A 67,153-nucleotide genomic window follows, 5' to 3' on the forward strand; every position below is an offset into this window, starting at 1 on the left:
GAATGCTGGGATGACAAGCGTGCGCCACCACGCCCGGCTTTTATTTACTGAGAGTCTTGCTACATTGCTGAGGCTGTCCTTGAACCTGCAGTCCTCTTGTCTCAGTTTCCCAAGTACTGGGATTCCAGGTGAGCTTCTGCACATCTGGCCAGACAAACAACCTTGCTATGACCTCAGGGAAGTTCTGGGGCAGCTGGGCATGCCCAGAGCCATTTGGAAAAACACCTGTGGTCATCTGACCAGACCGGGGGCTCCTGGTTTTTAGAAACAGAAAGCCACTAAGCGGCTGCTGTGTGTGGTAGCTTCTGCAGGGCTCAGCTGAAACAAATGCCCAGGGAGCACCTCCCTAGGGCCGCCTCCCCAGAGCCCAGTCCTAGGACCTTTGCTCTCCTGTTTAGACCCAGACCCTACTGTTAACCCAAAGACGGTTGGATGCCCAGGGTCTTAGCTGGGGATTCAACCCAGGCCTGCAAATCCTCGAAAGCAGGGCTATACCTATCTTACACCCCCTATTTTGTACTAAATAGCATTTAGCTCATAGTAGGTGTTTACTAAGTATTTGTTGATGAAAAGAAAGAGTTGCTAGTATTTACCAAGGATTACCTGCATATCAAGCCAAGCTCTTTATACACACCGTCTCATTAAGTCAAAGTGACACTCGTACCCAGTGATGCCCTCTGTCCTGGACAAATGGTTGCCGCCTTACAGCACATTTCACAACGCTTTTCTGAGGTTGGCAGTTCTGTGTCCCCACGTTTCAGATGAGAAAAATAAGGCTCAGAATTTTAATAACTTGCCCATTATCACACAAGCACTTAAGAGGCAAGTGGGAACTCAACTGAAACCTCGGGCAGGGCGTGGTGGTGCACACCTGGAATCCCAGGACTTGGGAGGCTGAAGCAGGAGGATGGCAGGTTTGAGGACAGCCTCGGCAATGTGGCAAGACTCTTGGCAACCTAGCAAGACCCTGTTTCAAAACAAAACAACAACAAAAATAAAGCCAGGCATGGTGGCACACACCTAAAATCCCAGTACTTGGGAGGCTGAGACAGGAAGATCACAGGTTCAAGGACAGCCTCAGCAAGTAGTAAGACTCATCAGTGTAGTGAGGCCCTGTTTCAAAACAAAAAAATAAAGCTAGATATGGTGGCGCAGGCCCGTAATCCCAGTACTTGTGTGTGTATGTACGGGGGGCTGAGACCAGAGGGTTTCAGGTTCTAGGACAGCCTCAGGAAGTAGTGAGAATCAGAAACCTAGTGAGACCCTGTCTCAAAACAAAAATTAAAAAAGGGCTGGGGGTGTGGCTCAGAGGTGGGATACCCCTGGATTCAATCCCCAGCAACACACACACACACACACACACACACACACACACACACACACACGAAATCTTGGACCCTGTGACCTGTGTGGGGACCATTCTTCTGTGTCCTTCCCATCCGCAGGCGCCAGGCTGGCTCTCTCGGGTCTTCCGCTGTGGTGGTGGGAAGGGACTGGAGGCGTCCTCATGTTCTTTCTGAAGAAACATGCCAGGCAGGTAACAGAATTATGAAGATGGCAGAGAGAGAGAAAAAAAAAACATTCTCCCTCAAGCAGGTAAACCCTGATTGTGTTTAGGACAGGAAGTTTATACCCTCGAGCAGGTAACAGAAAGGCAGACGCCAGCTTCAATTTCCCGCTTCCCGACTGCTGCGTTTGTAACTCACATGGACCCCACTCGGAGGCTCCCAAGTTCAGGTGTGAGCACTCCCAGAATGTGGGAGAACAGTCAACATAAAATGGAGGATTGCGGTTCTCGGACAGCCTCAGCTACCCAGCGAGGCCCTTGGCAACTCAATGAGACTCTGTTTCAAAAAAAAAAAGGATGCCGGCGATTCTCACAGCCCGTGACCCAGACCCTGTGCCGCCGCCGCCTGCTGGTGGAGAAGGAACAGCCTCGTTCTCCTGGATTGTTATTCCATCTCGGGATTTTGTTCTTAATTTTGTTCTCCCTAAATATCTCCGTTCTGGGTTTTTGCGGTTGCACATTAATGGCCTGGGCCGTGAACAGTGTGCTGGGCCTAGAGGCACACTGTCATCCTCAGTAGGGAAGATTGCTAGCACTTTCCAGAACTGTGCTTCTATTTATTTTTCTACTTAGCAGTTTAATTATTCTATTAAAAAGAAAAAAATAAGAACGCCAACCCAGAGTATAAGCTCTGAGGCCTGGAGTCTCTAATAGCCTGGGGCACCTCCGGGGGCCCTGGGGCCTCTGTGCCCCATAGGTTGACCTTGGAACTCCTGTCTTCAACAACTCCACCCATGCCTTACTCACCTTTGTGGGTGCTTTCTTTTGCTTGTCTTGTTTCAGCCTTCCTGTGAGCTCTTCAGGGGAGACAGACACACAGGCCCTCACCATCTCACCTGTGCCCCTCTCCTGGGATGCCTGCTGCAGGGCCTTCATAAGTAAATATTGCATGCATGTGGGTTGTGACTCTTCAAAGCTGAATGCCACTCATTATGAACTTCATTCCAGGTTTGTAAGTTGAAACAAGGACCCAGGTCAGATGAAGACTTGCTGGAGTTTGGTCTCAATGAAGATTAGTCTCCCCAAAGACTAAAATCCTGAAGACCGGCTGGTGCCATCTCTGTCCAAAGGCTCAGCTCTTGTCCCGCTTGCTGGCCAGGGGTGATGGTGTACTACGGAGGCTTGGGAGGCTGAGACAGGAGGATCACACGCTGGAAGCCAGCCTCAGCAACCCAGGGAGACCCTGATTCAAAATAAAAAATTCAGCCGGGCTTGGTGGCACACGCTTGTAATCCCAGTACTTGGGAGGCTGAGACAGGAGGATCCGGGTTTGCGGACAGCCTCAGCTACTTCGTGAGGCCCTTTGCAACTTCTTAGTGAGACCCTGTTTCAAAATAAAGAATAAAAAATCGGGCTCAGGTATAGCTCGGAGGTAGAATGCCCCCCTGGGTTCAATCCCCAGCACCACAAAAATGATAATAAATAAATAAATAAATAAATAAATAAATAAAGGGATGGGGTGTAGCTTAGAGGTAGAATGCCCCTGGCTTCAATCCCCAGTACCACCAAAAAAAGAAGAAGAAAGAAAAAGAAACAACAACAATAATCACAGCCTGTGCCCCTTCCTCTCTTTGCCACGTTATTGGGCCTGGAGTCCTCTGGGAGCAACGGGTGCGATGGGGACTATTAAGGGAAACATCTGGCTCAGCCCCAGGGCCAGGGGTTTCCTGCCACGTGTTTAGACCGGTCCTCTGATGCTCGGCAAGCAGACAGCTCTTTGGGCCCGTTGGCCTCTAGGACATTCAGCCCTAGGTGTGTGGGGTCTTTGTTCAGGACACCAGGATAGTAGTCTATAATATCTGGTTTCTATTCCTTTTGAGTCTTTTTTTTTTTTTTTTTTTGTAGATACATACATTGCACACACACAAAAAAAAATCTCTCTAGAACTCATGCTTCTTGAATTAGTCTTCCTGAACTAACTAGCCACAGCTCCTCTTTAATCTCCTCTGCCTCTTAATACAAAGAGTGTTTGAAGTGGTCACTCTAAGCATTTTGTGGGGGGGGCAGGGATTAAACACAGGGGTATTCTACCTCTGAACTACACCCTCAGCCCTTTTATTATTTATTTTTTAATTTATTTGTGGTACTGGGGATGGAACCCAGGGGCATTTTACCTTTGAGCTCCATCCCCAGCCCTATTTTTTTATTCTTTATTTTGAAATAGGGTCCCATTAGGTTACAAGGGCCTCACTAAGTAGCTGAGGTTGGCTATTAACCTGAGATCCTCCTATCTCAGCTTCCCAAATACTGGGATTACAAGCATGCATCACCACACCCAGCTTTATTTTTTACTTTGAATTGGGGTCTTGGAAGTTGCTGAGGCTGGCCTGAACCTGAGATCCTCCTGTCTCACTTCTTTTGAGGTGCTGGGATTCCAGGTAAGCTCCACCACACTCAACTCCTATGAGTCTTTGTAAATAGCCATGGAGCTGAGAAGTCTCATTAAAGCAAGACAGCCAAGCATGGTGGCACAAACCTGGAATCCCAGTATGTGAGAAGCTGAGATGAGAGTGTTGCAGGGGATTGGTTGGGGGGGAAAGGTGTGTGGTGTGAAATAATCCCCCACCACCACCAGACACACAGAGACAAACAGAAAAACCGTGGATTCTTGTCCTAAGCTAAGAATAAGTATTTATTGCTTGGACAGCTGCTGCAGATTTAAAGAAGTTTATTAAAAAGATAGAAATATAGAGATAGTTACAGCCCTGTGCCGGAGCAAGGCACAGGGGGGCCATTCGAATGAAAATGCCAACGAACTCCAGTTTACTGAGTTTTTATCCTGTCTAAGTCCAGCAGGTCCCTTTGATTTTTGGAGATCATGTTACACCTTATCGCCAGCCCCTGCTCTGCTTCTGTTATCTCTCCAGCCGAATTTATGGCCTAAAGGGGGAGACATCTCTGTCTCCAAACACAGGCCCAGATTTATGGCCTGAGGGGGAGGCATCTCTGTCTCCAGACACAGGCTTTTACCTTTCGTCTTCTCCCCCAAAATGTGTTAAATTGTTCTTAGGAATGCAAGGACATGTTAGCTAACCCTGGCTTTCTTAGTAAAGAAGACATATTTCAAGATTGGACATCTTTCCCAGTATTGACACATTAATACTTTTTAAACTCCCTTCCCAATACCAGTACAGAGAGGATCACAAGTTCAAAGACAGCCTCAGCAACTTAGTTAGTCTCTCTGCAATTTAGTGAGACCCTGTTTGAAAAGAAAAGAATAAGGTAGGGTTGAGGGTATGGTTCAGAGGCAGAATGCCCCTGGGTTCAATCCCCTGAGCCCCCAATACCACTAACAAACAAGATATAACATCAAATGAAAGCCCAAGGGGCTCTGAAACAGTACCAAGGGCAGCCTTAACAATTAGTGAGACTCTCATTAACCTAGCAAGCCCTTTTTTCAAAATAAAAATAAAATCAGGCTGGGGGTGTAGCTCAGAGGTAGAATGCCCCTGAGTTCAATCCCTAGTACCATACCCTGCCAAATTAGTTTTTTTTTTTAATTTTAGGTATAAACTATGAAGTCTGTTTCAGGGGCTTCCTTTTCAATCTGATATAAAATAAATATAAAACAGACAGCCAATGTTCAAGTCAGTGTGATATTTTGATTAATTACTGATCACCATGGGATTTAGAAAAAGGTGTCACACACACACACACACACACACACACACACACACACACACACACACCACAGCTAGGAAAGAGCAGAAGAGCACAGGTTATCAATGTGGCCTCATGTGTTCCTCTCTGTCACGTCTACCACACGACAATTGACCCTATCCAAGGTCTTACCAATAGAATATTCATGTTAACATCTCTCAGTCTTGATTATACCTGAAAGAAGTAGTCAAATAAGAGCCAAAGGAGGGGCGACTCTGAAATGTGAACCCCAATAGGCAAAGTACCCTGGCTGCCTTCTGTGTGCTCCTAGTGCCTTTTGTAGGTCAAAGAGAACCCCTTAGGTTTTACTTCCATGCATATGCAAAGCATGCTAGTCTTAATATCAGATCTGGAGGGAGTTGGGGATGATGGGCAGAAAATGGGTCTCAGGATCTGATTTTTTTTTTTTACTTGGAAATGAAAACTTGGTGCATTCCAGGGGGAGAAGCAGCTCAGTGTTGGTTAGACCAGGATATGTGGAGAGAAATGAAATGTGTCCAGAGGAAAGAAGAGCTTCATGGGCCCTTATTAAGGAATTAAGACTCGATCCCAAGGCTAGAAATACGTTCTGAGGACTGATGATCACATTTGCGTTTCTCACTCTGGATTTTGAGACTCTTCTTTAATGCAGCCGTTGTGGCTTAATGATGAGCTTGTACGTGAAGCGTATTCAGGGTCAAACACGGAATGCCTTTCCAGATCTGAAAACCAGGTAGTCTTCGAGTAGCATACAAGTTTAAGAACTATCACTTATTTGTATAGGAATGCTAAAGTAAAATCATTGTGAGTCTGATACCTAGTAAATATTATATGATGATTAGGCACTTAGTGTTTACAATGTTTTAGGATTTTTACTTCAAGCAGAAAAATGCTCATCAGTATTGAAATAAACCACTATGGGATGGACACATAGAAAGATCCTTTGATCTGGGTACGGAGGCTGAAATAGGAGGATTACAGGTTCAAGGCTAGCTTCAGCAGCTTAGTGAGGACCTGTTTCTCTCTGTCTGTCTCTCTCTGTCTCTGTCTCTGTCTCTGTCTCTGTCTGTCTCTCTCTCTTTGTTACCGGGGGTAGAACCCAGTTGTAGTCTGCCTCCAAGCTACACCTCTAGCCCTATTTTATTGCTTTTTTTCCAAACAGGATGTAAGTTACAGAGGGCCTCACTAAGTTGCTGAGGCTGGCTGCAAACCTACAATCTTCCTGCCTCAGCCTCCCAAGTATGGGGATTAAAGCATGTGCTACCACGTCCATCGAGGACCTGTTTCAAAATAAAAAATAAAAAGGATCAGGTGTAGTGGCACACACCTGTGATTCCAATACTTGGGAGACTGAGATAGGAAGATCACAGGTTTGAGGGCAGCCTCAGCAATTTAGTGACAGCCTCCGCAACTTAGCAAGGCCCTGTTTCAAAATAAAAAATAAAAAATAAAATAGGGTTGAGAATATAGCTCAGAGGTAAAATGCCCCTGAGTAGTTCAGTTCCTAGAACCACAATTCATTAATTAAAAAGGACCGGGGTAGCCAGTAGTGGTAGCAAGTGCTTGTAATCCCAGTACTTGGAAGATTGAAACAGAAGGATCGTGGTTTGTGGCCAGCCTCATCTATTTAGTGAGGCCCTCACAACTAGTGAGACCTTGCTCAAAATAAAGAATAAGAAATAGGGCTGGGGGTGTAGCTCGGAGGTAGACTGATGCCTCTGGGTTCAATTCCCAGTCCTACACCACACACACACACACACACACACACACACACACACACACACACATCCTAGAAATAAAGATGTAGATTGTTTTCCCCTGGGAAGGATAGGACCAAGGAGAAGAACCAAACCTTGATATTTCATGTCCCTACGGCCTATCATATGTGTTCTGATGAAATTTTAATGGGCACATGTTGCCGTTACAACCAGACAGCCTGTTAGAGAGTTCTCATCCTACCAAAAGACACAGACACACTCTTAAGAACAGGAATTTATTTCATACCATTGAAACTTCGAAAGTCATTACTGGCCTTTACTTAAATGGTCTTTTGAGTTATACATAATTTAAAGCGAGGTAGGGACTAGAAAAACAAAACAAAAACCCCAAAGGTAAAATTATCAGTCAACACTAGCTGGCACGTACTTTAAATGCCATTATAAAACTTGCAAATCCACTTTTGGCGAGGGCTCCTGCCTCCTTTAACCTTGTTTTCGTAAGAGTGTTAGAAGGAAAAACAATATGGAACTCTGTTACTCTCAAAATCAAGTTAATCCAACTAAGTTCATTTGTCAGGAGAGGAGTTAAATGCAAGCTATGCTCTCAGTGTTAAAAAAAAAAAAGGGTGTTTTAAATAAGACTTTAAAAAAAAAGAGTTTTAGGTTCTCTAGAGTTTTAGGTTCATTGCTGTTTAGAAAATAGCTTCCTTGGCTCCGTTCACAGTTCTGATGTCTTCCCCATCCAGGGTGTCCACTTGGGAGTCCTGCCCCCCGCGGACAGAGGCCTGGGTACAGGCTGCGCTCGGTCCACCTTCCAGAGCTTCTTGACCTTCACATCTTTGTCTGCGAGACAGACTCCACCGTGGGATACAGGTAAATGTCCTCCGCGTTCTTTTTCTTTTCATCCTCATCAAACTGAGCTTCGATCTCTGCTGGGTTGATGTAAGTATAGAATCGAGCCATGATGGCAAAAATCACGCAGACGACCAGAAGCAACGCAGCAAACAGAATGTACTCGGCCCACTTGGAAGGCAGTGGAGTCGGAGCAAGGAAAAACAAAATGAAACAAGTCATTAATGGACAGGTCGCAGGTACATTTTCCTGCTACTTCTAGGCGGAAAGTGCTTTGCAATTGAGTTGTTAAGGGAAACCGGCAGATAGCCAAACAAGGATAGATTAGCCAGATCTTTTTCTTCCTTTTTCTTCCTTCTTCCTCCCTTTCTTCTTTTGTTGTTGTGCTGGGCACTGAACTCAGAGGCGTTGTACCTCTGAGCTACAGCCCCAGCCCGTTTTATGTTTTGTTTTGAAACAGGGTCTTGTTAGGTTGCTGGGAGTCTCACTATATTGCCGAGGTTATCCTCAAACCTGTGAACGTCCTGTCTCAGCTTCCTATGGACCGGGATTACAGGTGTGCACCACCATGCCCAGCTGGCCAGTTTTTGTTGTTGTTGATTTTTTTTTTTTTTTTTTTTTGGTGCTAGAGATTGGATCTAGGGCCATTCTACCCACAGCTTGATTTTTTTATTCTTTATTTTGAAACAGGGTCCCACTAAGTTGTAGAGGGCCTCACTAAGTATCTGAGGCTGGCCACGAGCCTGGATCCTCCTGTCTCAGCCTCCCAAGTACTGAGATTATGAGCATGCACCACCACGCCCGGCTGGCCAGCTTTTTTTGAATGCCCAAGAAACAGAAAACATTTTTCTAACAGCTTGGGAGGGGAGTGCAGTAGCACAAGACTTTGAGAAGATGAGGCAAAAAAATTCTAAAATACTCAATCTTTACTATATGGCTGGTGCCTGATGGCCGGGACCAAGAAAACACCGCACAGTGTCCCTAAGGGAAAAGAATATGCTAAATTCTGCCAGGACAAGACCCCCATGTTATCCCTTGGCAACACCTTGAGCTCACCAACATCCAGGATTAGTTACAACCAGACGGGACCCAACGCCAGAAATAATGAAACTTCTGTTGGTACAGACGCCCGTGAGGTCGACCTTGTGTGCCTCTGTGCTGCGGGGATGCAGCAGGAAGTCTCTCATTTTAATTTTGCTGGAAAGATGACCGCCATCTTGACAGTGGCTTTAACTCCAGGTATTATGAAAGCTCCTAGACACTGTGCCTAGTTTAGGGCTACGAAGCTGTAGTCACTGCAGCTAGGAAAGCTGTTTCCTTTGATGGTAAACCATCGTCTGGGATATGTACTTCAACTCAGTCTCATTATTTTGGTTGTCAGTTTCCAGCTGTGTGTCACCAAGTAGAAATAAGAATTAGCATGCTATCGGGTGTGGTGGCCCACACTTGTGATGCGAGTACTTGGGAGGCAGCGACAGGAGGACCTCAGGTTGGAGGCCAGCCTCAGCAACTTAGCGAGGCCCTCGGCAACTTAATGAGACCCTGTTTCAAAATAAAAAAAAAAAAATCGGGCGTGGTGGCGCACGCTTGTAATCCTAGCATTCGGGAGGCTGGGACAGGAGGATCACAGACAGCCTCAGCTACTCAGTGAGGCCTTTGCAACTCAGTGAGACCCTGTTTCAAAATAAAGAATAAAAAATAGGGCTGGGTGTGTAGCTCAGAGGTAGAATGCTCCTGGGTTCCATCTCCAGTACAACAACAACAACAAAATAATCGGGCTAGAGGTGTAGCTAAGAGGTAGAATGTCCCTGGGTTCCATCCCCATGACTGCAAATAAATAAATAAATATATAGATAGGTAGATAGAAAGATAAATAAATAAATAAAAATAAATAAAAATAGGGCTTGGGTTGGGGCTCAGAGGTAGAATGTCCCTGGGTTTAATCCTCAGTACAAAAATAAATAAATAAATAAATAATAAATAAATAACCAACACACACACACACACACACACACACACACACACACACACACACTGCCACGAGGCTATCCAGCCAGTGTGGAAATTGGATCCAAGTGGCCATGCGTTTCCAGATGGTAAGGGAGGGTGTGATGGCCATTAACCAATAAGACAGAAGGACAAGCAATCTCCACTCCATACCTGTTCACTGAACTGGCCTGCGCCCGCTACGATAAGAACGATGATGTTGCCGAAAGCCACTGTCAGCAGCCATCCTGCTTGCAGCACCGACTTCATGTTGGAGGGAGCCTGTGGGGAGCAAAGTGCGTGGGCACCTGGGCCTCAGAGCATCGCCCGCTGAGCGCACCGAGCAGTCTGCCCTACAGGTGCACAGCAGAGCCCTCCCTCTGCTCTAGCTAGAGAATCCCCCATCCTCCGCCCTCCACACACTTGCCAAGTGGTCCTCTCTGTGATCTACAGGTGAACGCAGCCATTTCTGAGCAAAGCCACCCTGGCTCCCCCCAACCCGCCCAGTGGGGCTGCTCTCCGAGCCACAAGCTTGCTCTCCTGGGCCTCCCTCCCGCGGCACCAAACTCCCTCCTCAAACTGTTGTCATCTGGAGTAGGGTCACCTCCCTGGTGAGACCATGGGGTCAAATAGAAAGGGATTACTCAGCTCTAGCACCGTCCGTACTGCAAAAGGAAGACATTACGGGCGGTGAGCTACAAGGGCTCTAAACGCAGTTTTGACAGAATAGTCAGAAATTCAATTCAAGTATCAATAAAATCTGCCTTATTGGTCTCATATACTTAAAAGCAATTATTTTAAACTGTTTCTTCAATCTAGACCTTTTTGGTGTGTTTACTGGGAGCTAGAGAAAGGCTCCAATGGAACCTCGAGGACAAAGGCCTTAGATGAGGACCTTTATGACCAGATGGTCCCATTTGGTTGTTGCAAAATGTAGGATTTGCTACCAGGACCCCGGCGGCTGTCACTAAGACAGTTTTTCCTACTTAGGATCCTAATTTTTAGCATGATTATGATATTATAGACATGCATATATAAATATCTGCAAAGCTGACAGCATAGTATTCTCTCATTCAATAAAGACCTAGTTGATCTCAAAGACCTTTCCTGTGGAAGCTATGATACCATGCTGCTTTCTAGAATCCTCTGAAACCACAAACGCATGGCTCTCCCATCCCAGCGGCATTTTCTGAAGGCGGGGGACAGCAGAGGGGTAGCAGAAGCCATGAATGAAAAACCTGGGAATAGGAGAACTCCAGTCCTGTGACCGAGAAGACGACCTCTCCGCAGGTGAGGAGGAAGTACTGGGGGATTTGCAGGGCTATGTTAACGGTGTTGGGTGGAATATCTTCAAATTCTACCACACTGGGGCAGCCATCGGCCTAAACCATGAAGGCAAAAGTGGGAAACTGAAATTGAAGTCCAGATAGCTTTCAGAGTAACAGTTGTTCAAACAGGCAAAATGAGTTTGACCTTCTAGAGTTGCAGCAAGCAATTTATCAAGTAAGGATACATTTTATTTTACTTTATTTTATCTTTTTATTTGCGGGTCTGGGGATCAAACTCAGGGGCATTCAACCTCAGAGCTACACCCCCTGCCCTATATTTTTATTCTTTATTTTGAAACCGGGTCTCACTGAGTTGCAGAGGGCCTCACTAAGTAGCTGAGGCTGTCCGAGAACCGCGATCCTCCAGTCTCAGCCTCCCCAATGCTGGGATTACAAGCGTGCGCCACCACGCCCAGCTTATTTTATCTTTTTTTGCGGGTTTGGGGGTTGAACCCAGAAGCATTTGACCTCCAAGCTACACCCCCTGCCCAATTTTTTATTCTTTATTTTGAAACAGGGTCTCACTGAGTTGCGGAGGGCCTAAGTAGCTGAGGCTGTCCGCGAATCGTGATCCTCCCGTCTCAGTCTCCCAAATGCTGGGATGACAAGCGTGTGCCACCACGCCCGGCGAGGATGCATTTTAAACATAGGTATGCAACATTGCCCTTTATGATGGTACTGGAGATCGAACCCAGGAGCATTCTACCTCTCAGCTACATTCCCATCCCTAGTTTATTTATTTTTGTTTTGAAGCAGGTTCTCACGAGGTCTCTGAGGCTCTTGGGAAGTTGCTGAGGCCGGCCTGGAGCCTGTGATCCTCCTGTCTCAGCCTCCCCAGAACTGGGATTGCAGACGTGCATCACCATGCCTGGCTAACACTGGCTTTTGTACTTGGGATGGAATGGCCTTGGTGGAAGTTGAAAATAAGTTCCCTAGTGGTTTACTCTTAAAGAGACAGTAGTTTGGAAGCCAGGTTTGTTTACAAACTGCCACCCCTTGTGAGCTATAATTCCTTAAGTTTATGTTAATAGCTTTTATAGGGCTGAGCATGGTGGTGCACACCTGCAAGCCCAGCTACTTTGGAGGCTAAGGCAGGAGGATCACAAGTCCAAGCCCAGCCTGAACAACTTAGTGAGACCCTGTCTCAAAATAAAATAAAAAGGCTGTGGATGTAGCTCAGAGCATCGCCGAGCATTTGAAAGGCTCCGGGTTCATTCCACTGCACTGTAAAAAGAAAAAAAAAAGTTTATAAGGAAGAAAGGGTTGTTAACATGAACTTTTAGTCAATGGAATCCAATCTGCTGAATTTTATTCTAAGGGCTAAATCAATGATAAGTTAATAAATTAACAGGTTAATAATTCTAAGCCCATTTACACCACAGATCCTAATGTTCCTCTAGTTAAAATATATGTCATAAGCATGCGGATTTGTGTTGGTAAAGTCTGAGTAGCCAGGTGTGGTGGCATATGCCCGGAATCCCAGTATTTGGGGGGCTGACACAGAAGGATCACAGGTTCCAGGCCCGCCGCGGCAACTTAGCAAGACCTTCAACAGTGAGATCCTGTTTCAAAATAAAACAAATAAAATAGGGTTGGGGTTATGGCTCAGAGGTAGACTGCCCCCGGGGGATTCAATCCCTAGTACCAAGAAAAAGAAGTTTAAGTAGAACTGCGCTGATGGTACGAGTCACTAACCTCTCTTTGGATGGCATAAGTAAAAGCGCTACCAAACTCAAGTTGGGAAGAGTCAAAGGTTCGTCTACACCCTTCTGAAATCTCTGTTGAGTTTATTGTGAAGCTGTGTCTATTAAAAGAGAAAATAGTGCAGGTTAACATTCTCGCTGTGAAAGGCTTCTCTGTGTTTTTTAAGAAAAAACACATCCTTGGATGTTGGACGGAAGTGTCCTACCTGCCAGAAGAGAAAAACTGGTAACTGCTGGCGTTGTGACTGGTGATGCCCTCGTACACTGTCCCGCTCATGCTGACGTCGATTGTCTCGTTAAAAGTATTCACAAACCTGGAACAGAAAACTGCGTGTCCGGAAACTCAACCAGGGGTGATTTACTCCAGGTCACAGGATGTGACCCCGCACTGGGCCATGTTCCTTTTTCTCTTTTCAAGGAATTTAGATGCTTAGAGAAAGTTCCTGGAGTCCAAGGTAGGAGGGGAAGCACTAGGTTTGAGCTAGGTAGCACTAGGTTTGCCCTGGCTCGGTACTCATTAGAACAACCCTACGGTGTTTGGACGTGGAGGTACTGTTCTAATTAGGTACTCTGTACTTCCTAGTTGACTGATATTTGGGGATGTTAAGTAGGAAGGGAGAGTGGCGCTAATTCCTTCTCTCTAGAAGGTAGCCGCGCCTTTGTGGCCCTTGCTTTGGAAGCTTTAAAGAAATAAAGGACCAGAAGCAGAAGTTGCGTAGTATGTAGGACATTCCCTGCCGACGGCTTCATCTGAGGGCGAGGAGTTGGCCATTTCTTTTGCCTCCAGGAGCCTGGGACAGGACTGCAGGGGAAGACTCGGGCAACCCGGTACAAAAACAGTCTGAAAGGATGCCCTCAGCTACGGAGACCTGTGTGGCTCTGCAGGCAGTGACCAGCGCCCGGCTGGAGAGCAGCAAAGGCTGGGAGACCGCGACCAGCCCGGGTCCTCGGTCCCAGGGCTCGGCAAGTGCCCGTGCGAGGTGTCTGCCTCCTGGGACTGCAGGGGAGTGAGCAGCAAGGGGGATGACGAGAGATCGCGTCCTTAGGTGTTCTGGGCCGGGCCAGCCCCTGCCATTCCTGTGCTACTCTAGAAGCGAGGAGGGTGCTGCCCGAGTCAGACTAGGTGATTCTTCATAACTGAATGATGGTTGATAGCAGATTATTCAATTTATTTTATTTATTTGTTTTTTGGTACTGGGGATTGAACTCCCAGGGGCATTCTACCTCTGAGCTACATGCCCAGCCCTATTTTTTATTCTTTTTTTTTTTTTTTTTTGATGGTACTGGGGTTCCTGGAAGCCCTTCTACCTCCAGGCTACACTCCCAGACCTATTTTTACATTTTTATTTGGAAACAGGGTCTCCTAAGCCAGCGCGTGGCTGGCTTCGAACCTGTGCGATCCTCCCGTCTCTGTCTCCCAAGCGCGGGGATTACAAGCGTGCGCCACCATGCCCGGCTTATTCTTTATTTTGAAACAGGATCTCACTAAGTGGTGGAGGGCCTCACTAAGTAGCCCAGGCTGGTTGGGATCCTTTGATCCTCCTGTCTCAGCCTCCGAAGTATTGAGATTATAAGCATGTGCCACCATGCCTGGCTAGATTATCCAGTTTAGAGAACAAAAAGTTAATAAAGGCATACATCTGCGTGCGGAAAAAAACAGTTCAACCTTTATCTTCTTAAAGTACACAGCCGAGCCGGGTGTGGTGGTGCACGCTTGTAATTCCAGCCCTTAGGAGGCTGAGACAGGAAGATCGCACAGGTTTGAAGCCAGCATCAGCTACTGAGTGAGGCTCTTGGCAACTTAGTGAGACCCTGTTTCCAAAAAGTATAAAAAAAATAGGTCTGGGAGGATAGCCTGGAGGTAGAAAAGCCCCTGGGTTCCACCCCAGTACCACCAAAATAATAATAATAATAATAATAATAATAATAATAATAATAATAATAATATACACGGCCAAGGCTCATCAGCTTAGTGGAACATATGGCAGTTTGTATACACCATTCTATTTTATTTATTTGTGGTACTGGAAATTGAACTCAGAGGCATTCTACCTCTGAGCTATACCTCCAGACTGATTTTATTTCTTATTCAGAAACAGGGTCTCACTAGGTTGCTGAGAGCCTCACCAAATTGCTGAGGCGATCCTTGAAACTGCTATCCTCCAGGTTCAGCCTCCCAAATACTAGGATTACAAGCATGTACTACCACCCCAGATTATATACCTAATTATTATTTTTTTGGTGGTACTGAGGGATTGAATTTATGGGGATTCCACCTCTAAGGTACATCCCCCAGACCTCCTCCTCCTCCTCCTCCTCCTCCTCCTCCTCCTCCTCCTCCTCCTCCTCCTCCTCCTCCTCCTCTTCTTCTTCTTCTTCTTCTTCTTCTTCTTCTTCTTCTTCTTCTTCTTCTTCTTCTTCTTCTTCTTCTTCTTCTTTTTGCAGTACTGGATGGAACCCAGGGGCATTCTACCTCCAAGCTACATTCCCAGCCTGAATTTTTTATTCTTTACTTTAAAACAGAGTCTTACTAAGTTGCAGAGGGCCTCACTAAGTAGCTGAAGCTGGCCACGAACCCTGATCCTCCTGTCTCAGCCTCCTAAGTACTGGGATTACAAGTGTGTACCACCACCACGCCCGGCATATTTTCATTTATTTTTTTATTTTGAAACAGAGTCTCTCTAAGTTGCAGAGGGCCTCACTAAATAGCTGGGGCTTGCTGTGAACCTGTGATCCTCCTGTCTCAGCCTCTCTATATATAATTTAAAAGAATACCATATTCATAAATAGTGGGCTCATGTTCAAGCTATTTTTAAAATATGATCAAAGCTGGGTGTGGTGGTGCATCCTTGTAATCCCAGCATTCGGGAGGCTGAGACCAGAGGATCGTGGTCCACAGACAGCCTCAGTTACTTAGTGAGGCCCTCCACAACTTAGTGAGACCCTGTTTCAAAATAAAGAATAAACTAATAGGGCAGGGGCTGTAGTTCAGAGGTTGAATGTCCCTGGGTTCCATCCCCAGAACCCCCCCCCCCCACACACACACAAAATCTATGATCAAAGTTTAAAGATTACAGGTTTAAAGATTACCCTAGAGAAACTTCATACATATGGACAAAGGAATAGATAAGACTGTGGATTGTGGCATTGTTTGGAAAAATGAAAATAACCTGCAGTGTATCCAAGCAACAGACTACTCTACTGTGATAAAGGGAATGGCTAAGAGATGCATACAGCAGTATGGCTAAATATTAACATAATCTCCTAAGCCAGGCGTGGTGGTGCACTCTTGTAATCCCCGTGCTTGGGAGGCTGAGACAGGAGGATGGCATGGGTTCAAAGCCAGCCTCAGCTACTTAGTGAAGCTCTCAGCAACTTAGTGAGACCCTGTTTCCAAATAAAATATAAAAATAGGTCTGGGAGTATAGCCTGGAGGTAGAAAAGCCCCTGGGTTCCACCCCCAGTACCACACACACAAAAATCATAATATATTTATAATATCTATAATAGCCAGGCGTGGAGGCGCATGCTTGTAATCCCCATGCTTGGGAGGCGGAGACAGGAGGATGGCGCAGGTTCAAAGTCAGCCTCGCTGGTTTAAGAGACCCTGTTTCCAAATAAAATATAAAATAGGTCTGGGAGAGTAGCCCAGAGGTAGAAGGGTTCCGTCCCCAGTACCACCAAAAATAAAATCTATAATATTTCAGAATAACATATCCATAGGACAAAAATTTTTATATCATACTATGTTTAGATACCAAGCAATATTTTGTTTATGTATACATAAATATATGGCAATAGTTAACATTAAAATAGGCACAAGAAAGCTCAGTATCAAATTCTCAACTAATTTATTTATTTATTTGGTGGTACTGGGGTTCCTGGAAGCCCTTCTACCTCCGGGCTACACTCCCAGACCTATTTTTACATTTTTATTTGGAAACAGGGTCTCCTAGGCCAGCGCGCGTGGCTGGCTTCGAACCTGCGCGATCCTCCTGTCTCTGCCTCCCAAGTGCGGGGATGACAAGCGTGCGCCACCACGCCCGGCCTCAACTAATTTTTGACCGAAGTATTGTTACTTTATTTAAAAGTGTTTTGCTAGCTGGATGTCGGGCACATGCCTGTAATCTCAGTACTTGGGAGGCTAAGACAGGAGGGTCGCAGATTTGAAGACAGCCTCAGCAAGTAGTGAGACTTGGCTTTAATTTATATATTAGTCAGAAAGCTGATATCCAAGCTGGGTGTGGTAGCACATGCTTATAATCCCGGCATTTGGGAGGCTGAGACAGGAGGATCGTGGTTCGCAGGCAGCCTCAGCTACCTAGTGAGGGCCTTTGCAATTCAGTGAGACCCTGTTTCAAAATAAAGAATAAAAATAGGGCTGGAGGCGTAGCTCAGAGGTAGAATGCCCCTGGGTTCTATCCCCAGTATTGTAGAAAAAAAAAGAATTTGGATGTCCAAAAATTCTTGAAGTTGTCTTCACTATCGTTATTTTCTGATACTAATTTTCTAGAACTCCTATTCTCTAAATTTAGTGTCTGTAGGGCATTACTAAAGTAATAAAACCTTTGATCTATTAAAAAATTGACAGTTAATAGAAAAAATCATTTCTGATTTATCTTTTACCACATGATCGGTAGTGGTGGTAAGATATTACTAATCTCATGTGTCTCATCCTCGCCAAGATTTTTCATCAAAGACAATTTTTTAAAAAAGCCTTTATAGTAGCAGAACAAGAAAGATGCCACAATCTAAATTTCCCCAAGTTTCCAAAAATTGCAAACATTCCTGAAGAAATCTAAGGAATGGATACCACAATCTGAAACAAAACTGAAAGCCCAGAGCTGCGTCTAGCTCAGAATCACATGTGAAGCTCAGGAGAGCACCAGCTGAGCATCGGCAGCGGGCCTGCCAGGGCACCTGTGTGCGTGTACATGTGGGTAGGACGGGGGACCACAGGGCCGAAAGAATGTGTGCGTCGGAGACAAGGTCCTCCAAGAAATAAAAAATAAGGCTGGGGGTGTAGCTAGGACATAGAATGTCTCTAAGTTCAATCCCTAGTACTGTACTGCAAAAGAAAAGAAAAGAAAAGAAAAGAAAAGAAAAGAAAAGAAAGAAAGAAAGAAAGAAAGAGAGGGAGGGAGGGAGGGAGAGAGAGAGAGAAAGAGAGAGAGAGAGAGAGAGAGAGAGAGAGAGAGAGAGAGAGACGGAGGGAGGGAGGGAGAAGGAGGGAGGGAAAAGGAGGGAGGGGGAGAGAGAGGGGGAGAGAGAGAAAGAGAGGGAAGGAGGGAAGGAAGGAGGGAGGAAGGAAGGAAAGAAGGAAGGAAGGGAGGGAGAGAGGGAGGGAGGGAAGAAGGGAAGGAGGAAGGAAAGAAGAAAGGAAGGGAGGGAGGGAGGGAGGGAGAGAGGGAGAAGGAGGGAGGGAGGGAGGGAGGGAGGGGGAGAGAGAGAAAGAAAGAGAGAGGGAAGGAGGGAAGGAGGGAGGGAGGAAGGGAGGGAGGGAGAGAGGGAGGGAGAGAAGAAGGGAAGGAGGAAGGAAAGAAGGAAGGGAGGGAGGGAAGAAGGAAGGGGAAGGAAGAAAATGAGGCTATTAGGGTGGGCTTATTGGCATGCATAGAGGGAAGACCATGTGAAGACACAGAAGCCCGCCATCTTCAAGCCAAGGAGATCAGCCTCAGAAGAAGCCAGTCCCACTGCCACCTTGATCTTGGGTTTCCAGCCAGAGGAACAGTTAGAACATAAATGTCTGCATCAATAAGCCACGCGGTTGTTGGCACTGTGTCATGGCAGCCCTAGAAAACTCATACAGAAGAAAATAAAAGAAAGAAGGAACAAAACATTGAAAGGGGCTCATGCTGGCAAGATGAATAAAATTATAGATACACTTTTTTTTGGTGGTACTGGGGTGGAACCCAGGGACTTTTCTACCTCCGGGCTATACTCCCAGACCTATTTTATATTTTATTTGGAAACAGGGTCTCACTAAGTTGCTGAGAGCCTCACTAAGTAGCTGAGGCTGGCTTCAAACCTGTGCGATCCTCCTGTCTCAGCCTCCCAAGCGCAGGGGTTACAAGCGTGCGCCACCACACCTGGCTAGATAACACTTTTAATTTAGTTACACTGCAGAGAAATTTGGGAATGCCAAAGAGAAGGAAGATAACAAACACCTGATGAGAAATTAAAATCAATCACAAAGAAGCCATAGAGGTTGGCCTCTTAAACTGTGGGAGAAATTGGCATCCAAACAGTGAACCAGCTGTGAGAAAAGAAAGTGAGTGAACGGGGAGGGCTTTGCCCCTTCCTTTCCAACCCAGACGCTTTCACTACTCTCTCCTGTCCCCTTGCTCTGGCATCCAGGACATTGGGCAGTTTCCCTTGTTCCTGATCTCAGGGGAGAGAACTTGGACTTCCACCACGATACAACTTGACTTGAGTTTTCTGTCGATGATTTTTTTAAGAGTAAGAAAGTTCTCTTCTAGTCACAGAGGTTTTTTTTTTTAATCATGAATGGATCGTGAATTTCATCCAATATTTTCCTGTATCGATTGATAAGATGACATGGATTTTTCCTCTTTAGTTTATTAATATGATTGATTATGTTGACTCATTCTTTAAAGAGGACTGAGCCAGCCTTACATTCTTTGGGGAAGCCGGGTACTCTGTTTTGAATCCTTGTTACAGCTGGGCTTTACTAAGGGTATGCATTACTTTCATCAGAAGCTGACAGAAGTTAAGTTTATAGAAATATCCATACCTGATCCCATTTTCTCCTTTGTCTGGCTTCATGGTAAGCCCATCCATTACCTGAAAGAGAGCACAGTATAATAAAAACGCCTTTCCAATCCCTAATTTCTTACAGTAAGTTCATATTAACCTTCTAGGCTTTGAGGAGAGCGATGCTGACCCTTATTCTAGAAGCATAGGGCATACTGATCACATTTGGAGGGCTTTGTTTCTTCAGCCTGCACGTCCTTCAGGCAATGTGAGCCATTTATTTATTTATTTATTTATTTATTTATTTATTTATTTATTTATGGTGCTGGGGGTGAACCCTGGGGGCATTTTACCTCCAAGCTACACCACCAGCTCCATTTTATTTTTTATTTTGAAACAGGGTCTCACTAAGTTACTGAGCCTGGCCTCAAACCTGCAATCCTCCTGTCTCAGCCTCCCAAGTACCGGGATTCAAACGTGTCACCACGCCCCGCTTCTTTTATATTTTTAATTACTATTAACCCTTCCCATTCACCAAACTTTTACTGAAAGTCAGATGACTTGTGTTTCTGAAGAAGGCAGGAATTGAGGACTAGCTACTACACTACCACAAACATAAAAGAGTCACACAATAAAAAGCCACGTGTCCGATGTCAGAAATACAGACGGCTGCGGGGGTCACCTACTCACCACGCGGTACTGACTGGGTGTCCACACCAGAAGGGTGTAGCGCTCGCCCTGCTCAAAGTAGTCTGGAGTCACTGTCGAGTATGGGAATCCAGCCGAGGAAATGTTTATGCTTGTCAGTGCGTTTACGTCGAAAGTCCTATAGTTATTTGACTATAGATGGGTAGAGAGGAGTCAGAGTTAATACCACCGTCTTGTTCTGCACTGTGCGTTCGAATGTTGTAACAGAACATGATTTGACATTTTTCTTCTTATGTATTTACTTATTTGCCTGTTTATTTCTGGTGCGTTGCAATCACACATCTTGCTGCAGTTCAGGGTGATGGAGGCACGCCTGCACACAGCACTGCGCCTGCGTCCAGTTCCCGCCCGGCCCTCTCCCTCCCCGCCTGCCAGTGCTCAGCACCATGGTTGGTTTCGGTAGGTCTGTGTAGGTGCATCGAGCTGTCTCCCTCGGGTCTTCCTCCCCTCCCGTCTCCTCATTAGGTCCCCTCCTTTACTCCACTAAGGCCTCTCCTCCTTGGTCTGGAGTCCCTCCTGAGACCCAGTCTCTCCCTAGCATCTGTATCCAAGGAAGAACATCTTAGCATCTGTATCCAAGGAAGAACATCTGACCTTTCATCTTTGTGATTGATTAGTATCACTTAGCGTAATATTCCCCAGTTCCATCCATGTCCCTGCAAACTGAGTACTGCTGTGTGGCCAAGTGAATTTCCATTGTGCACATACCCCATAATATTCCAAGTTTCCAAGTTCATCTTCATACACATCAAAGGTGCCTTATAGGGGCGCCTGTTATTGCCTTAGCCGCCCTGCCCTGTCTTCTTGGTCTCTGCCACGGCATTGTGAATATCACCAGAGAGACTCGACTTTCCACCAAGCATTTTACTTTCAATGCATTTGGTAAAATGCCGGTCTTGTTTTATGGAGGTAAATCCTGTGGGTATTATTTCTCATAAACAGCATCAGAAGAAGAGCAAGAGCCCTGGTGGAGGACAAAACGGAACTGCCCCAAGCAGCAGGAGTCAGACTTCTTTAACTTGAGGGTTACCAGTTTGGCAAGGTCTAAGGATCTGACCGCAGCTACTCCCAGATCTCCGGGGTAGACCAGGGGTCAGAACTATTAAAGCTTTCTAGGTGATTCCAGTATGGACTCAAGGTTGGGAACCATTAGTCTAGAACAGTGCCCACCCAGAGCAGGGTTTTCTGACCTTGGCACCAGAGACACATAGGCCAGATGATTCTTTATCCTAGAGGGCTGTGTGTCAGTGTGCCTGGCTTCTATGTAGGGAATGTCACAAGCACACTCCTGGTTGCAATGACAAAAAGTATCTCCAATGGTTGCCAAACACTTCCTTGGGACACAACCACCCCCCCTTCCTAGAACCACCGTGCCTTCCCTGCTGTTGGGAGTGTGGTTTCCTGGAGGAACAGCCCTGGTTTCACCTGAGAGCTGGTGGTGATGCGGCATTTCAGACCTGCTGATTAAGAATCCGCATCCTCACAAGCTCCCAGGTGATTTGCACTCACAGGGAAGCAGTAGGCAGGCTGGTCTAGAGTAGTGTCAACAGGATATGGAGAAATGTAGACATTTCACTCCTGGGCCAGTCTTGGGGTTATACAGGGACAAAGAAACAGCATCTCCAAATCCTATCATTATTAGTGCCCTGAGGATTGAACCCAGAAGCATTCTACCTCCAGGCTGCATCCCCAGCCTGATTTTATTTCTTATTTGGAGACAGGGTTTCAGTAGCTTTATTGCTGAGGCTGGCTTTGAACCTGCAACCTTCCTGTTTCAGCCTCCCAAGTACTGGGATTATAAGCATGTACCACCATGCCCAGCTCCAGATTCTACTATAACCAGGTCAGAAGATGCAAAAGAAGATGGCACCTCCTTCTACTTACTTGAGACATTGGTTCAAGTGTCTCTGTCCCTCCAGGAAAAGATATAGTCATTCTGTCATTTCCTATATTCAAGACTTTAATTTGGACTTCATTTCCTCGAGGGAAGACTGGAAGAGTTTTCTGAGCAGAAGAAAAGTGACAGCGAGGTTGTTAGCGTGACACCGAGGATCCTCTTCACCCCAGCCCTCCGGCCATCAAGAGCCGTGTTGTCTGAGACCCCAAACACTCCTACTAAGGCCTGCTTACCTCATGGAAACAGAGACAGGGAGATGTATAAGGAACCTGGGAGTGTCCAGAAAGGCTGCTCTGGTCCTTAGCTAGGCGCCTCCAGGTGCACAGGCCCTGGGGTATGAAGCCTGCATCTGCGGGGGTCGGAGTAGCTATAGCCTATGAACATCTCCCCTGCCCGGAGAGAAGAGCATCACTGCTCTTCCCGGCCCCAGTGTTCTCCTCTGCATTTCTGGAAGTTTCCTCCTCAGCCCGGACAGTCAGTGCTCCAGGCATCCTTACAAAGGCTTTGTGCCCTCGCGCCTCTACACCCAAGCTCAGAGCTGTCTTGTCTCTTACAGCTACACCCTCCCAAAAGCAGGGCCGCCCAAGCCATCTCTGTCTCCATTAGCCCATTTCCCACAAAGCTAGTCTAGCGGGTGCACGACTGCCCAGAGCGGAGCTGTTCACAACAGCCAAGAGGCGTGTGGGTGGGATGCGTCTCCCTCTCCCCACCCTCTCATTTTATCTTTCTCTCCCTTGACCTTTCTCTTTTCATGATTTTTCTGCTTGTTTGTTTGTTTGTTTGCTTGTGGTAGTGGAGTTTGAATCTTGGATCAAACTCATACCACCAGTCCTTTATTAATTAATTTATATTAATTATTTTTTGTGGTACTGGGAATTGAGCTCAAGGGCATTCACCTTTGAGCTACGCCCCCAGCCTTATTTTATTTTTATTTTGAAACAGGGTCTTGCTAGGTTGATGAGAGTCTCACTAATGCTGAGGCTTTCCTTGAACCTGTGATCCTCCTATCTCAGCCTCCCAAATGCTGGGGTTACAAGTGTGTGCCATCATGCCCAGCTTAACAACTGCTACGACTACTACTACTATGTTGTCATTGTCTTCTTCTTCCTCTTCTTCCTTCTTTCTCCTTCTTTTCCTTCTCCTCCTCCTCCTTCTCCTCCTCCTCCTCCTCCTCCTCCTCCTCCTCCTCTTCCTCCTCCTCCTTCTCCTCCTCCTCCTCCTCCTCCTCCTCCTCCTCCTCCTTCTCCTCCTCTTCATTTTTTTTAATGTATGGTACCGGGGATTGAATCCAGGGCATTCTACTTCTGAGGTATGCCCCCAGCTCTTTTTTATTCCTCATTTTGAAACAGGATCTCACTAGGTTGCTGAGTCAACTTCTTTAAATTAAAAAAAATTGTGGTAAATAGGCATAACTATATTTACCATCTTAACCTTTTTTTTTTTTTTTACAGTACTGGGGATGGAAATCAGGGGCATTTTACTTCTAGGCTACACCCCCAGCCTTATTTTTTATTCTTTATTTTAAAACAGGGTCTCACTGAGTTGCAAAGGGCCTCATTAAATAGCTGAGGCTGGCCGCGAACCATGATCCTCCTGTTCTGGCTCCCAAATGCTGAGATTTCAAGCGTGTGTTACCACGCCCAGCCATCTTATCCATTTTTAAGCATACAGTTTGGTGTCATGAAGTACACTCCTATTGTTGAGCAACAATAGCCCCAACAACGGGCGTTTTTCCATCAAAAAGACAATTTCCACATTTTTTGGTGGTACTGGGGTTCCTGGAAGCCCTTCTACTTCCGGGCTACACTCCAAGACCCATTTTATATTTTTTATTTGGAAACAGGGTCTCTTAAGCCAGCGCGGCTGGCTTTGAACCTGCGTGATCCTCCTGTCTCCGCCTCCCAAGCGTGGGGATTACAAGCGTGCGCCACCACGCCCGGAAATTTCCACATTTTTGAAGTTTTCCTTGTTTGTTTGCCAGATTTTCTAGGATTTCAGATGGCAAAAGAACAAATTCCACAAGCCTGCCTCCCATCATGAGAACTGTGTTATGAGCGGAAGCTATTTATGTAGTGAAGCCTAGCCGTTCCATCGCATCCCTAGCTGCACCCCGCAGTGGTAAGAATCCACGGTGTTTATGGAGTGAAAGGGGCTGTGGGCAGGAAGAGACCTTGGGGTCCTGGAGAGAGGAGGACAGAGATGGACACCTGAGCCCACCAGGAAAGGGCCCTGGCCACGCGAGGGAGAACTCACGTCAATTTCCACTTGTACGATTGCAGCCGCTACGAAGGCCATGGAAGCCAGGAACATTCCAACTGTCATCCTCCTCAAGGAGCTGATGGGGCAAGAAGAAGGTGATGTTCAGAGTCCTATGCAGAGGATCGAAGGGTCTGTCGCAAAGGAAGCACCGCACCTGCCACCCGCAGCACACCAGCTTCCCCGCGTAGAAGCGTGAGCCGGGCAGCACCGCTCCCTGAGTTATTCAAAACCGAGGCTAAGGAAGGAAGATGAGATACAGCTTCTCATCTGCATCATTTATTATTTAGTTAGTTATTTATTTTTATTTTTTTGTGGTGCTAGGGTGGAACCCAGAGGCTTTCTACCTCCGGGCTCTACTCCCAGACCTATTTTATAATTTATTTGGAAACAGGGTCTCACTAAGTTGCCGAGAGCCTTGCTAAGCAGCTGAGGCTGGCTTCGAACCTGCGCGATCCTCCTGTCTCAGCCTCCCAAGCGCGGGGATTACAAGCGTGCGCCACCACGCCCAGCATCATCTGCATTTTTATATTTGGTATAAACTGTAGTTCAGGTGATACTTGGGATTACAGCTAATATTTTTTTTCTTTTTTTTAATTTTAATTTAATTTTATTTATTGAAAAATATTTTATTAGCACACTGTATTTATACATCATAATGGGGTAAAAAAAACTTGTGCATACATAGATGTACAGCTAACATTCTTATTTTTATCGTTTACATACATAAGAGAGTTTTAGAGGCTCTTTTCGGCTGCTAATGGTGTGGGTTTTTTTGTTTTGTTTTGTTTTGTTTTTTGTGATACTGGAGATTGAGCCCAGGGGCATGCTACCTCTGAGTTACACCCCCAGCCCTTTTATTATTTTTTATTTTTTTGTTTAGAAACAGGGTCTTACAAAGTTGCTGAGGGCCTCACTAATTTGTCGAGGCTGACCACCAACCTGCAGTTCTCCTGTCTCAGCCTCCCAAGTAGTGGGGTTCTAGGTGTGTGCCACCATGCCTGGCTGAGTTTTTGTTTTAAGACATTTTTAGGAACATCTGCATACAAACATTTCTCTAATTCATTGTTTTCACTTTGTGAGGGTTGGTACTGGGAATCGAACCCAGGGGCTTTCTACCTCTGAACTACACTCCCAGCCCTTTTTGACTTGAAATAGAGTTCTGCTAAATTGCTGAGGGACTTGCTAAGTTGCCGAGGCTGGCCTTGAACCTGCAATCCTCCCGTCTCAGCCTCCCAAGTACTGGAATTACAGGCGTGTGCCACTGCATTAGGCTGTAATTCATTTTTTTAAAACTCCACCATCAAGGTGGTGTGGTGGCCGGGGCACCCTTCCCTGAGCCACTAGAAGCAGAGAGAGAGACACCTCCATCAGCCCAAAGCAACCAGGCACCTACGTGAAATTGAAACATTTTGAGATCAGGGGGTACACCACAGCATCCATGATGGGGACCAGGATAACAATCAAGACAGAGTTCGCCGTCTGCAGAGAAGAAGAGGAGACGTCAGTGCGGCGTCAGGGGCGACTTGGGTTCTGAAAGCAACTTCAGGGTTTCTTCTTACCTGCATCTGATCCGGCTGAATCTCGATACTTCCCTAAAAAGAGGGGGCAGAGGGGGGAGATCTCATTAAAGAAAAGTCATAGAAAGAAAAGAAAAAGAAGACCAAGGGCCTAAGACAGAGAAGAGTCGTGACCCGGGAAGGTAAAGGTCATGATGTCCACACTTACGATTTTGCCATTCATGGTCGTGGCCTGCAGGGTCCACCGGGAGCCCTTAAACAAGAACACATTGGTCAGGTCAGTGGAGAGCGAGGCTTTTCAAAGTCTTACAAGTCAGTGTGGAGTCTTTTGAAAATCAAGATTGAGGTCTGAAATATTTGGGGATTTGAAGCTGTTTCGAAGAGCCGGTGGGCTCCCAGCTCTAAGGTACGGTGTCCTGGTAGGGGACGCGGCCAGAGCACAGCTCTGGCGTGGACCTTCCTCAGGGGACACCAGAGCGCCCCGCCGAGGCCGCTGGGAGGCCGACACCGCCGGCCGGAGCAGCCCTGTGCACTGGGCTAGTCACTGCCATCGGGTCCGGGACATTTTGGCCACTGAGAACTGGTTTTGACAGTGTAGGGGGCCCGGAGGGTCCTCTCTCAAGAGAGTGATGAGTAGGAATGAAGGCAGCCTAGTTAGAGTCAACCTATTTCATAATAAAAGGTGACCCTATGTGATGATTTCTTGGAAAATGTAAACGTTTCAGTACGAATCTCAGTCACACCGGGAGGACATCGCAGTCGGGAAATCTGTCCCCATTTTAGTTCTTAACATATCAAACACTTGTGCAGAGCTTTACGACCATCTCTGTTTTGGCCCTCACACCTTTCAGTGGGTGATTATGACCTGTTGAAAGGGCCTAAGAGTTTTTGCCTATTTATTTAGTTACTGGAGATTGGACTCAGGGGCTTTCTATCTCAAAGCTATACCTCCAGCCCTACTTTATTTTTTTATTTTGAAACAGGGTCTTACTAAGTTGCTGAGGCTGAGTCCTGTCTCAGCCTCCCAAGTAGGGAGATGACAGGCATGCGTCTCCATGCTCAGCTTGGGGCTGAGAGTTCTGACCTGAGTCGCCCGGCTACAGGGCGACAAGTACCAGCGTTGATTCCAGTAAGCTCCTATTCAACACATAGCACTGCACCCTTCTCTTTATTAGACACGCAAACCCTCATATTTACAAATAAAGGGATTAATAGGCACGCTCAAATTTTTCCAAGAGGTGGTTTGCCCTTACAACAACCCTTCCTGTACAACAAAACACATGTGCTCACAATTTCTTAAAGAAACAGCACCTTGCCACTTTGGCTACTGAGCATTCAGCACTGAGTCACCTGAAGCCACCGAGCAAGGCTCCAGGGTGCGGCTCAGGGACGTGATCGAGACCAAAGCACGAGGCCTGTCTGGCCTGGTTGGGTGCCTGCTCAGAGTAGGGACTAGAGCCCGGTCAATTCACATTGCTGAGTGGTACGTCTGGCCCAAGCATTCCATTTCAATTAGTTAATTAATTAATTAATGATACTAAGGGTATCCTACCACTGAACTACACTCCCAGCCCGATTTTATTTCTTTAATTTTGAAACAAGGTCTCACTAAGTTGCAGAGAGCCTCATGAGGTTACCAGGGCTGGTTGCGAATCTGCGATCCTCCTGTCTCAGCCTCCCAAGTACTGGGATTACAAGCGTGCGCCCCCCTGGCCAAGCATTCCATTCGAAAGTGGAAGAAAGCAGGCCCCTCTCCGTTATATATTCCATAATCAAACGCAACACGTCTTTTGACCATGCTGGGTCAACAAACTCTTTTTTTTTTCTTTCTGTTTTACTGGGGGTTGAACCAAAGAGCGTTCTACCATAAATTACACCCCTAGCCCTTTTTATTTTTATTTTTTTGAAACAGGCTCTCAGTTACCCAGACTGGCCTGAAACTTGACATCCTTCTATCTCAACCTCCCAAGTACTGGGATTATAGGCCTGCGCCACTGTGCCCAGCAAGAAAATAAACTCCCTGCCCTCACACTTGATAAGCAAGAGTGACGGGTGCTCTGCTCTCTCTCCCCCAAGGCGACTTACTTAATCATATCTCACCGTTTTTTTTAAATTGTTTTTCAAAAGAAACGTGGGTAGGGGCTTCTAGAACAAAAAGAAAACTTAAAAACTCAACTCAATGTGATCTAACAAATAAAGCAGAAAGAAGAAACTGGAAGAGCACCTTTATCTTAGGAGCCATGAGTTCTAAGTCTGGCTCCGTGCAGGCGGAACCTGCAGTGTGTCTGCTGACCGAAGAGGCGCACGTGTGCGTTACCTGCTGATCAAACAGGGCCCAGAACATGGGCAGCGGGATGAACAGGAACATGACCCGCGTCACCATCTTGATCTGAGTAATGAGCCGCTCCTGCGGGGAGGGAGGAATCAGAGCGGCTGCGTGGGGGGCATCTGCATTTAGGAACAAGCTGGGAGATGACTCATTGTCACCGCCACCACCGCCACCACCGCCACCACGGGTTTCTTTAGAAAATTTCTAATCTATAGAAAATATGAGTGAATGCATATTTTAGGAGGAAATTGCTCCAATCTGCCAAATGTAAATTCCACCAAATGTGAATCCTATTGCTGCTACCATCACCCCTTAACTTTTCTATATTCAAACACAAATTACGTGATCATGATTATATAAAATTAAAGGTAGATAAAGCTATGAAATGATAATATTGCTTCCAGAGAAAGCAACTTGTTGAGCAAGTTCTCTCTCTCTTTTTCTTTCTCTCTCTGTTAACTAAGTACTGAACCCAGGGATTTTCTACTTCTAAGTTATACCCTAGCACTTTTTATTTTTTATTTTGACTCAGGATCTCCATAAGACATGGAGGCTGGCCTCAGACCTTTGATCCTCCTGTCTTAGCCTCCCACGTACTGGGATTACTGGTGGCATCAACATTCCTGGCTTCAAGCTGTGTTGTTGTTTTCTGAAAGCACTTAGTCTATTGAACACATTATGAAAGCGCAGAGGGCTACAGTCGCTGACTGTACCCAGGGAGCCTCAGCACCCGCATCGTGAGTGCTGGACGCTGCGCGTGGAGGAGCAGGGACTGCCGAGGAGGCTTCACTCACGTCGTATTTCTCCTTCGCCCAGTCCAGCCAGTGCTCTCTCTTGGGAAATTCCTTACTCCGATGCTTGAACCTGTTCTTGATGGAAAACTAAGGAAGGAAGAGAAATCAGATTTGAGAAGAGAGCCAACACATTCCAAATAAACCCCCTTTAATGGAAAATGTGAGTAAAGCAAAAGGGAACATTGTATAGACTACCATAATGAGCCCTGAAAGGCATACCTGGGTGTGTGTGTGTGTGTGTGTGTGTGTGTGTGTTACTGGGGATGGAACCCTGGGGCATTTGACCTTGGAGCTACACCCCCAGCCCTATTTTTATTCTTTATTTTGAAACCGGGTCTCACTGAGTTGCAGAGGGCCTCACTAAGTAGCTGAGGCTGTCCGCGAACTGGGATCCTCCGGTCTCAGCCTCCCGAATGCTGGGATTACAAGCGTGCGCCACCACACCTGGCTGGTTGTTAAATCTTTATGAAAATATACGGCCTAGGTTTAGATTTCATAAGGTTTGTGTTTTAAAAGTTGGACTTCCGTATTATGTTGTTCCAAAAATATTAAAAGCTTTCTAAAAACTGTGTTGAACATCATTTTAACAGTGAGAATTCGCTACACAAAAAAATATATTTTTATTTTATTTTCATATATATATATATGTATATATGAAAATAAAGTTAGGGCTGGAGATGTAGTTCAGTGGTAGAGTACTTGTCTAGCATGTGCAAGGTCCTGGGTTCAATTCCCAGCACATACAAAAGGTTAGAGTTGAGCATATTATTTATTTATTTATTTATTCATTTATTTATTTATTTTTGTGGTTCTGGGGATTGAACCCAGGCACATACTACCTCTTAGCTATACCCTTAGAGCCCTTTATTTTTTATGTTGAAACAAGGCCTCATGAGGTTGCTCAGAGCCTCACTAAGTTGCTGAGGCTGGTTTCAAACCTGCAACCCTCCTGTCTCAGCCTCCGAAGTACCAGGATTACAGGTGTGCGCCACCACGCCTGGTTGAATTTATTATAATAGAGGATAACACTGATCAGAAAAATATGCTGACCCGTCCATCATAAAGTGACAGGCTACTAAGACTCTGCCAGTGTTGTCTAGGAGAGGTCTTCAGGAAAAGCGAAGTGGTGGTGCACGCTTGTCATCCCAGCACTCAGGAGGCTGAGCCTGGAGGATCGCGGTGACAGCCTCAGCTACTTAGTTAGGCCCTCTGCAATTCAGTGAGACCCTGTTTCAAAATAAAGAATCAAATGTCCCTGGGTTTCATCCTTAGTAACACACACACACACACACACACACACACACACACACACACACACGAATAAATATAACATAGCACATTTTTCCCCAGAGTGATATGTTCACTAAAAATATGTTCATTAAAAATAAAAGTATAGAGCCGGGTGTGGTGGTGCACACCTGTAATCCCTGCGCTTGGGAGGCTGAGACAGGAGGATCGCACAGGTTCGAAGCCAGCCTCAGCTTAGTGAGGCTATTAGCAACTTTGTGAGACCCTGTTTCCAAATAAAATATAAAAATGGGTCTGGGAGTATAGCCCGGAGGTGGAAAGCCCCTGAGTTCCACCCCCAGTACCACCAAAAAGAATAAATAAATAAAAGGATAAGCTGGGCACGGTGGCGCACGCTTGTAATCCTGGCACTCGGGAGGCTGAGACCAGAGGATCGCGATTCGCAGATAGCCTCAGCTACTTAGTGAGGCCCTCTGCAACTCAATGAGACCCGGTTTCAAAATAAAGATTAAAAAATAGGGTAGGGGGTGTAGCTCAGAGGTCAAATGCCCCTGGGTTCCATCCCCAGACCCGCAAAAAAAATAAAATAAATAAATAAATAAAAATAAAAGTATACAGCCGGGCGTGGTGGTGCACGCTTGTAATCCTCACACTTGGGAGGCGAAGCCAGCTTCTCTGGCTTAAGAGACTCTGTTTCCAAATAAAAAACATAAAAATAGGTCTGGGAGTCTAGCCCGGAGGTAGAAGGGTTTCCAGAAACCCTCAGTACCACCCCCCCCAAAAAAAAAGAAAAAGAAAAGAAAAGTATACAAAGGGAAAATTTGATTCCATTGTCTGAAGGTTCTCCTCTCCACACTGCTTTCCTGTGTGTGAACATATCTCTATGCACACGTCTTATGCAGATGAAGGGATCTGAATTCTGCAAGTTCATAAAAAAATTTTTTCCCAGGTCTGGGGATGGAACCCAGAGGCATTTGACCCCCTAGCTACATCCCCTGCCCTACTTTTTATTCTTTATTTTGAAACAGGGTCTCACTGAGTTGCAGAGGCCTCACTAAGTAGCTGAGGCTGTCTGTGAACCGGGATCCTCCAGTCTCAGCCTCCCGAATGCTGGGATGACAAGCGTGCGCCACCACGCCCGGCTTACCAAATGTTCTTTGTAAACAAGACTAAATATGTTTTCTTTTAAAGTCTTCTTTTTTTTTTTTTTAATCTGGGTATGGTAGCACATGCTTGTAATCCCAGTACTTGGAGGCTGAGATAAAAGGATTGCAGGTTTGCAGCCAGCCTCAGCAACCTTATGAGGCCGTCTGCAACTCAGTGAGACTGTTTCAAAAATATCTTAAAAACAAAATAAAATAGGGCCAGGGGCGTAGCTCAGAGGTAGAATAACTCTAGGTTCAATCCCCAGTACCACAATTAATAAGTAAATAGATACAGCTAATCCCTGCGCTTGGGAGGCTGAGGCAGGAGGATCGCCCAGGTTCGAAGCCAGCCTCAGCTACTGAGTGAGGCTCTCGGCAACTTAGTGAGACCCTGTTTCCAAATAAAATATAAAATAGGTCTGGGAGCATAGCCCGGAGGTAGAAAGCCCCTGGGTTCTACCCGCAATACTACTAAATAAATAAATAAATAAATAATAAATGTTTTGCCATCTGTGTGTGAGAAAGACACAGATGCAGACACACACACACACACACACACACTGGAGATTGAGCCCAGGGACATTGTGCTCCTGAGCTATTCCCCGAGCCAATTTTATTTCTTATTTTGAAATAATGGTCACATTAAGTTGCTAAGGCTGGCCTCGAACCTGTGATTCTATTTGAGCCTCCCAGGTGCTGGGATTACAGGCACGTGCCACCATGCCTGGCTACCTTATTATTATTATTATTATTTTGAATATTATTTTTAAGTGGTGCATTGTAGTCATACATCTTAATGGGATAAGAGACTTGTGGAGACACACCTGCACACATCACCCATTAGCCCTCACCTGATCCCACTCCGCTACGTCCCCGTCCCTCCTTCCAGTGCTCTAGTGATTGACTTTGGTATGTTTAAGTACAGCGTGAGCTTTAGAGAGTTCCCGCCCCCATCCCTCAGTCAGGTGCCTTATTTGCTCCTCTAAAGGCTCTCCTTCTTCATCTAGAGTTCCTCCTGTTACCTATTTCTCCCTAGCTTTCGCATATTAGGAAAAACATCCGATTTCTTATTTTTTGTGACTGACTAATCTCACTTAGCATAATATCCTCCAGTTCCATCCATTTCCCTGTAAATAATGTAATTGTGTTTTTCTTTATGGCTGAGTAAAATTCCATTGTGTACATATCCCATAGTTTTGTAATCCATTCATCTGTTGATGGACATCTTGGCTGTTTCTATTACTATTATTATTATTATTATTATTATTATTATTATTATTATTATTATTATTGGTGGTACTGGGGGTGGAACCCAGAGGCTTTCTACCTCCGGGCTATATTCCCAGACCCATTTTTATATTTTATTTGGAAACAGGGTCTCACTAAGTTGCTGAGAGCCTCACTAAGTAGCTGAGGCTGGCTTCGAACCCGTGCGATCCTCCTGTCTCAGCCTCCCAAGCGCCGGGATTACAAGCGGGCACCACCACGCCCGGCATTATTATTATTATTTTTTTTTTTTTTTTTTTGAAACACAGTCTCGTTAAGTTGCTGAGGGCCTTGCTAAGTTGACGAGGCTGGCCTCACACCTGCTATCCTCCTGTCTCAGCCTCCTAAGTAAGTGAGATTACAGCTGTGCACTATTATGACCAGCTTAAAAATTATTCTCTTGTCCTTATTCCTGAAAGTAGCATTACAGACCCTGAGGGCAGAGGGTCTGAGTCTTCTTGTTTCCCATTGCTAAACTAAGTCTCTACTTTAAAGTAAAACTTATCAAAATAGTTAAGAACACTAGAAATGTGCTTAAGGAAAGTCAAAGCTTAATGGAATTTTAACTTCAAGGAGTTAGCAGGTCCAGGGATGGGCAGAGTCACTGAGCGAGAGCTGAATACTTACAGCAATGCACTTGACCACCTTCCCCATGATGTTGCCCTGCGGCTGGAACTTCTTGTACATCCCACTACCGACGACAAACACAACTAGATCGGGCAGAAGAAGACAGTCAACGAGGCATTTACCAAGGACTCCTGTGGCCCGAGCGATGACGGTTTTTTTTTTTTTTTTTTTTTTGCTTGCTTGCTTTTAAGTTGAAATCTTGTTTGGAATCAACTGGATGACATTTAGAGTGGGTTTGCTCATTCACCTCACAGTTAATAAAATGCTCTGGACTCTAACAATCACAAAGGGCTCCGAGCGATGCTGTGATTGAGCCCTAATACACAAACGCTAAAGCCCAATCCTGATAAGCCTCCGAGCACGCGGGCCGGCCGGTGGACGCCCTGTGCAGCCAGCTACGCACGAGTCCAGTCCATTCTAAGTGAGGCAAAGGGATCAACTGCCTTCATATGCGGATTCATGCACCGTTCTACAGAGGCAACTAACGTGGCTCTAATTTTCTGGTTGCAATGGCAAGAGAAATTCTCTCATTATTATTATTTTTTTTTAATGTTGAGGAAAAAAAGAAATGAATCTGTTGCAACTTCTACTTAATCACCTGTGGCAGATTTTTTTCTTCTGTGTTCACTGCACAGAGGCACAGCAACAGTGGATCCCACCTATGGTAGTTTTATGAAATTTGGAAATGGCCTATGAAGGAGACTGTTTTTCCGTAGATTTTTTTTTTTTTTTTAGCAAAATGCACATTGTAAAAATAGCTTAGAAAAAAAGCATTTTTGTAAGAGACACTGAAGACAGTCTTTCTACTAGGATGATTTCTGATTATCTAATACCATAATTTGATCGCTAAGAAACACTAGTGGATCACCTAAATTCTGCTCATTTTCCCAAGTAAGATTTTGTCAGGTGCTAACTCTCAAGCATAGCTCAAGTACTGTAACTATTGAGGCTCTTTATGGCTGATAAAGAAGATGTCCACTGTATTCTTGCCCGTAGCCAACCTTCTTCAGTACATGGATGGTGACGATGTCCAGTAGATTAAGCTTATATTTTATTTTGCCAACTAATATTCTAATTTATAAGTTTTTGAGAAACTGAAGCCTAACTCAAGCATAGAAGTTTCTGTTGATGTATAGGCTTTGGTTTGTTCTCAGTTCTTCAAAAAATAAAAAATAAGCCGGGCGTGGTGGCGCATGCTTGTAATCCCAGCTTTTGGGAGGCTGAGACAGGAGGATCACGGTTTGCAGACAGCCTCAGCTACTTTAGCGAGGCCCTTGGCAACTCAGTGAGACCCTGTATTAAAAATAAAAAAGAGCTGGGCGTGGTGGCTCACGCTTGTAATCCCAGCACTTGGGAGGCGGAGACAGGAGGATCACACAGGTTTGAAGCCAGCCTCTGCTGTTTTAAGAGACCCTGTTTCCAAATAAAAAGTATAAAATAGGTCTGGGGGGATAGCCCAGAGGTAGAAGGCCCCTGGGTTCCATCCTCAGTACCACCAAAAAAAAAAAATAAAAAAATAAAAAAAAGACTAAAACATAGGGTTAGGGGTGTAGCTCAAAGGTAGAGTGCTCCTGGGTTCCATCTCCAGTACCGCAAAAATAAATAAATAAATAAATAAATAAATAATAAAAAAGCTAAGCTTTCATCTAAGAATGACTTACATAAATTGAAGGGGAGTTTACATAAAGTACTTAATACAATGTCTGGTATAAGCAACACCTTGGGAAACGATTTCTGTCTCCACCCCGAATAGGAGAGAGGCTTAAGTAAGCCTCCGAGGGAGTGTTTCAGTATTTGAAGAATCATGGAAGAAAAGAGACAGATTAGAAAGTGGAGAATACCGAGCTCTCACATAAATGTAAGGCTGAAGCAAAATTGTCCTTTGGCCGATTAGAGACCAGTAAAAGCTGAGAACAAATACTAGAAAAAGTGGCGCCATTGCCAACAGCGCCCTCCTTGGAGAGAGGAGAGGCCAGGGGACCCCAGGTGGCCTTGGGACTCTGCGTTTCCTAAGATACCAATGCCAAGAGCTAGTGTGCAAATCAGTGCATCCAACACGCACACAGCTTCCTTCCAGAGAGAAGGAGTCCTAGTAGAAGCATTTTGGGATGATTCATTACGGGCAGTAGATTGTCCAGGGCTAATATTCCAGTGGCGACTGGACCAGCTTGCTATTTCTCGAGCAAGCTGCAGGGAAGCACACGGCGATCTCTGAGCCCTGGCTGCAGCTAGGTGAGCAGATTCTAGCACCTTCCGCCTCATCCGCCCAATGGTACCAAATCCTTCATGTCCAACTCAGCTGCTCCTTTCCTCTGCACACTCTTTTTCGATCTTATCTCCTCTAACAAGAGCCCAACCCTCCTTTCTTCTCTCTCTGAGAGCACAGTTAAACCTGATGGCAATTCTTTCCACTACTTTTTGTTGTGGCTTATTACCTTGACTTTAAAAATATTAGTGACAATCACTTAATAATGCAGGGCCTGACCTGGTCATAGGCTTGTGTTAATGCAACTGATTTTTACTTACTTAGGGATAAAGCCATGAGGGCGGCGGGAACCCCAAAGGCCAGTGGGTAACAAGATTGCTGGCTGTGAATCCCACAGGTTTGAACTGGAGAGAAATGACAAGATTGAAATCCATTATGGCGTTGGCAATGCACAGAATTCCCATTCTTCAAAATCCCCCTCTGGTTCTCGAAGGATATTTTCACTTCATGTCCTAGACATGGCCCTCTGCCTTGCTGATGTCAGTGCTGGCCAAGCAAAGCAGTGTTGTAGTGGACAGAGGAGGAGACGGAGACAGTCTAATCTCAGCCCCAAATAGACGTGCGTTTGTTCTGTGACCATCCCAAGTGTGGGGAGGTAAATATGGGCTGGGTGCAATAGCTCATCTATAGGGGACTCAGTAGATAAAAGCTGAGGGGCAATGGAACTATAGCGGCATCCCCCGTATTCATGGCAACGAGGTCCCAATTAGATGGCCTCGGGCCGAAATGGATCCATTTTCTGTGAAGGGACAGACAGTAAATAGTTTAGGTTTGGGACACAACTCCTCAACTGCCTTTGTGTGGGGCCTGAGAGAGGTGGTCAGAGATAATATTAAATGATGGCCTTACCCAGGTTTCTGGATCTGGCACAAAGGCCATAGTTTGCTACCACTGATAGAGGGTTATTTTATCTGTGAAACCCTAGGATTGCTGAGAAGAACAATTAAGGGTTGCTAAGGGGCATCAGAGATTACTAGAAATTCTTTCCATAGGCTGCTGGAGACTCTAGCAGTGATCTGATCCTATAAGGATCTTGACATTGATGAGCTATTTTACCATTCTGCAGAAAAAGATGTTAACTACTAAGAGATAGTCACACAAATGGTTCTCTTCTATGGCAAGGCAAAATTATTTTCCCCTTATAAAGAATCAAAGTCCCTGTTAGTCAAATCCTTATTTGAACTGACTGAAACATGTTTCCAATTTCCCCATTAATTACTAAGTAATATGAAATCTCTGTCAAATGTTCATTTTATGTTTATATGAGATACATTATTTTTATTTTTAAAAATAATCTTTTAACACATATTATGATTTAAATATGCATAGTACATACTCTAGAAAAATCTGGAAGTAGGAGAGGTAAGGTAACATAACTTAAGAAGGAAAGCTATTAAGCCAGGTACAGTCCCAGGACTTGGGAGGCTAAGATCAGATGTTCACAGGTTTGAGGCCAGCTTCAGCAACTTAGCAAGGTCCTCAGCAACTTAGTGAGACCCTGTTTCAAAATTTAAAAGATCAGCAAGGGCTGGGGGTGTAACTCAGAGGTAGAAAGCCACTGAGTTCAATCCCTAGTAACACACACACACACACACACACACACACACACACACACACAAATGAAAGCTATTAAATATTTGTGCAAAACAATTTGGAATGGGGTATAAGCGTATCTTCAAATAACTACTCTTTACAAAACTATATAAATTCCTATTCATAATTTAATCTGATTCAAGTGCGGATACCATGGTTTTGTTAATTTGTCCCAAATAATGCCAACTACTCCCCTCCACATGGGAAACTTACAACTCTCAATACTACTCAAGCAAGCCCAAAGATCAGAGAGTGTGTGATGGTCTATGATATTTACTGTCTTGTTCTCTTTCTCTGAGTAGTTCTTTGGGATTTTTATTTTCTACTTCTGAACTACACACCCAGACCTTTGTTATTATTTTTATTTTTGAGGCTTACCCTTACTGAGCTTCTTTTATTTCAAGTATAATCTCCTTTGGTCTCAATAAGTTGCTAAGGACCTGGCTAGATTGCTGAGGCTGGCTTTGAACCTGCAATCCTCCGGTCTCAGCCTCCCAAATACTGGGATTACAGGCGTGCACCACCATGCTCGACTGGGAAATACTGCAGTCGATAGGAAAGCAAAGCAGAAAACCTTGCCCACTGAATTCCTTCTGACTCACGGATACACCACGGAGAGCAAAGCTTGAAGGTTGAAATGTCAACCACAGCCCCCCACATGTGGTTCTAAATACCCTTCACAACTTGTATCTTTCACCATGAAAAAGGGATTTGCTTTAAAAATGAAAAAAAAAAAATCAATGCCTGTGCCAGGAATTTGTAGAACCTCCGCTGGTCAGTGGAGTACAGGACTCAAGTAAGATTTGGAAAGGACATTACACTTGAAAGGAAAGCAGCTCGTCTTCCGGTTTCTGTGTACAGCCCAGCGTGTAGAACCGTTAAACTGTAAGGGACGGAGAGAGCAAAACAGAACCAACAAGACCAAGACTTAAGCCAGGTATGGCTGTGCATGCCTATAAATCCTAGTGACTCAGAGCCGAGAAAGGAGGATCACAAGTTCAAGGTCAACCTCAGCAACTTAGGGAGATATTGTTTCAAAATAAAAAAATAAAGTAGGGAGAGATTAAGGATATATCTCAGTGGTAAAGTATACCTTAGTTCACACACACACACACACACACACACACACACACACACACACGAAGACAAGGACTTAGGGAAAACAGGAGCCTCTTCCAGATATGTCTTACCTCTGAGAATCGGGGTGATGATGGTAGACAGCAAACTTCCAACATTAATGGCCAAATAAAAGATGGAAAAGAATCGATTTCTTTGCTTTTCCTGTCATGGGAAGGAGAAAGCATGGTGGGCATGGTGACTTGGGCCAGACGTCACCCGCACGTGGGGCTGGTACCTCAATTGCTTCCGGCTCAGCCGGGTCAGTATCTAACTTTCAAACATACTTGAAAAGACTGGGATGGAGAGCGGACGTGGTGCCCGTGGAATGTGACAGGCATGGACTGTAATCACGGACGTGGTTTGCACAAAGGCACATGATCTTTCTTACCTGGCCCTCTTCAAACTGATCACCACCGAAGGCAGACACGCAGGGCTTGATCCCTCCCGTACCGAGAGCTATCAGGGCCAGGCCGATCATGGACAGCGCCCTGGAGAAAGGAGTGAGTCAGGGCCAAGGTGCTTAGAAGCAGGAGCCTTCCCCGAAATTTATCTTTAGACACTTATTAACTTTAGATACTTTATCTAATAATTTATCGTCTAGAAAAATGAAAGCCATGGCTCCAAATATGAACAAAGACTCACATATAGAGTTCTTTTGTAGTCTTATCGTTTCCAACAAAAGAATGGGTAAATGAAATGCTAAGGGGCTTGCGTATCGCTCAGTGGGAGAGTGTGCGCTCAGCTCGCACAAGGCCCCAGTACGCACGCAGACACAGGAAATGCTAATTGGACAAAGGCAAGCATTATGTCTTATGTAACCGAAACGGACTCATCACAGTCGTTAAGAGACATGATTTCATTGCAAAGCAAACTGTTGGGTTACATGATATAATCTTAATTTGTTTTCAAAGAACAGAAGATTGCAGAGAAACAGGGCAAAGGGATTATTGTGCTGAATGCACGTGCCTGTAATTCCAGTACTTGGGAGGCTGAGACAGAAGGATTGCAGGTTTCAGGCGAGTCTTGGCAACTTAGTAAGACTCTGTTTCAAAATAAAAACTAAACGGGGCTGGAGGTGTAGCTCAGAGGTAAAATTCCTCTGGGTTCAATCTCCAATCACACACACACACACACACACACACACACACACACACGACAATTGGTTAGATGTTATGTCACTTCTCTGGGCAGAGTGGGACCTGGCAGTCTAGCAGCCGACTGCGCTTCTAGCCACTCCCCGCACCAACACTGTCCCCTCTGTTCACCAAAGGTGAACCTCGAGGGTCTGAGCAGCAATCTGATTGACCGACATGCCAGAGCGTGGGCACTGGGGATATTAACCTGAGTTCCAATCATATTACCCAGCCCATGAGATGAGGTAGCAGAGGTCAAGGAGCGGACGCACAAAACCAGGAGACAATCTTTATCTTGTCTTGAAGGTCAGCTTCAGCGTGGGGAATTAACCAAGCAGAGGAAGCATCCATGCCTCTAAGAGCCCAGAAGAGTCAACTGGACAAATGCTTATAAAACAGAATTATGGAAAAACGAGCCACGGTGTGGCCCATGAGGAGAAGCTAACGGTACTGGAGTCTTGAGAAGGTGTCAAGGACCAAGGTCTACAAGAACTATGTCCCTCTAGGGTAGACCCTGCCCAATGACCATATACAAGTAGAATGTCAGACCCAGACAGCTGAGTCAAAATGAGCAGCCGGCCGGGCGTGATGGTGCACATTTGTAATCCCAGGACTTGGGAGGCTGAGACAGGAGGATTCCAGATTCACAGCCACCCTCTGCAACTTAGGGAGACCTTATTTCAAAAGAAAAGAATAGGGTGGGAAGCATATCTTGGAGGTAGAATCCCCTAGGTTTCATCCTCAGTCCACAAAAGAAAGAAAAAAAAGAGCAGCCATCAGGATGGCGATGTATTGCAAATCCACCTCTTGGTCTATTAAATAGCTTTCTCTGTGCTGCTGGTGAGGGAGGGGGCTCCTCATTCTCATAGAACAAGAGGAAGGATAAGAGGACCAAATAACTGGGGTAGGGGGCAGTGGTGACGGTCAACTCACACGTGCACAGCAATGCTGTCTGGGGTCCCATCTTGGTTGTGGTCTGTGAGGTCATTGATGGAGCTGATAGCGATGACGACCTGGCCAATCGTGTAGATGATGGAGAGTGATATGATTGTCCTGCGTTTCAAAGGGTTAAGAGATTCCCAGTTAACTGCGTGATTGTTATCCACTTCCCATCCTCCCTCCTTTGAAACTTACCAGAGCCCAGTCACGAATCCACTTGTTTCTCAAACTTAGATAAAAGTGGTACCTCTTAGCAAGGGATAATATTTGAGTGTAGCACAAAGTTTTGGCTAGAGGACCAGGAGGAGGGGAAAGACCTACTTTATTTTTTAACCATTTGGAAGATTTAATTATTTTTCTCCTAAGTATAGAAATGAGTACTTATAGGTTTAAACACTGAGTGTCTAACCTATGGCCAGGATGACAGCCACACCATCCTTTGATGATGATGATGATGATGATTTTTAACACCCAAGAGTGTTCTACTTCTGAGCTACACCTCTAGCTCTACTTAAAAAAAAAATTCTGAAACAGGACCTAACTAAGTTGCAAAGGGCCTTGCTGAGTTGCTGAGGCTGGCCTTGAACTTGCAATCCTCCTGTCTTGGCCTCCTAAGGATGGGAATTAGAGGCACGAGCCACTTTTTTCTTTTTCTTTTCTTTTCTTTTTCTTTTTTCTTTTTTCTTTTTTCTTTTTTTTTTTTTTAGAATTCTTTGGAGACAATGAATATTCTCACTTCTGCCCATGCTGTTCCTTTGGCCTAGAAGAACCTCTACTTCCTTCTCTGTTAAGTGCTAGGAACTTCTCCTGACAATATCACATGCGACCACTCTTGGCACCCTCCAAAGAGTTTATGCTCAGTGGGATGTGTGTGTGTGTGTGTGTGTGTGTGTGTGTGTGTGTTGCTAGGGATGGAACCAGGGGCATTCTGCCTCTGAGCTGCATCCCAGCCCTATTTGTTTTATTTTTATTTTGAAACAGGGTCTCACCAGGTTTCAGAGGGCCTCGCTAAGTTGCTGAGGCTGGCTGTGAACCCGTGATCCTTCTGTCTCAGCCTCCCAAGTACTGGGATTACAGGTGTGTGCTACCACACCCCGCTGCTCCTACCCCTAACCCCAGTGCTCATGTTTACACTCTGGCTTGGTTAAGAGAAAGTTCCGACTACTTACTTGAACTTCCCCAGCCACGAGTCGGCGATGAGCGCACCGAGGATCGGCGTGAGGTAGCACAGGGCAACGAAGGTGTGGTAGATGGCCGTGGCGAAGTTATCATCCCAGCCGATGAAATTGGTGAAGTACAGGATGAGAAGCGCTTCGCAGAGGCAGGTGGGAGGAGGAGGGAGCAGAGTTAGGGCTGGCTCGGGCACCGCGCTCTTCACCCAAGGGCGAGGGGAGACCAGGAGTTACCTCTCATTCCATAGTAGGAGAACCTCTCGCAGAACTCATTGATCACGATGAAGAAGATACTCAGGGGATAACCCTTGCAGCTCTGGGGAGGAGAGAACGCGCGGGGCTGGAGGGGCTCGTGACCACAAAGTTGTGCCGATGCATATTTGGAAAATTGTCAGTGACCCTCCAGAGGCAGAATTTTGACTTTAAAAATTACTCATTCCTTCCGGGCATGTTGATGCCTGCCTGTAATCCCAGGACTTGGGAGGCCGAGACAGGAGGACTAGGTAATTTATAGAGAGCCGAAGGCAACTTAGTGAGACCCTGTTTCAAAATGAAAAATAAAAAGAGCTAGGGTATAGCTTGGAGGTAGAATGCCCCTGGGTTCAACCCCAAGTACCTCAATAAATAAATAAATAAATAAAAACGAGTCATTCTTTTGACCTGGAAGAGCCTCTGCTGGAGACATTTCCTGCTGAAGCTGAACTGGAGCACTCTTTTCCCTTTACATTAGTTGGTCCACATTGATATGGCAATTACATAAAGCAACGAATCGAGCTGGGCGTGGGGCTCACACTTGTCATCTCAGCACTTGGGGGACTGAGAAGGAAGATCGCAGGTTAATAGTCAGCCTCGGCTGCTCTGTGAGGCCCTCTGCAACTGAGTGAGACCCTGTTTCAAAATTAAAGAATAAAAAAACAGGGCTGGGGGTGTATCTTAGCAGTAGAATGCCCCTAGGTTCAATTCCTAGTACTGCAAAAAGAAAAGCAAAAGCAACTAGCTGTATTGTGAGGCTGAGCAGGAAAGACACAGCGTTTCCTAAGGAGAGGACTGCACATGCAAGCTCATACACGACATAACAAGTACGATACGTACCTGTTAAGTGTATGAAGCAAAGCTCCGGACAGTGAGGAGTAAAACAGATGGTAGGATGTACAGACGGGAGGAGAGAAAAGGACACTTACCCGCGACTTGGACATCCCTAAAAGAAAAACAAAAGGCCAGCATTAAAAGTCAATCCTTGGGCTGCATCTCAAGCCCTGACTTCTGGGGACAGAGGAGGTGTTCTTTCCACCCGGCCCCTGCCCGCTCCACGATCCCCGCCCTACAGTGCAGCCTCCCGTCTTTAGGTGGGCCCGACCTCTGGATGTTCTTGTAATACGCTCCTCAGGCGATTCTTGTGTGCAGTCAGGAGTGGGAAGCAGAACTCAGAGGATCCTGCCTGACCGTTTCCTCCCGAAAACACTTCAAAGACAGTAGTGGGGTCAAATGGAACCATTTGAGTGTGGTCCTCACTCCCCACAACATCACTGGGCTTTGATGAGGATAAAAGGATTGAGATATAAAATGCTTTGGGTACCCCCACACAGTGGGGGTCCCATCACGATCTCCTGTTTCCTGGCCCTGCCTTCCTTCTGGACCTCCCCCACACGGAGAACCCCAAGCATACTTCACTGAATGCGTCCATTGTGTATACTCAGCCAAAGTCCTTAGGACAGCTCCCTTCTGCCACCCTTCTGCCCCTCCTCTGGCCCTTCCTGCTTATGCCTTAGTCCTGCGTTGACTCATCCTTCAAGCATCGCGGTGTGATAAGGGGTGGTACAGATCCTTGACTCCAGCCCAGCCCAGGTCCCTCGCGTGACAGAATGGCATGCTATCCCTCACACCGGCACCTCTGCATCCCAGCCGCTTTCCATACCTACTGCTCATAGAGGCTATTGTGAGAAGACTGGGATGGAGGACCAAGAGAAAGCTCGTTGGGTATGGTGGCACATGCCTGTAATCCTGGTACTTGGGAGGCTGAGACAGGAGGGTTGTGGGTTTGAGGACAGCCTCCTCAAGTAGCAAGATTCTCAGCAACCTAGCAAGACCCTGTTTTGAAACAAAAAATTTTTAAAAAGGGGCTAGGGGTGTGGCTCGGAGGGTAGAAGGCAGATTACCCCTGGGTTCAATCCCTAGTAGTAGTAGTAGTAGTAGTAGTAGTAGTAGTAGAAGAAGAAGAGGAAGAGGAGGAGGAGGAGGAGGAGGAAGAGGAAAGTGAGGGGAGAGAGGGAAGAAGAGGAGAAGGAGGAGGAAGAGGAGAAGCAGCTGGGCATGGCGGCACACATTTGTAATCCCAACATTTGGGAGGCTGAGACAGGAGGCTCTCAGTTTGCAGCCAGCCTCAGCTACTTAGTGAGGTAGAATGCCCCGAGTTCCATCCTCAGTTCCTCAAAAAAGAGAAAAAGGAGAAGCAGCTTGAGAATAGAAGACAGCGGACGCAAACCAGTACAGCGGGCTCCGTGGTCTGAATCCAACATGCGCCTCGGCCCCACAACTTCAGAAGCACGAGATCTCTGCACAGCCCTCAGTCTGCCTCCCATGTACGTTGACAAGAGGTGACCTGTTTCCTGGTCTCCAGTATTTGGGGGTGTTGAACCCAGGGGCATCCTACCTCCGAGCTACACCCTCACCTGTTTTTCATTCTTTATTTTTGAAACAGGGTCTAAGTTGCAGAGGCCTTCACTAAGTAGCCGAGGCTGGCCTTGAACCTGCGATCCTCCCGTCTCAGCTTCCCAAGTACTAGGATTACAGGTGTGTTCCACCATGCCTGGCTCTGGCCTCCAGTCTTCTCCCTTCATCCTTCTTCCTACAGCAACACCTTGCCCCATCCATCCATCCATCCATCCATCCATCCATCCAAGCCACATCCTTCCCATTGAGGCTGCAGCCTCCTCCCTCCCCAGCCCACAGCCACCTCATCTTGGTGCTCTGCCCCAGGGCCTGGGCGTGCGCTGCCTCTGTTAGGAATCAGTGGCCAGTGGTGGGTTGGTGGGTCTCCAACTTAGGAGCGGCTCAGAGTCCCCCTGGGTCTGGGAGAACAGAGCTGCTGACGCTGCAGGTCACGCGTGGCCGAGTTTGCATTCCTGATACATTCTCGGCCATTGCCGCCGCCAGTGCAGGCAGCGTGCTTTCAAAAGCGCTGCACTGGAGAATTCAAAATAATCCTCAAATCCCCATCTCGACCCAGAGCTGCCCTCGGCAAAAGCGGCTCTGGTGGAAACCAGTGCTGGCCGCCGCGGCTTGTGTCTGAGGACGGGACTTTTCCGTGTAGCTGTGATCTGCACTCGAAGGTGAGGTCGGCGCTGCGGGGCCAGGTACCACCTTTTGGGAAGCAAATGCAGGCTGTGGTGTCCTGCCGCCTAGTAGCTCTCCACAGGTCAATCCATTGCTTCCCTGGCTCAGAGCACTGGAGGGACCAGCTGTCCAGAGCAGAGAGCGAATACAAAAGACCGCGCCGGCCTCCTGCATGCTTCCCCACTCGGGGCCCTTCCTCGCAGATTTGCTGCCCTGAGTTCTTAATTGGGTGCAAGCCCAGGGTCCCAGTCCATGGTAAGCTGACCTCCGTAGCCAGCCCCACGTGAGCTCCGGGCCGCCCCACTCACCTCCTGGGCAGGAGCATCCCCTCTGGTTCCAGCACAGTCTGCTGGGCTTATTTCCACTTCCCCAGCTCAGCGCAGCCCCAGGGGCCTCACGCCACAGGGTCTGTAGCTTGGCCCACTTAAGAGCACTTTACTTATTTTTATTTAATTTGTGTATGTGTGTGGTGCTGGGGATTGAATCCAGGGGCATTCTACCTCTGAACTACACCCCCAGCTCTTTTTTTTGTTTTTGTTTCTTGTTGTTGTTTTGAAACAGGGTCTCACTAGGTTGATGAGAGTCACTAAGATCCTCTTTCTCAGCCTCCCAAGTACTGGGGTTATAGGCAGGCACTACTACGCCTGGCTTAAGAACATTTTACATGCTATTTTAGTTTCTGCTTTAAGGAGAGAAATATGCCCTCCTGGTCTCACAAAACCCTAATTCCTAACTCTTTCTGCTATTAAAATTCTGGGAAAAGTTCAGCATGGAGGAGCTGACTGTAAGTCCAGAACTTGGGGGGATAAGGCAGGAGGCTCACAAGTTTGAGTGTGTGGTGCCTTGGTAAGGCCTTATTCCAAAATTAAAATAATGCCAAATAAAACAAAATGGTCTGGGAGTGTAGTCCAGAGGTAGAAAGCCACTAGGTTCCATCCCCAGTCTCACACACACACACACACACACACACACACACACACACACACACATTAAAATGATTCTGGGCATGGTGGTGCACACTTGTAATTCCAGTACTTGGGAGGCTGAGACAGGAAGATTGGGCAGGTTCGAAGCCAGCCTCAGCTACTAAGTGAAGTCCGTTGCAACTCATTGAGACCCTGTTTCAAAATAAAGAATAAAGAATAGAATAAAGCTGGGGGTGTAGCTTGGATGTAGAATGCCCCTGGGCTCCATCCCTAGCTCTGCAAAAAAAAAAAAAAAAAAAAAATAATAATAATAATAAATAAGGCTGGCAGCGTAGCTTTGAGATAGAATGCCCCTGGGTAGATAGAATCCCCAGTACTGTAAAAAAATTTTTTTTAATAAAAATAAAAATAACAACAAGGAGTGAGATCCAGAGATCCAGAAAGAGGCTGACAGTGTTCTTACCATGAAAAATCAGGAGGCTTGAAAACGCACACTCCACAAGGACCCTGATTTTCACGGCCACTCTTTCCTTCTCAGGGTCCTCAAAATTTTGGTTCACATGGAAAGATTTCATGTCCTGACAGTTTTATCTTGGTAAATATTACCCAGCACAGCTGGGCATAATTGGCACATGCCCTTAATCCTAGTACTTGGGAGGCTGAGACAGGAAGATAGCAAGTTTGAGGCAAAACCTCAGCAATTTAGCAAAGCCCCCATTAGCTTTCTGAGACCCTTTTTCAAAATAAAACATAGCTGAGCGTGGTGGCGCACACTTGTAATCTCACCATTTGGGAGGCTGAGACAGGAGGATCACAGGTTCGCGGACAGCCTCAGTTACTTAGTGAGGTCCTTTGCAACTCAGTGAGACCCTGTTTCAAAATAAAGAATGGAAAGGAGGGCTGGGGGGTGTAGCTCGGAGGTAGAATGCCCTTGATTCCATCCCCAGTACCACTAATCAACCAATCAATCATAAAAAGTGCTGGGGCTATAGCTCAGAAATGCTCCTGGATTCAATCTCCAGTACTGCAAATAATAATAATAATAATAATAATAAATAAATAAAATAAAATTTAAAAATATATATATCACTTGGTATTTGCTAAATAATATTTACTTCAAACATAAATAGGGTTACGGAAGAGACACTAAAGTGCCCAGAGAGTTTAGATACTGTTTCAGCACCAGAACTAAGACAAGAAAAAGGAAATCTCTGAAGTTGCTCAGGAATAAGTCAGAGATCTGGGACCCAGTCAGCACGCAGGAAGTATTCTGTGTTCAGAAATATTCTGTGTTCGGAAAGGTGTGCCTTTCCAAGAATCACTACCATCTTTGCAGGGCAGAGGTTGCCACGCTCTCCCGATATGCAGAGCTATCTGTTGGATGTTGGCCGCGGTCAGCACTTCTTATCTGCAGGTTCCTGTGTCAACAGGATTGCTATCTTAGAAAGGAGTGTGGAGTGGGATCCACGGGAGGAAGAGCCTGAGCTCAGATTTCAACGGCGGCAAGATCCTGCTGGCCTTGTCATGTGTTTGTAGCTGGTATCATGGCAGTAAAGCAAATCAGCATATTCAAGGGGTCCGATGTTTCTGGAATCACTCTTAGATAACTTGGATTCAAGTAGTGATGGAAGCCAAGCCTAGAATTCAGACTCCCCATCCACTGAGCTCAGCCAGCACCTGGACAGCTGTACTCACGAAATACGTGCTGATTCTTATTGTTATTCTAAGCTGAGAAGTGGTTTTGCCTTTTTTTGCATGTGTCCAAATAATTTAATAAGTCTGTTATACATTTCTATGATTATTGACCCAGGGGTGTATATGGGGGAGAGGGGAGACAGAGAATGAAGAAAAATAACTAGAAACTCTGCTCATCCCCACCACTTAATTGAATTTCTCTAGCTGGGTGTGGTCATGTACAACTGTAATTCTCGTATTAATAGGCTGAGACAAGAGGTTTGAAGCCAGCCTCTGCAATTTAGTGAGACCTTGTTTCAAAAATTATTATTAGCGGGGGGTGGTGGCGCACGCTTGTAATCCCCGCGCTTGGGAGGCGGAGACAGGAGGATCGTGCTGGTTCGGAGCCAGCCGCACTGGCTTAAGAGACCCTGTTTCCACATAAAAAGGTAAAAAAATAGGTCTAGGAGTGTAGCCTGTGGGAGTGTATCCCGGAGATAGAAGGGCTTCCAGGAACCCCTGTACCACCAAAAAAAAAAAAAAAAAAATTATTATTTTTTGCAGTATTGAGGATGGAACCCAGGGCATTCTACCTCCGAGCTACACCCCCAGCTCTATTTCTTATTCTTTATTTTGAAACAGGGTCTCACTGAATTGCAAAGGTAAGTAGCTGAGTAGCTACTTAGTAGCTACTAAGTAGCTGAGACTGTCCACCAACTGCCTGTTTCAGCCTCCCAAATGCTGGCATTACAAGTGTACACCATCATGCCCAGCTTTAAAAAATTAAAAATTTTTAAAAAGGAGGCAGGCGTGGTGGTACACACTTGTAATCCCAGTGCTTGGGAGGCTAAAACAGGAGGATCCACAGGTTCGAAGCCAGCCTTGGCTCTCAGCAACTTAGTGAGACTCTGTTTCCAAACAAAATATAAAATAAGTCTGAGAGTGTAGTCTAGAGGTAGAAAGCCCCTGGGGGGTTCCATCCCCAGTGCCACAATAAATAAATAAGTAAATAAATAAGTAAGAAATACAATCTCCAGTACCTAATTAATTAATTTACTTAATAATAATAATAAAAATAAACTCTTCATTCATGTACTGACTTCCAATTGCTTATAGAAAAGCTTGTTTTATATTTGGAACCATTTAGGGGTAGAATCTCTAACTTTCATTTTTTATTACCTAGAATCATTACAGTCATGAGTCACCTAGCAACAGGGCTATATTCTGAGAAATGCTTCGTTAGTTGATTGCACTGTACGAACATGATGGGGTGCACTTACACAAATGTGGGTGGAACAGAGTGTACTTACACAAACATGGACAGAATGGAGTGTCCTTACACAATCATAGATGGATGGCCCACCGTTACCATGCAGTATTACGGGAAGACGCAGTCTCGTGTCGACTGAAATGTTTTCAGGGGTGCAGGACTGAAGGCCCTCGCACGTGAAGGGCCCGGAGAAGAACGTTGAAAGGAACAAAGCGCTGTGCTGAGGTCTAGGGGAAGCTCGCACCTTATCTTCAGGTGGAGGGAAAAGTATGTCCTACCACAACCGAGCTTTAAACTGACGGAACAGCATAGTTTTACATGACGATTTAGAGATTCTATTTTTTCCCCTTGAAGTCCTAAAGATAGAACCCAGGGGTTTCTACCTCTGAGCTACACACCCAGCCCTTTTAGATTTTTTTGTATTTGGAACAGAGTTTTGTAAGTTGCTAAGGCTGGCCTTGAACCTGTGATCTTCCTGCCTCAGCCTCCCAAGTCCTGGGGTTACATGTGTGGACCACCGCATCTGGCTGGCATGGCATTTCTGAAGCTGTATGGAGAGGTAGACAGAAGAGTGTCCCTGGAGTCCACACCCTCATCTGGGGAACTGGTGGATGGGCTTCCTTCCAGAGCAAGGGCTGGCGAAGGCCCTGGAGGTGCAGTTTATCCTAAGTTATTCACAAGCGTCGCACAAAGGGTCAGAGGTGTGATGACGGGGTGGATGGCGTGTCCCTGCTTCTCTGTCTGATGCGCACACCACCGGCTTGGTGTCCCCAAATGGAGACACTTGCTTTCAAACCCTGTGGCCGTCTCCAACTCCCTGGAAGGTAAAGACCTAGTCCTCGGCCAGCATCTGAGGCCTCAGGGCCTGGCTTCGGCTCTGTCCTCGGCTCTGTCCTCCACCAGCCCGCCAGCCATGGGCCTCGTCCTCATTCCCACCGTGCCAGACCCTTTCATACGCCGTGTGCGCACGGGCTGCCTCTCAGCCACGCACCCTGGCTCCCCGGACACTCCCCTCGTGGGCCTCCTTCCGCTGCTGGTGACAGAGCGAGTTGCTCTGGCTTCTGAAAAATGTCAGACCATGGTCTCTCTCTCCCTCTCTTGCTTTCCTTTCTTTCTTCTTTCTTCCTTTCCTTTTTGTGGTACTCAGGATTGAACCCTCGGTGTTCTAGCTCCAAACTACACTCTCAGCTTTCATGTTTTATTTTGAAACAGGGACTCACTAAGTTGCTGAGGCTGACCTCAAACCTGTGATCTTCCTTCCTTCCTGTCATCTGTCTTTCTGCCTTTTAAGGAAATACAAAGTATTTACCACTTCAAAGGAGCCTAGCAGGAGCAAATTGAACTGTGACTGATCCAAGAAGGCAGTCAAGCTCCCTTCCCAGTCTTCTGAGAAACCCCCACGTTGAATTCCGAGGCAGCTGGACTAGTTTACGGTTCCGCCAACAGTGTAATTGGGTTCTGATTTCTCACATCCTGGCCAGAATTTATTATTTGAGTCCTTGACGGTGGCCATCCTAACTGGAGTGAGATGGATCTCAGTGTAGCCTTGATTTGCATTTCCCTGACTGCTAAAGATGATGAACATTTTTCCGTATATTTGTTGGCCATTTGCATTTCTTCTTTTGAGAAGTATCTGATCAGCTTGGTTGCTCACTTTTTAATTTTTTTTAGCATTAAGCTTTTTAAGCTCTTTGCATATTTTGTACATTAGACCTTTGTCAGCTGGGTATGGTGAGATTTTCTCTCATTCTGTAGTATCTTGATGGTTTCCTTTGCTGCACAGAAGCTTTTTAATTTGATGTTATCCCACATAGTGCTCTTGGGCAACTTCCCAAAGGAAATGAGAATGTTACAATCACACGTGCATAAATATGCTAATAGCACAGTTTACAATAGCCAGAGTATGGAACCAGCCTAGGTGTCCATCAATGGATGAATGGACCAGAAAACTTTGGAATATACACACAGTGGAATTTTACTCAACTATAAAGAAGAACAAAAGTAACCATTTGCAGGAAAACGAAGGGAACTCAAGAACATTATGCTAAGGACACCCGATGTGTGCTGTCTCTTGTACGTGGAGCTGGAGATATTTGGCAAAAGGGCGACCTCAGCTAGATGAGCAGAGACTCCAGGGGAGCGGCCGAGGGGGACTAGGAGGAGCGTGGGGAAACAAAGTGATCAAGAGTGCAGCAACAGAAATAACGCTACAGACAAGGGCGACCTCAGCTAGATGAGCAGAGACTCCAGGGGAGCGGCCGAGGGGGACTAGGAGGAGCGTGGGGAAACAGTGATCAAGAGTGCAGCAACAGAAATAACGCTACAGACAAGGGCGACCTCAGCTAGATGAGCAGAGACTCCAGGGGAGTGGCCGAGGGGGACTAGGAGGAGCGTGGGGAAACAGTGATCAAGAGTGCAGCAACAGAAATAACGCTACAGACAAGGGCGACCTCAGCTAGATGAGCAGAGACTCCAGGGGAGTGGCTGAGGGGGACTAGGAGGAGCGTGGGGAAACAGTGATCAAGAGTGCAGCAACAGAAATAACGCTACAGACAAGGGCGACCTCAGCTAGATGAGCAGAGACTCCAGGGGAGTGGCCAAGGGGGACTAGGAGGAGCGTGGGGAAACAGTGATCAAGAGTGCAGCAACAGAAATAACGCTACAGACGCACACAGAACGGCCGATTCCAACACCGGGCATAGTGGCGCACGCTTGTCATCCCCGCGCTTGGGAGGCAGAGACAGGAGGATCGCGCAGGTTCAAAGCCAGTCGCTTGCTCTGGCTTAAAAGACCCTGTTTCCAAATAAAAATATAAAAATAGGTCTGGGAGTGTAGCCCGGAAGTAGAAGGGCTTCCAGGAACCCCAGTAGCACCAAAAAAAAAAAAAAGAAAGAAAAAGAAAGAAAAGAAAGAACTGCTGATTCTAATCTCAAAGGCTTGTGGGAGGAGGGTGGGAGAAAACTGGTGAGGAGGGCAATGACAGTGTGTGCATGTATTTGTCTAACACTCTACCCTGATATGATGTAAAATTATAAGAAGAAGAAGAAAAAGAAGAGGAGGAAGAGGAGGAGGAGGAGGAGGAGGAGGGGGAGGAGGGGGAGAAGAAGAAGAGGAGGAGGAGAAGGGGAGAAGAAGAGGAGGAAGGGAGGAGGAGGAGAAGAAGGAGAAGAGGAAGAAGAAGAGGAGGAAGAGGAGGAAAGAAGAAGAAGAAGAAGAAGAAGAAGAAGAAGAAGAAGAAGAAGAAGAAGAAGAAGAAGAAGAAGAAGAAGGTGGTGGTGGTGGTGAAGAGGAGCGAGGGCCAGATATCACAGGCTAGATTTGATTGTTTTCCCAAATGGAGAACCTGGTCAAGTAATGAGATGTGCTTTTCTTGCCTCAACTGAGCTCTCCCTTCTCAAGGTCAGGAGCTTTAGAGCAGGCTCCTCGGCTGTGACCTGAGCGCTTGTCCCTGAGGTGACTCCATGGATGCGGTTTCTTGCCCGACTGATTATTTTTTTCTTCTTGAATTAGACGGTTTTGCCACATTTTCACCCGTGGGGTCACTGCGAGTCCATACAGCACTTCCCTGTGCATTAGGAAAACGTGACCTCAGTCCTAAGCTGCCCTGCGAAGTGTGATGTGGCCAGTGGACCTCTGTCTCCTTAAGGAGAGACATCCCCATTGCTTGGGGGATGGGGGCTGTCCCTGCGGGGACCTTCACTGGGACACAGCCCGGACACCATGTTCTGTACTTCAATTGTGCTTTGTGGAAAAAGCATCATTTCCCCTTGCCACCTCTTCTCCAGTGAGCAAACAAACCCCCGACTCCTGACACCTTAACAAGTAGCCACTTGACACAGTGCGTGCAGACAGATGTGCGACATCCAGGAAGCCGCTTCCGCCGGGATGTGGTCTGTCCTCTGGCACGCGCTGTTCAGCACGCGAGTGCTGGTCTTGAGGATGAAGAAGGTCGGTCAAAGCCTAACAGCGGGAAGCTCCTTCAGAGACACAGGAAACCTATGCTAATGGGAACAGGTGGGTTTTATTAAATGACCTTGGCAGGATGCTGCTGAAGGGGCATCGGCCCTGGGGACCCAGCACCCGTCCACACCTGCCACTGGGCAGAGGCTTGGCTGTGGCTGAGCTGCCGTGTGAGAGGCCTGTGGGGGTGCCCATCGCCCCTTCTTCCTAGAGTCCTGACCAGGGGGGCGCTTCATGTAGCCCCTCAGGAGGCAGACACAGAACAGGAAACGACTTTGCCCCCCGGCTTTGGCTCCTTCTCACAACAGGGCACCTCCTCACAGCCATCCGCCGTGGGGTTTTGGTGAGGTACTTTCTGTTGAGCACACAGGGCCCGGGTAGCTGGTGCCGGGGCCTCTCCTCCTGCGCTGGGAGAGGGATGAGCTGTTTCACCGCAGATTTCTGATCCCTCCACGGGGCCTCTGTTTGTCTTGGTTGTTCAACAGCCTCGCCTTCACGTTGCTTTAAAACACTGCCTTCCTCAGTGTGAGCGGCCGCCGCTCAGGCTGGTGCAGCTCTGGGTCGGTGGATTCGTTTTTAGGGCTGCCGTAGAGTGAGCCTCAACCGGCCTGGCTTGAAACAAAGTGATCTGTCGACGCGCAGCCCTGGAGGCTGGGAGTCTTTGAGCCGGATGTCAGCAGGGCTGGTCCCCTCTGTGGCCGTGAGGGGACTCTGGGCAGGCCTCTCTCCAGCTTTGGGTGGTAGCTGGACTCTGCTTGTCCTGAGCTTGTAGACGTAGCACTCCGTCTCTGCCTTCATTGTCCTGTGGCAGCTTCTCTTTGAAACAGAGTCTTGCTAAGTTATCTGCTAAGTTACTTTGGTAGTTGTTGTTGTTGTTGTTGTTGTTGTTGTTTTTTGCAGTACTGGAGATGGAACCCAGGGGCATTCTACCTCCAAGCTATATCCCCAGCCCTAGTTTTTACTCTTTATTTTAACATAGGGTCTCACTGAGGTGCAAAAAACCTCACTAAGTAGCTGAAGCTGGCTTCGAACCTGTGGGGTCCTCCTGTCTCAGCCTCACAGATGCTGAGATTATAAATGTATGGCCACCATGCCTGGCTGCTAAGTTACTTTGAAACAGACTCTTGCTACATTGTGGAGACTGGCCTAGAACTTGTGCAGGGTCTCACTAAGTTTCTGAGGCTGGCCTCAAGCTTGCAATTCTCCTGTCTCAACCTCCTAAGTATTAGGAGCACAGGCATGAGCCACTATGTCTAGAGCCAGCACTTTTTAAAAAAAATTTTGAGACTACATGTTAGCCTTAAACCTGTGATCCTCCTGCCTCAGCCTCCCTAGTCACTGGGATTATAGGCCTATGCCACTGCATCCAACTAGTCTGAGAACTTTATTTATTTATTATTTATTTATTATTTTGCGGTACTGGGGATGGAACCCAGAAGCATTCTACCTCCAAGCTACACCCCCAGCCCTATTTTTTTTTTTTTTTTAGTCTTTATTTTGATACAGGGTCTCTCTGAATTGCAAGGGGCCTCACTAGTAGCTGAGGCTGTCCTCGAACCGCGATCCTCCTGTCTTAGCCTCCCAAATGCTGGGATTAAAAGCGTGCACCACCATGCCTGGCTTGTCTGAGAACTTTAAGTGGGCCTTCTTATCAAAGTCCAGTTTGTGAATTTTCTAGACTTTAGTCTGATTCTTGAATCAATATTTCCTCAGGGGCACCTGTGTAGAGTCACATTTCCCCCACATAATAAGTGGACAACTTAAACCTCCTCTCCAACTGGAGACTCCCTCCCACAGCCTGGTAACCACAGGAGGAACTATACCTTCCTCCTTAAATCTCTGAGGAAGATCCTCTTCCCTTTCCAGCTACTGAGACCAGACGTCCCCTCTATTTTTATTTTATTTTATTTTACTTTGTTTTTTGGTACTGGTGACTGAACCCAGGAGCATTCTAAGTCTGGGCTACACCTCCAGCCCTTTTTATTTATTTTTTATTTTGAAATAGACACTCCCTTATTTGTGGAAGGTCTTACTAAGTTTCCTCAAACTTGTGACCCTCCCGGCTCAGTCTCCACAGTATGGGCATGACAGGCAGGCACCGCCATGCTCGGCTCTGAGGTGTCCTCTCACCCTGTCCTGTCCGCTGGTGGCAGCTGTGCTCGTAAATCAGGGAACACAGTTACGAAACAGCAATTCCCTGATTGTCTGTGTTGTAACCTCAGTATTATGAGCCAATGATTCTCACTGTCTCCTGATAATATTGCTCTGATTCTTCTACTGTCATCACAGAGGAATGCACAGGCAGCCCTCAGCCCCCGCCCTTGTTTATATTTCCTTATCAGCTCACCTGGGACACCTACCCACTTTCTCTCCTGCAAGGGCTGGAACCCACCTGAGATGGTTGAGAAGGCCCCGCCTCTGTGTGTCCCCCACAGCTCCACAGCACCCCCACCGCTAGCTTCCCTACCCTGCAACTGGCCCTCCTTTTGTTTCTTTCTTTGCGGTACTGGGGATGGAGCCCAGGGGCATTCTACCTCCAAGCTGTACCCCAACCTTATTTTTTATTATTTATTTTGAAACAGGGTCTCACCGAGTTGCAAAGGGCCTCACTAGGTAGCTGAGGCTGTCCTCGAACTGTGATCCTCCTGTGTCAGCCTCCCAAATACTGGAATTACAAGCGTGCACCACCATGCCTGGCTAACAGCTAGCCAGCCCTTCTGCCAGCAAAGTTTCCTGGGAGCTCAACCAGCTGATGAAGGAAACCTTCTACCTGCCACGTTCTGTTCTTCATGGAATGGTTCAGAAACTCAAAGTGCAGCCGGAAAATTACTAATCAAATATCCAGGGAAATGAAAAACTGAATAATTCCACTAGGGAGATTCTGTAACAGTGTGAAGGACCATGAAAAAGATTGAGCGTGAAGACGGCAAACCTCCAGCGCTGACCGGCCACGGGGTGGGCTTTTGCAGATCTCATTTCCCTGGAGTACACCCAGAGGGGAGTAACATTGTCTGTGGACTCGGGTTCCTGCTCCTGGAGATACAATCACTTCCAGCAGTGGTCTTTTATACCCTCCCATGGGAAATAAATACCTGCATAAATGTGACGTAACCCCTCCCACCCAGGGCCAGCCCCAGCTGGACCACATGCACTCCTCACGCCCTTCATTTCTATTGACCCACCCTTTCAGGACAGCATCTCCAGGTGAATTTCCAAACTCTACCATGAACATAACCCAAAGCTTCCTCCCTATGACTATGGACCCACCTGAGCAATGCAGGGACCAGGCTGTACGACATCTTCCCACAATGGAATGTCTTTTTTGGTGGCACTGGGGATTGAACCCATGGCACTTGACTTCTGAGCTACACCCCCAGCCCTATTTCATTTTTATTTTGAAACAGAATCTCACTAGGTTGATGAGAGTTTCACTACTTGCCGAGGCTATCCTCAAACCTGCAGCCCTCCTTTCTCAGCCTCCCAAGTACTGGGATTACAGACGTGTGCCACCATGTCCGGCTCATTATCCAATTTTTAGGGCACCATAGCAAAATCTGGACATGGGCAAAGGTCAAGAAGAGTCACTCAGAGTCATTTGGGGCTGTGGTTTTCAAAGCGTGGTCCTGGAACCAACGGCACGAACATCCTGGGAACTTGTTTGTATGTCCAACCCTGAGCCTCACCGGATCCAGCTGAACTGGAGGCTCTTGGGAGCCACTGTGAGAAGGGGCGTTCGCTCAGGTGAGCCCGGATCAGGCTAAAGTTTGGAAACCATCGGCTTAGCGCATGGTCAGCACAGGAGAACTCAGTGCTAGAAGTTCTCTGTTCTTGCTGCTGGGTGGGAGGAAGAGGTTTTCTCAAAGTTCACGTGCCAGAGGCCCCTTCAGCGCACACAGCTACCTCCTGGCAGGAATAGCGATTTCACCAACACTTCAACACTGTTCTTTGGTTGACCTAGCGCTTCCGGGGAGAGGACAGATGTGGAAAGACTTAAATGGCCAGGTACAAGGTACCATCAAGGCTGGCCCTCCATGTTCCACTCAGGCGGGAAGCTGATAGGGAGACTCCTAACAAACACACCGGAGGCCTGCTGTGAGGCCAAGGCACAGGCTAAAGATACTTTCCCTGGGAGCAAATTTCTCAAGTAAGCGGGAGGTGTGGCAGCTGGAGGCGGGGTTGCAGAGCTTAACCCTTGCACCTAACTTCCCGGGATCAAGAGTCAAATAGGCGGCAAGTAACGCGTCAAGATCCCTGGTTTTTCAGGACGAAAGCGTGAGGTATGATCTGGGGGGTACCAGTCTGCAGAGAAGCTTGCCAAGCTTTAGATAGGGAGGGGTAGGAGAGGAGAGGGACATATGTTCTGAATCTTCACTGAAAACATCCCTGGGGCTTCTTCCCAGCAGGGGAGACGTTCTCAGCCATTCAGAGACCTCACCCAACCAGAGTCCTCTGGAAAGCAGCCTTCCCTCCAACACCAACCCGGAAAAAGTACATTTGATTTTTGGCACTGGGTATTGAACTCAGGGGCATTCTACCTCCAAACTATACCCGCAGCACACTCTCCCCCCCCCCTTTTTTTAAAATCTTGAAACAGGGTCTCATTAAGTTGCTAAGGCTGGCAGCAAACCTGAGATCCTCCTGTCTCATCCTCCCAAGTATTGGCGTTACAAGCCTGTGCCACCAGGCCCAGCTCCTGAGAAGGTGCTTTAGGCGAGGGTCGGCAAAACGAGGCTCATGAGCCCAACCCAACATCATCTGTCTTTGTATGGCTGAGATTGGTTTTTACATTGGTCTTTTTGCTTGTTTTGTTTTCTGGTCCTGAGGATGGAGCCCAGGGGCATTCTACCTCTGAGTTACACCCCCAGCCCTATTTGATTACTTATTTTGAAACAGGGTCTCACTAAGTTGCAGAGAGCCTCACTAAGTAGCTGAGGCTGGCCGCGAGCCCGTGATCATCCTGTCTCATCTTCCCAAGTCCTGGGGTTACAAGCATGCACTACCGCACCAGCTAGTTTTTATGTTTTTAAATGATTCAAAAAAAATTAAAGACAATTTTGTGGTACATGAACATTATGTAAAGTTTGACCATCAGTGCCCATAAATGAAGTTTTATTGGAACATCTCCACCCACCTGGGTACATTTTATCTGTCTGCTCTGGCACTCCAAGGACAGGGTTGGGAGATGTCACAGACCATACGGCCACAAAGCTGACTATCTGCGACCTGGTCTGCTCCAGAAAAGGCTGCCGGCCCCCACTTTAACACCGGATTTTAGGTTCATGATCCCAATAAGACCCCGCAGTGGGTTTAGCTGTTGTCGCCACATCCCAAGGAGTTGCTCAGCTATTTATTGTGGGTGCTCAGGCCAATGTTACTGAGTACTGACTGCCTTAATGGCACAGTTCTGAGCCTCCTCCTGTCCCCAGTACTCTGTGTCATTCATAATCTCTGACCCCAACCCCAATTCCTAGGGGGAGCGAAGGAACCTAGTGGGGGGACGTGTGTTGCCATCTCTCGGGGCGGACATCAGTGGCCACAGCACAAGTTTCTCTGAGAACCATTTCCTGCTAAGAGAATATTACAACTGTTACCCAGCCTCTGAAACAATTTTGGCATAATCTGAGTGCCAAAGATCTGTTCGCAAGGGAGTAAGTTGCTAAAACTTAAAAAAAAAAAAACTTCTGAATATTACTTTTTCACTTACATGATATTGAGAAGTTGAGACTTTGGTAAAAAAAAAAAAAAAATCAAACTGCTGCTATTCACCGGCTGTGCCAATCTCAGTTGCAAAAAAAAAAAAAAAAAAGAAAAGAAAAAAAACCCACTTAAGGGCCAAGTTGCAAACTAGAAAGTGTGGATTCCTTTCGAACTCTGCTCCAAGAGCCAACTCTTCATTCATTTGCTAAGAACCAGAATGCTACATTTGACAGCTGTTAAAAGTGCTAATCATAGCCATTATTGCTGGGCGTGGTGGCACAGGCTTGTAATCCCAGTACTTGGGGGACTGAGACAGGGGGATCACAGGTTTGGGGCCAGCCTCAACTGCTTAGTGAGGCCCTCTGCAATTTAGTGAGACTGTTTCAAAGTAAAGAATATAATAGGGCTGGGGGTGTAGCTCAGAGGTGGAATGGCCCTAGGTTCAGTCCCCAGTACCACACACACACACACACACACACACACACACACACACACACACAGTGCTAATCATAAGGCTTAGTGGCTTATAACTGTAATCTCAGTATTTGGAAGACTAAGACAGGAGGATTGCAGGTTTGAGGCCAGCCTCAGCAACTTAGTAAGAATCTGTTTCAAACTTGAAAAAAAAAAGTTAAGGCTAGGGATGTAGCTCAGAGGTAGAATGTCCTGAGTTCAATCCCTAGCACCAAAAATTTAAAAAGGTGCTAATCACAGACCACAGAATTCTGATTCAACATAGATGCTACTCAGGTGTGAGTTGCTTGGTCCAACATAAACACTTCTAAGCATCTCCCAGAAAAGGTAGCACGAGGTGGCAAGTGGACTGTGTTTGAGAACAGGTCCTGAAACTCCTGCCCAGGAGTCCCTGTGAGGCCAGCTGGGTACCCTGGCAGCCTCCCCCCAAGTCAGCCTTGAAGCACTTTTTAGGAACAAGCACAGTTGGCCACACTTAAAAGTCCCAAGTGTGAACCACTCACTATTTCTACCTCTGAACCTATATTGTGCAACCCCAGAGAGCTTCCTTATTGAAGCAAAAGTAGGATTAGCAAGTGTGGCACTGGAATTGGACACCGGCCAGCCAAGTTCAGAGCCTCCTCCGCAATGCCTGAGAAGCAGGAGCCTGTGCCCATCCAAGGCACAGTCGCTGGGCCAAGCTGACCCATCGTTGAGGGAGAGGAGGGCTGGGCTGACCTTCCTCTCTCGGGCCCGGCTTCCGAGTCTGCACTACTTCAGGAGAGGGACAGGAGTCAAGCTGCATCCTATCTGCTTCCCCAGACTCCTGATCTCTCAAGAACCAGCTGCTGGGCCGGGAGTGGTGGTGCACACCTGTACTCCCAGTGCTCGGGAGGCTGAGACAGGAGGATCGTAGGCTGGATCACAGCCAGCCTCAGCTACATAGTGAGGTCCCCTGCAACTTGGTGAGACCCTGTTTCAAAATAAGGAATAAAAAATAGGGTTTGGGGGTATTGCCCAGAGGGAGGATGCCCCTGAGTTCAATCCTTAGCACTGCAATAATTTAATTAATTAATTAATTAATTAACTCAAGGACAGACTCCAGAAGCAGCCAGATTGTCAGAAATCCAGGGAGACCATTTCAAAACAAAAAGTCAAAAGGACTAGGGGTGTAGCTTGGAGGTAGAATGTCTCCACCCACACACATGCCAACCACAAATAAAAAGGACCAGCTGCGGGCTTTCTGTGCCTCTTCTGAATACCTGGGGACAGTGGTAGACCCTGAACCCGGGCCCCAGAGAGATGGCTCTAATTCTCCTCTGACTGTCCAGTTTCTCAGAAGGCCCTGTCGCCTCCCCAGCCAGAGATAAGTGTAAAGGTGGCCATGGTGGCCACTGGAGAGCTGCTGGCCCTGCCCATCACCAAGATCAGTCCTGCCTGCCATCCCCTACACACCCAAGTCACCTTCAAGTGGCCCAGGGCACTGTGGTGCCCAGGTGGGGACACAAGGACCAGAGAGAGTTCTTGCAGGATCCTGGGGGCCTCTCCACATCTGCTCCAGAGAAGCCCTCTGACTACCAGGGAGGAGACCTACAACCTCTGGGCCTCAGCTCTTCCAGTCAACCCATTACCATTTCATCTGTGTTCATGGTGCTGCCCCCTGACACCCAGCGCCTCTCCAGCACCAGCTGCTCAGTGACAGTAGGGACGGGGTCTCCAGTGCAGCCACCACCCAGAGGCATCTCCTGGCAGCGCCCCAACCTGCTCTGCTGGGATAGACTTGTCGGGGCTCCCGTGTTCCTTGCGTCCCCGCCCCCACGGGCTTCGAGCACTTACCCATGGTGGCGGCTTCGAGGGCTCCCGGAGACTGGACTGGCGAGGAGGAGTCCAGCTCTTCTGCCCTTGTCTCCACGCCCAGCCAGCTACCGGGCGACTGGAGGTGTGCGAGGCGGGGCTGCCCGGGCTCCACCCTTAAAGCACAAGTTAGGTTCTGGTCACCAGAGTCCCGTCAGAGTAACACCTGTCACCAGTTACAGCAGATGCGCCACAGGGGTCGCCCGAGGCCCTGTGGGGCCAGGCCAAGGAACAGCTGCTCCAGGCCAGGCACACTGACTCCCTGTGTCAGAGGTCACCAGTCACCTGGAGGGCTTGTTAAAATGCAGGTGGCCAGGCCCCACCCCAGATTGGCTGACTCCAGAGGTCCTGATTGGGACTGGAGAATTTGCATTTTTAACAAGTCTTATGTGATGCTGATGTTGCTGGGATGCCCTGGCAGGGCACGCAGGCATTGTGGGGTGTGTGTGTGTGTGTGTGTGTGTGTGTGTGTGTGTCCATGCATATGTGAGTTCTGTACATTCCTGCCTGGCTTTACTTGAAGTCTGAATTCTTGAAAGCATTCCTGGAGGAGTCTACATTTCATCTCTTTAAGAAAAACAAAACCAAAATCAAACAAAATCAACAAAAATCAAAGCGCTCCTCTTCAGATTCTTTTTGTTTTCCCGTCTGTCTGATGCAGGAAGTTCATGTTCTGCAAACAGAGCGGAACATTAAGAAGAGAATGGAAGGTGAGTGGCTACTGTCTTATAAAACCCTCTCCCAGGCCCGGTCACCACTGCTTCACTTCCTCAGGTCGGTGGGGTGGTGCGCACAGGTCCTGGAGGAACTGGCTTCCTTCAGTCAGCAGAGCAGCCTCGAGGTCCCTCCCTGCTGTAGCCAGGTCAGCAGGACTCCCTCCTCTGTAAGGCTGAAGAGCACGCCAGGCCAGCGTGTGGGCACGCCTTGCTTTGCTGACCCACTCCTCTGACTCCATTGGGAATTCCCCGGCCATACTTTGGGAGCTGGAGAGCGGGGCGAGGAAGGGACAGCCCTTGCGAGGAGGGAGAAACTTCTGCCCACCCGTGCCTAACTGCTGCACAGGGAGGCTCGGCTGATGTTGCCCAAAGACACTGTGGGCGGCAGGAAGCGCTTCCAAGATGCCCCTGTGGTCACTTGGGCCCAGGCAGAGCCTTGGGTCAGCAGTCTCTGCAGGGTGGAGTGTCTGCTGTTGAAATCATAAACCTTGGGATCCTGGGCCTCTGTATGCACTCTTGTTCTATAATGGCAGAAGTAAAAAGGAGGCAAACTGGAAAGAATGGAGAAAAATAAAGTTTTAAAATTTAGAAACTTCATTCTCTTCACCTGCAGGGTCTGCTCTTTCTTAGGCAAAAGCCCTCAACAGGCCGCACTTGTAATCACAATAGCCCATCTGGCCTGTCGCTTAGGCGATGGCACTCAATAGGCCCATACTTTTAAAATCATAATGGCCCATCTTCCCACCTGAAATTCCTGTGATTTGTGGTGGACAAAGGATTCCTCCCAAAAGTCTGACCAAAACAGCGGACCTTGCATCCTGGATAAGCTAACCTCAAGTTTCTGTAAACTCGCTTGCTTGTTTTAGCATAATAGATGGCTCACCCCCTTGTGGTTTCTCCTTTATAAGCCCTACCCCCGGCCAGTCAGGGTGCCCCTCTCGTCAGATTTCTAGACTGAGGGTGCCGCCGCTGGCTAATAAAGGCTTTAATTGGCACGTTCCCTTGGACTCTCATTTCTTGCTGAACCTGCATACAAAAGTTCTATACCGGTGCTTCTCAAAGTGAGGTCCCCAGAGGGGTAGCATCAGCTGGGGATTTGAGGTAAAGAGATCTGGAGGCCATTGGAAAATAGGAGAGAGAGAGAGAGAGAGGAGAGAGAGAGAGAGAGAGAGAGAGAGAGAGAGAGAGAGAGAGAGAGAGAGAGAAGGAGCTGGAACCCCAGTTCCTTCAAAGAGCTGGCAAGCAAAATTTACGTGTCTTGCTTGGCACATCACCCCCAAGTCCTCAGAATATGAAGCAACTAAAACCAGCACCTGGAAAAGGTTCTCGGAGGACTTAGTCCCACCCTGCCTTTTGCACCAAACTGTAATGTCCTATTTACAGCCTCCAGATGACAAGCGATAAAAATGTATGTTCATGGATACGTTCACTTTACCAAAACAGCTTCACTTAGAACCCATTCTGCAGCTCTTGTTTGCAAATGTAGTTATCAATCTTAATTACCTCCAGCGTGGGGGAGTAATTATCAATATTTATTACACACTTACCCTATGCCGGCCCGGTGATTACACACTACATCTTTATCTCTCCTAATTCCTCCATCGAGATGGGTGCATCCTCTCACCAGGGACCATTATTTTTGTTGTTGTTTTTAATGCTTCTGCTACAGAAAGTTTCAAAGACTCAAGAGGCCCCCTTTACCCAGTGGCTGCTGTTTGGGGAGCATTGTTATTTATATTTGAAGGAGGAGACTGCTGCACCTAGAGGTTGGTTACATCAGCCTAGGTCATGCAGCCGGGAATGGGGAGAACAGGATTTGTCCCTCAAATGCCTGGGCTTCCCTAGCTACCAGGTCTCCATATTTTCCCTCCCCATTAAAATTTATACTCCTTCTGGAGCACTGGCACCCATCCAAACTCCTGATAAGCTTTGCTACGGTTTAGCCCACGTTGGACACTTGATCCCCAATGCCACAGTATGGAGAAGTGGTACCTGGAGATGGGACCAGGTAGTGTGGGTGCTCGCCCCAGGCACGGGTGAGTTAAGGTGTTACCCCGGGAGCAGGTTAGTTATCAAAGAAGCCTCTGCTCTCTCTAGCGCATCACCAGGCGATGCCTCCGCCACATGAACATGTAGGAAGAAGGCCCTCACCAAGCCAGGCCCAGTGGCCTCTAATCCCAGTACTTGAGGATGGAGGCAGCCTCAGCAACTTAGTGAGGTCCTATTTAAAAAAGAAAAAAAAAAGATTTAAGAGGCTAGAGGTGTAGATTCAAGGTAGAGCACTCTTTTGTTCAATCTTCAGTGTCACCCCCTCTTTCCCGACCCCCCCAAAACAGGAGGCCCCACCAGATAGAAAGCTTTGCTCCTGATTTTTCAGTCTGCATACCTGTAAAATCCATTGCTCCTCCTTAGGCATTGCCCAGTCTGTAGCACTGTGTTATAGCAACGTGTATGACTAAGCCTTTAGGTGTTACTCTTTCTTGGAATAGCTCCATTTCAACAGAGGAAAAAAGCAGGGGTAGTGGTGCCTGTAATCCTCCTACCTGGGAGGCTGAGACAGGAGGATAGCAGGTCCCGGGACAGTCTCAGCCAACAGTGAGACTCTCAACCTAGAGAGACCCTGCTTCAAAATAAAAACTAAAAAGTAGGGCTGGGGATGTAACTCAGAGGTAGAATGCCTCTGGGTTCAACCCCCAGTACCACACACACACACACACACACACACACACACACACACACAAATAAATAAATAAGTAAATTTTTTTAGGGAGATGCTGATTCAAAACCAAAACAAAACAGGGGAAAAAGGAGCTTTAGGGGCATAGCTTGGAAGTACGATGGTCCTGGATTCAATCCCTAGTACCATACATACACATACCCAAGAGAAGAAGAAGGAGGAGGAGGAGGAGGAGGAGGAGGAGGAGGAGGAGGAGGGGGGGGGAAAGGAAAGAGGGAAGGAAGGAAGGAAGGAAGGAAGGAAGGAAGGAAGGAAGGAGCGACCACAGGGTGGACAGCAGGAGGCTGGCAGGGTATATACAGGCCCTCACTAAGGGGCTGAGTCAGTTTCCCTAAGATGCAAATCTACCAAGCAGGCAAAGAGAAAACTGCAAGCCATAGAAGACCAGAACCCTCCAGGCTGTCAATGAGTAACCCCAATAAGCAGTATTGTTTTGTTACAAGGTCCACACTGCTTGTTTCTCTCTAATGATTATATATGCCCTAAAATGACCAAAATTATTTACAAAAATATGTTCCTTAAAACAAACGAACCAACCCCAAATATGTTCTTCCAAACCATCTATTTGCCTGAAGGGGGTGACTCAAGCCCTTCTAGGTGGTTAAAGGACTCTGCCGTTTGACCAACACCCCCAGCCTTTGGCTTCCTGGGCAGGGAGCCCTGAGCCCTGTGGTGGCTCTTTTATTTTCTCCCTGTGTCATTACTTTTAAGATAAGTCACTGGCTGACACAGGGAACAGGAGTACAAAAAGATAAGGCAGGGTCCCCTGCTGTGCTTCTTAGAACATCATCGGCTTCTCTCTGCAATGGGAGAAGTTGTGGCTGGGCTAGAAAGCGCGGCCCCTCCGGGTTAACCCAGTCATAGATGTCGCCCCTCACCTGCCCACACTTGGTCTCCCCGCACCCCACACATCATGGGGCCCCGGGAATCTGCGCTCCTGGGTCGCTGTGAACACGGGACGCCAGGGGCGACATGGGCAGGTGTGGGAGGTGTGTGCGTCCATCCCCTCTCCACTTGTGCAGGCTCCGGTGTCCCCCAGACTTCACCTACAAAATGCAAGTCCAAGGATAAAGGTACTGAGAGTCCGGGGGGCTGGCAACAGAGCCTCTGTGGAGGGCAGGGCCCTTCCAAGCGAGCGCAGGACCCTGGCTGACTGTCCATGTGGCCAGCTGGGATTTTGTTTTCTCAAAAATATTTAAAATGGGTGTGGTGGCACACACTTGTAACCCCGGTACTTGGGAAGCTGAGACAGGAGGATCACAAGTTCAAGGCCAGCCTCAGCAATATAGTAAGGCCATCGGCAGCTCAGCCAGACCCTATTTCAAAATAAAAAATAAAATAGAGCTGGGAGTGTAGCTCAGAGGTAGAATACTCCTGGATTTAAGCCCCTGTACCAAAAATATAAAAGTATTTAAAATATTCAGAGGTGTATAGTTAAGTTTATACCCTCCCTTCCCTGACCTTTGCTAACACATGGAACATCCTTCAAAGTCTGAAGGCAGATGAACTGATGAAGGGCTCGGTTACCTTTTTGAGCCTCAGTTTCCTCACATGTAAAGCTGCAGGTAATTAATTAATGGCTTAACTTGAGGCGGTGTGGTAGATTAGGGGAGCATTATATAAAATGCCTCGTTCTGTCAGGCCCACAGAAAGGGGGTGTCAGAGGCGGTAGCCGTGTTCATGATGAAGAGAGAAAGATTTGCATACATCTACCTCTGATCTGCCGGCTCAGGGTCATGGCCGAGCCAACAGTGTGGGAGGGACTCCAGCTCAGGCAAGCAACAGAGGTATGAACTTGGGTAAGACACCTTCCTTTTGCAGGTACAGGTTTCCCAGCCATAGGAAAAAAGAAAAATACAAACATTGTCTATCTGATCAAGTTACAGAGAGGTTTTAGTGAAATAGCATAGGCGAAAGTGCTGTGTAATAAAATACAGATGCACAATGTGCGCTAGGCTAGGAGTGAGGCTGTGCCTGGAAGCCCAGTTCTTGGGAGGTTGAGGGAGGAGAGTTGCAAGGTCAAGGGCAGCCTTGGAAGGTCAAGGGCAGCCTTGGAAGGTCAAGGGCAGCCTTGGCAACTTAGCAAAACTCAAAACAAAAACAAAAAACCAAGTAACACACACACACACACACACACACACAGGCTCACGTGCGTGCACACACACGCATATTCCCTTTTAGTCACTATTTCAAATTTGTTCAGTTGCAATGGGCAAGGGCCATTTGTAAGAATTTGGACTTAAGAGAGAAACTTTGCCCATCCTTTTTTTGAAGGGGTGTACTGGGGTTTGAACGCAGGGGCATTCTATCTCTGAGCTACACCCACTGTTTCTTTTCTTTTCTTTTCTTTTCTTTTTTTCTTTTTTTGGAAACAGGGTCTCACCAAGTTGCAGAGGGCCCCATTAAGTTGCTGGCTCTGGCCATGAACCTGCAATCCTCCCATCTCAGCCTACCAAAAACTGGGATTACAGGCGTGTGTCACCACATCGGGCTTCAATCTGAGTTTTTTAAATAGGCAAGCTAAACTCATTTAGATATGTTTGTTTTTTTTTTTTCTTGCAGTACTAGAGATTGACCTACACCCCCAGCCCTATTTTTAATTCTTTATTTTGAAGCAGGGTCTCACTGAGTTGCAAAGGGACTTCACTAGGTAGTAGCTGATGGTGTCTGCGAAGCTGGATCCTCCTGTCTCAGCCTCCCGAATGCTGGAATTACAAGCATGTGCCACCACGCCCGGCTTATTCCTTTACTTTATATTTTATGTTTCTCTTAGTTTATAGCTTATGTTTCATAGTTTTAAAAAACTTCTCATTCTTGATAAACTTTTAGCAGCTTTTTTGAGATATGATTTGCTTGCTATAAAAGCTACCCATGGTAAGCAAGCAGTTTCACAAGTTTTCAGTTTTTATATCTTGGGAGGTTTCGTTTTTCCTCAGGGGGGAAGATCTGTTTTTTTGTTTTTGTGGTTGGTTGCCTTATAATTATAATCTTAGACACCCTGCGTCACAGATTTC

The 67,153-nt window shown here is 46.9% G+C and overlaps 1 protein-coding gene across 1 annotated transcript; it reads right to left on the reverse strand.

The window, feature by feature from the left end:
- Window positions 1-7,755: 7,755 nt before the first annotated feature.
- SLC15A1 (solute carrier family 15 member 1) lies at window positions 7,756-53,480 on the reverse strand (the record flags this gene model as incomplete). The annotated part of the gene is made up of 24 exons (XM_080689496.1): window positions 7,756-7,947; window positions 9,937-10,044; window positions 11,001-11,144; window positions 12,786-12,894; window positions 13,000-13,107; window positions 19,548-19,597; window positions 20,198-20,347; window positions 22,100-22,219; window positions 24,366-24,447; window positions 25,765-25,850; window positions 25,931-25,963; window positions 26,097-26,141; window positions 28,206-28,295; window positions 29,012-29,098; window positions 33,298-33,380; window positions 35,824-35,907; window positions 38,347-38,437; window positions 38,664-38,763; window positions 40,342-40,461; window positions 41,517-41,658; window positions 41,754-41,859; window positions 52,553-52,654; window positions 53,004-53,089; window positions 53,291-53,480. The coding sequence occupies 24 exons, from the start codon at window positions 53,478-53,480 to the stop codon at window positions 7,756-7,758; spliced, it is 2,508 nt and encodes an 835-aa protein (XP_080545622.1).
- Between the last annotated feature and the right edge of the window lie 13,673 nt (window positions 53,481-67,153).

Source organism: Muscardinus avellanarius (genome assembly GCF_963383645.1).
Source record: "Muscardinus avellanarius genome assembly, chromosome: 2".
NCBI lineage: Eukaryota > Metazoa > Chordata > Mammalia > Rodentia > Gliridae > Muscardinus > Muscardinus avellanarius.